This window comes from Argentina silus (assembly GCF_951799395.1).
Source record: "Argentina silus genome assembly, chromosome: 15".
Lineage (NCBI taxonomy): Eukaryota > Metazoa > Chordata > Actinopteri > Argentiniformes > Argentinidae > Argentina > Argentina silus.
In genome coordinates, this window is record NC_139669.1 from 16,840,630 (window position 1) to 16,893,964 (window position 53,335).

Below are 53,335 nucleotides of genomic sequence, written 5' to 3' on the forward strand. Positions count from 1 at the left end.
GCTAACTATCCCTCTGGGGTGGACTACTGTGTGAGAGAAGTCCAGGCCCATGGAACAAAGCAGTGGAAGAAGAATCACTCTATTGCCATAGGAACAGCACTGAAGACCTTGTGAGTTGGTAGTGTGTATAGGCCACATCCCGGTCCCCTGCAGAGCTGGAGTTTCCTCTGCTCAGTAGATTTACAGCCTCTCAATGGGTGGCTAACAGCCCAGCACTATGCTTCTGTCTCTCTCACTCACTCACTGTTGTAGCTTTGCTCCATCACTGCTGGCTCTACATAACCTTACCCTGCAGTTTGTCCTTGGACAGATACAACTCTTTTACATAACCAAACCAAAGCTGCATACTTTGCATTATTCAGGCAGTATTTCAGGGTAGCTGTAAGGAGACAACTTATGACTTCCCGAATGGGAAATAACCACTAGAACAATTTTAAAAGTCGGACCAGTATGATGATCCCCGAATTTATGAGTTGTGACATGTTCACTGTCGCCTTCTACCTTCTTGTCAGAAAACAGACATTGATTTTGACAGTAAATGGGAAACATGTTAACAGTATTCATCTTTCTGTACAATTTGTACATATTTAATCAATCACACATGTACAGTATGTATTATGTATGTTGGTAGTTTGTTAATATTCATTATGGATTGCAAACAAAATCTCATTGGTTGAAGAGTTGTTCACCCTTCAAAAGCACTCAAATGCATTCATGTCGGGGGTTATGACTTCACCAACTGGGAGCTACGAGTTCCAGAGAACCAAAAGAACATACTATAAGTATTTAATTATATGCAGTTATGTACTATAGTGATCACTATTGTTCATTCTATTGTCTATTGGTGTACCTGCTAAGAGGGTCATGACATTGTCACATTGTCCCATCACTTTAAATTTACAATAGAAAACTGAATATGATCTGGCATTTTTGTTTGTGTTTGTTTTGCTTGAACCAGCTAGATCGATTCAGTCCTATTTGAAATGCTAACAACAGGTGTCTTTGTGCATGTGGGGCTGCATCGGGCAGAGAGCACAGAGCGGTTTGGGTTTCAGGCTTTGAAAGTGATATGGGTGAGCTGCTTTTCTCAGGCCTAACCCCAAATCTGCCGTTGACGGATGGACCACCCAACTCTCCGCTTTTACAGACACACAGCAGGGCAGCCCTCACTGCACAGGCAATCCCCCATCATTCTCCTGGAGTGTATGTGTAGGCTATACAAATGTGTATCAAGTACGGTCCTCCGGAATCAAACTGTATCAAATACGTTCATTTCCTTGAAGTGCTGTAATTTCAGGGTTTATCAGATAAAGACAGAAATCTTTATATCAGAGAAATATACACAAGGGAGTGTGATTCTAAAAATTAGGACAAGTGAACGTAAATGTTAGTACTATATATTGAATGTGTCTGTCTTGCTTTCCCCCTCTCTCTCTCTCTCTCTCTCTCTCTCTAACTTTCCCCCTCCCTCCCTTCCCCCCTCCTCTCTCCTTGGTGTGGCTGTATTAACAGGTTCTTGCCCTGTATGCTGATCAGAGTAAAGCTTCCCTCAGGACCTCTCTGTGCCAGAGCTGAGGATGCCATAGCCATTGGTCACAGGCAGAGGGGCAGAGGTTAGCTTCACTGGGCTGCTTAGCTGACAGGACTTCTTGGCCCACAGTGCACTCAGGCTGAGACAATGGACTCACACCCATCGTCTCAGTCCAGGCCTGTGATCACTGTGATAGCTCCTAGGAGCAACCCAGTACAGCCAGCACAATTCATCATATTGCACTAACTAACATAGAGCAGATACAGTAGTCTATGTATCACGAAAGGGTCAGTGCACTTGGTAAAGACCCACAAATGAACAAACTCGCATACTCTACAGTATCGGCATGTATCGCACATTGAAGAAAGTTGTGTCTTACGTGGATTTTGAGGGGTGTGGCAGGAATTCGGTTCTCTGTGTCCCACAGGATTATGAATGATGAAGATGAAGCCGTGTTTGCGAAAGGAAAAAGATGAAAGATGGAGGAGCAGTGCTGTGTGTTGAGGATGAGTGAGGAGGTCTAGGCCGAGCCAAGCAGAGACAATACCCCTGAGCCAAGAAGAGCCTGCTTAGTTCATGTCCTGGCACCCTCACACAGCACATCCACTATCTGCTCTCTGATGTTTGGACACAAACCCTCCCATCTATCAAGACCAGAGATCATATCCTGTTAAAAGACCTGCTGTAGCGCCTTATGCCCAGTCAGTGATACTACAAATACTCTGGCTGGTGAGAGGGGACCACTAAGCGAAAAAAATCTCCAACATATGTTCCGTGGCCAGTGAGATCTGAGATACTGATAATCACTTTCCTGGCTTTCTGGGGTGAGTCCTTATGAGGGAACCCCTCCCCAATTAAACTGCAGCCCCATGTGTCTCTCCGATCAATAAAACAGGAATCTGATCGCAGTGCTCAGTGTCCTGCCAACAAACAACACTGTGTAAGCCACTCCAATTAAAAACCTATCCCCTAAGAAAAACAATAAACTGCCACGTCAGTTTATGTGGTGTGCCTTCCAAAATATGTATGTAACCCATATGTTTGTGAATGCATTGACTGTGACGTATATTGAAGTGCTTGATTAAATTGTGAATTAGCATAGGGTCATGGACTTGCAGTTGAAGGGGGTGCTGTAGTATCTCTACCCTGAAATTAATCAACCCATTGCAAACATAAATCAAGGTCATATTAAACAATAGCTGCAGTCATGGAAAGGCAAGGCCATGATTAATTTTTCTCTGAACATTTTGGTCAAAACGCTTACTTCACCCTACACTTTGTTCATTACTCAAACACATCTGGTTGACAGGTGTCCCGTCTGTTAAACGTTGAGTAATTTCATTCCTCCAAAAAAGAGAGAAGAGGAGAAGAGAGGAGAGGGTATTCTATCTGCTCGCCTCGCACAGACAACTATCGGTGATGATGACATCAGGTTTCAGAGAGCTTGTTAGACAAAGAGGAGAGCACAGACAGTAATCCAGCCCTTTGCTGTCATTGTCCTTTCAAGGCACTGATTACCACATTTCCAAGAGAGTAATTTTCTGTAAACAATATCTGTTTTCATTATCTTTTAAACTGATTATCCCTATGAATATAACTTTCCAGCTCTGGACTCAAACAAAAAAAAAAAGCTGCCATATTGATGCCAGCTGTAGCTGCATGACCTTACAAGAGACTTAAAGCTGTGATACAAATGTAGATAGAGGGAGAGACTGCGGTGAAAACATACCACAAAGCCAGGATTGAAATGTATGACAACCGTTAGATAAAAACATTTCCTCTGAGGAAATCCTAACCCTGCATGTGGTTTTGCACAAATTGCAACTGGTTATATTGAAAACCCAACGAGTAAACACATGTCTAGACTGCTTTCTCTCAGACAAGATTGACAGCTTGAAGGCATGTTCTTACTGTTGGTTCTGCAAAGAGTCCCTTATCATTATTAACATTATAAACACACACGCATTCTTATTAGTGGTGGTATTAAGTCTCCAGTACATGTTATGACATAATGTCCAATCTTTTTACATCTAGATTGCATGTTAAGATGTTCTTGTATCACATCACATCTGAATGCCACAAAGCCCTGTCCATGCCTCCTCTTCTCTCACCCCATCCTTTTCTCTGGACAGAGTTAGGCTGCGTTCACCAGTGCCTGTCCACATCTGTTAACAAACACTTCCAACATGTTGAGAACAACATGTTCACCTCACTCAGGTCCATCAGGATGTGATGAGGGCTGTACACCTGTCTCAGCTGCCTCATGTGCATGTTTCTGGCAGTGGAGAGACTGTCTCAACCAAACAACTATTCACTTCCAAACATCAAAGACATGAGAGAGCAATTGAAATCTGCGATGACACAGTATTTTTAAAAAAATATTTTCCAGGCAACACAGATCATCAGCAATGAAATCATTGTGCCCATCAGTTTGTTTGGTGCCTGCTTATTTGCGTAAAATCACTTTCACCCAATTAAAATGTCTCTTATGGGGCAGGTAATGTTAGTGTGAGGGCCTGTTTAATGTCCTAGCACGCGAGAGACATGCCTACTGTATCCCCTGTTTGGTAAACACACTTTCACCTATCACGTGCAAGCCCACACAATGGACCTGCACCATAAATCACTCTGGAAAGCAAATGACTTCCAATAATATGCCAGATCTCAGTCCAGGTATTCACTTGTGTCAACAACAGGGGGAAAAACACCAACCTGCGTCAGATGCTGAAGCCGAGATGATTAAAGATGCTGAAAGAGAACTCATCCAAGCAAGCCAGGAGGCAGCAAATTGGACTTGGCCCCAGATTTGCATTGTGGTACGTTGGAATGCCTAAAAATAAAAGGAAAAGTTGAAAAGATGACTTACATCACCCCCGTCTGAACTTTCCACAGTAATTAACTAATGTGTCTCCATTTGTCATGGCCTGACAGTGCATGATTCTAAAGCAACCTGAGATGTTGGCTTTGCTCTAAAGAGGGGAAGAACATTAGACTATTTTAGCGCCCTCTACTGGTGGATCCCCATGCACTACTGATACATGTAACAACTACCACTAGCTCAGTGTCATTGGGCATGGCAATCTATCATGCTCCAACAAGATATCTACATTTCAATTTAAGAAACTAATACCCAGACCAGATTAAGCAATGAGAAAACCTCCCACAATATGTCTAATTTTTGAATTGTGTGTGTCAACCCCAGACATAGGCACCATTGTGACCATTGCGCCTCTCAAATACGTGTTTACAGCATTCACATCTAAAACTAATCAACAACAAGTTCACAACAGATGTTTCACGTTGGTTTATGACAGGTGGATGAAATGAAAACTATGGGTTTGGTGTGCACAGGACAAGTGAGACTATCCAACACACCCCTCTGTCTCCATTGACTCCTACAATTGTGTTCTTCTTTTAACAGTCGAATCAATGATTTTAGCCAGATAAGTAAGAGCAGACTGAAATAGCAACAGTGCTTAACATATACATTTGTGAGAAACTAAATATAAACACTTGTTCCGAGAAACGCTATAGTTTGGAATTCTTCCCTCCCACGTATATTCCAAATCAAGACAACCATAAGTCATTATAACAGGTAGGACTTTCAGGGATATTTCTGGCCTTTCTGTGACGTGGAATAAGTAAACACTGAAGTGAGGTGTAAGAGTTTGAGTCAGCCTGGACAATACCATACCCTTTTTCATCTTTCTATGTTATTGTACCTGCATCTGTATGTCGTTGTCTGTTGAGCTAAACAACCTTGTAATCTTGATTGATTAAGTTTACTTGAGACTGGCTATTTTGTTTCATACAGAGAGAACTGAATGCAATTAGGGTAGACCTCAACACAGTGTGGACTAGAGAGCGGGGGATTAAGAGAAGGGGGGGGGGACAGACAGACAGAGAGATGGAGACAGAGAGAGAAAGAGAGAGAGAGGGAGAGTGAGAGAGAAAAGACAGAGAGACAAAGAGAGAGAAATGAGGAGAGAGAAAGAAATAGAGAGAGAGAGATAGACAGACAGACAGACAGACAGACAGACAGACAGACAGACAGACAGAAAGGGAGGGGGTAAGTAAGAGAAAGATGGGGGTAGGGAGAGAACGAGCAGCTGGATTGCCATGTAAATAGTTGTGAAGATAGGTAGGGTTGGGCTCCTTGCCAAGGGTTCTACAAAGGGCTGCTAACATCTGTTTGAGGGTAGATTCCTGCTCTGTGTTGTAGTAAGAATAACAGTCTCATTCTGAGGGGACTGTTCTCTCATCAGACAGGATCATGATCACACATACATACTCTCGTCTCTAACTACTAACGTCAGAACGACCCTCCCGGTGCTGAGAAAACCCAACCAGAGCTGTTATTATTCCACACCTCAATCATCAGGACAGGCAGGTGAAACATCAGTCAACAGCATCTCAACTGTGAGAAAAGAACATCCTTGTGATTTGTAGTCACCTCCATGATCAGATCACCCACCATCAACAGTTTAGTGAACAATGTTCAACACATTCAGACAATGCATTTCCAGCAATGTTGTACAGAGTTTGAAGATGATTACGAGAGATCCTAATCCATGAACCAGTGAATACATTTGAGAAATGAAACATATCTATTGTGACAGCACTCTTGTTAAGTGTTTGGGCAGATGAGTACTTTGACATTACTTTAAAATGTGATCAGACATTTCAGGAAACTCCAAAACCACAAGTTAATAAGAGGTGGAATAATGACTTTCCAAACCAAACACTGGTGTGGCTGAGATAGATCCACATAATAAGAGGGTTTTCTAATCAAGAGTTAATCACCAGCAGGATAGCACTGTTCGTGTGGCATGACAGGTTTCATTTTCTCCTATTCCAAGAACATATGCTAGTAATTTGTATAACAAATGTTGGTTTTAGACTGTGTTCCTTACATACTAGTGGCTTCTCAAAACCTGAAGGGCTCCATTCGTTAGTGCTTAAAAGGAAAGCAAACAAATTAATTAACACTATCTTTACACGTGGTGGCCAAGGAAAGCAGGCGCTGAAATGTTCCACCATTACCTAAATTCGCATGCATCTGTCCGTGTCTTTACCGCCCCCCACCCCCCGACCCTGCGCGCTGAGCGCCCTTGAGAAGGCTGAGAGACCACCTGCGTGAAAGAGGAGACCCTCTCTGTTATGTCTCTGCTACGGAATAAAATAACACGGAATCCAGCTCTGCAAATAACTCACAGAGAAGATCATTTTCCGCGTGCCGCTCAACAAAAGGTAAAATAAGAACAGATGATATCATTCCTTCTCTGGGTTTTGAGCCTTTTCTTCAGATGCACTCACAGCTCACAGCTCACCCGTTCTGCTCTGCTCTGCTCTGCTGGCGCTGCTGTTGAGCTGACCTCTTTGGTGGCCACACTAGCAGGCTGGGAGTAGGAAGACATTGCCTCTAACAACTGATACAGAGTCAGATACGATAATATGTTCTCATGGCCCTTAAGGCAAAGGTTTGGATTGGGGGGTAAATCTGATGCTAGACCTGTGGTTAAGTGCAACTTTTATCTGGAGAAGGTGGGTGACTTCTCCTGGCCTCTTCTTGCCCTGATCACTCTCACAAGGATAAAGAGATAAAGACGTTTCTCAATTGTTAGAAACTCGATTCCTCGCATCCTCTCCTCCGTCCTCCACTCGCTTCTTCTCAAAAAAGCTTTGGAACAGAATATCTAAAGGGAAGAACCTAGATCTTCTCATCCAATGCATTTTGAGCAGGAAGCAAGTGGAGGATGAAGAAGAGGATGTGAGGAATCAAGTTTCGACCTATTGAGAAAAGGCCAGAGACTGGTATCATAGCCCCCACACGATCCAGTTCCTAGTCTAGATTGTCAAACAATCTGAGTGTACTTGTGACTCTACCATAGAGTACAGCATTCACACACATTCCTGTCTTCAAAACATGGGGGCTTTGTTTTTCCAAGGAAACCTTTGTGCAACCCTCTGAAGAGGAAACATATGAATTTAGTCTAATCCAAATAAACAGGTGAGACACTTATTAGCCCCAATTCACGTTGCAAGTATAACCTCATTTTCAGTTTCTACTCTTGCACTCTGTGACTCGCAGAGGAGGGTGACTTCAAAGCTGGAGCCATGCACTTGAGGTCATTATCTTCATTTCTATATCCTCCACAGGTCCTGAGCATATGGGAACATTTTCCTCAGGATCTTTTTTTCTCTGCTGCCATAAATCTGCCATGTCAACTATAAAATATAGTTGACCAGCAACAGATGTAGTTATAATAGCAACAAAAAATTTGAATCAAAATTTTACCACCTCTAAATTTTCAGGCTGACACTTAACGTGTAACCAAAGGATCCTCAAACACCTCTTGGGGGAGGGAGAGAGAGAGAGAGAGAGAGAGAGAGAGAGAGAGGGAGGGACTGTTCTCTCTCTCTCTCTCTCTCTCTCTCTCTCTCTCTCTTTTATCCATGTCCTTCCATCATTTGCTGAGACTAATCATCCTTTCATCCTCTGTTCAGCGTGGGCCCTGGTGTCTACACACACAAAGCCTGACCATCCCTGACTTCACATCCACCCCTCTACCAATCCATCACACAGGGACATCCAGGGGCCTCCACATCCATCACCTCCACCACCTTTCATATCCCACACCAGCTGAATGCCACTGTCCCTTCGCTGACTTCAATACAAGCCTGACCCAACTACATGATTGATAGTGATATCATTAGTAAGAGTGAAAAAGAACTGCCCTACTGTATGATGCCAGCATGCGTGTGGGTAACCCACAAACCTGCCCACTAACCTCCCACATTCATTCAAGTGCAATGCAGCCCCTTGATACAATGGAGAAGTAAATAAACATGATCTTAAACATGAATGTCAATAGGAGACCTCCTGTAATGCATAGAAGGGGGAATCATGGCAATGGCAAGACAGGGATCTGTTATAAAGCAAATGTAATTACAATCTAACAACTAGACCTATGTAATGATAATGTCATAGCAGTAAGTTATTACACCTTTACTTGAAATCGTATCTCACAGAAACCCCCCAGTGTGTCGACTTTAGGAGAAAACATACAAGGTACAACATGTGCATTCTTTTGGGCTGTAATAATCACCAATGTTCATTGAAGCAACAGCATTTCTAATGCTATGAAACACAGTGTTCTGGAGAGAGGGATCTTTGTGGTGAGTAGAAGAGGTGATAACTCAACCGTGATAGGGGTTTTCCGAAAGCTATGTCAAGGAGCTCTACAATAACACATCTAATTGTTAAATCATGTTATTGATGTAATCATGGCCTCCCCTGCCGTCTATCCCTCTGTCACTGATATCTCAGGAACAGTGAACTAATTAAAACACTCCTGGAGTTTGTTTTCATTTCATTCCATACAGAAATAAAAGGGCACGAAAAAAGACTCAAGACAGCAACTACGATTTACCGGTGAGGGCAGGTTGGGACCTGTCACACCATTGTGCACATGAAAGGAATAAAATCCCCATTCAATCATAAATCAAACCTATTATTCATTATTCAGGGTATTGCTCTGACTGTATCCTCTTTCAAGTCCTCCACTTAAGCATGATAGCACAGCTCACAGAATGCACCTGAGATATCAAATGTTTGACATCACTGTTGGGGTAGGACGGATGATGAAAAGGGGGTGGGGATGAGGTGTAAGTGCTGTGAGGAAACTAGCAATTGTCTGTCTCAAGAGAGGAAATGGGTGTTTGAAAGACTAATACGTTTTGCTCTTTTGTGAGGCTCACCAAAGGCAGTAACTTAACTTGTGTTATGATGATATATGTCACTGAATCATCCCTCTCATTTCAGTGTCATTGTCTAGACTGTTACTCTCCTTCCTCAGGGTCTTTAAATCAGATGACAAATCCAGCCTTAAGGGAAGTTCTTGCACAACCCCTTATCTGTCCAAGTAGGGTCTGTGTCACCTTTTGAATTGTGACTATACATCATACCAAGTGGGGAACATTGTTGATAATTGGAGAACATGATATTCTCAGCTGTTTGAGGGAACAGCTCGCATGCGTGTGTGCGCGTGCGTGCGTGCGTGTGTGTGTGGCTGAAGGACATCGGTTTTCCAAACTGTGCTGTAGTTTACCATCTGTAGTTTCAGTTTCATTCCTGGTGGTCCTCTCCAAGCATCTCAGATTATCTGATACCCTATACCTCTCCTTGGTCCACACAATCTCTCCACCGGTCAGCTATTGTTGAGTACGTCATCAAAGTTTTGACTTTTTCCTCCCAATTTCTTGTAAGCCTACAGTATCTAGCAGCTGGTTTTGGAGCTATAGCACAAACGCCGAGGGAGAGGACGAGGAAGCACCTGCTTCCAACAAGGAGGTGGAGAGAATGCTTTCATGAAAACTTCGAACTCTACTTCTCTAGTGGCTCGTATAACACAATTCTTCAGCGACTGCACCGCTTTCGGATTCAACTGAGCTTTTCTTTTGAAATTCAGGAGATGAGGGCCAGCTGTCGCTTCATTAGAAGGAAACCCGTGCTGTTGTACCGTAGATAGGTGTGGTATGACTAGACAATGATGAGTAATTTCAGTTTTTCTGCGGATTGTGTCTTCTCAGTGAAACGTGTTAATCAGCCTCGTGTCAACTATCATTCGTGTTTTAATGATGATGACTTTTGCTCTGTCATCTGTGACATTTAATGCAACACAAACTATTAACTGAGTTCCTTGCCATCGGTTATGGTTTTATCAGAAATCCACAAACCGCAGTCAAGAGCGGTTACACTGCAGCGCACAGGAGCGATGAGTTGATTTCTTCACGGGTTGGGTCTGTTTGTTCAGAAGATAGTTACAGCGGTGGGAAGAGCGGCGACACGGACAAAGACTGCGGCATCATCAATAATAAAAGTTGGAGTGAAACTACATATTTCTTCAGTTAGCAAACTGATGTGCGTAAAGAAAGGATGCCAGCCAGGCGTGGCTTGCATTTGAATATCCAATATGAGAATGCGTGGGGAGTATGTATATAAACGGCTCTTTCCATCTGATAAACAGACATATCTAGTGATGAATAGTAAAGGACGATTAATGAACTAAGGGAATCAGTATACTGAGGAGGCGAGGCACTGTGCGTCTGGAACGCTTTGTGCGCATGGGATTGGATCTTCTATGTTGCACCGCAAAGTTTTTACCATCTAAATCAAGATATATTTTAATTGCATGAACAGAGTCTGACAACTGTGCGCGATGGCAGAGGTCGGAGGCTTTCTCGGGACACTCGATTTGGATTTACAAAGCTTTCCTGCACTCGGAAATATGCCCTTGGCGGAGTCGCCCGTGGGATTGAATGAGCGACTAGGACAGATTGAGGGGAGATTACAGCGGGGTTCGCTGACAGATTTCGGCCATCTCAAAGGGATTCTGCGGCGGCGACAGCTGTACTGTCGGACTGGCTTCCAATTGGAGATATTTCCCAATGGGACCGTGCACGGGACAAGGCTGGACCACAGTAGATTTGGTGAGCGCTAATATCACCCGTTATCGGTGGCATACGTCCTTTGATGCGCATTAGTGTGCTGAAAAGAGTTGGGTGGGTTATGAGAAACCACAATGTGAGGACTATCACAGCTTTTGAAATGTGTGAAGTGTCGATACGACTAGTGATTTAACTAGGGGCATGGTTACTTTTATTGTAGGCCTATTCACACCAATTATACGACCGTTTCCCGGATCATGATTAGTCATATTACTGAAGTGCTTCAGATGTGTGCAGCAGACTGACTTCATGTCAGTCACTCCGTCAGCAGGAGAGCCACATGTCTTTTACTGGCACTCCCCTCCGCAGGGCGCAGCGAGGGGCGCAGGTGTCTCTCCTCAACCGAGAACAAGCGCCGAGTCAGGGGCCCGTTTCTGTTTCTCTGTGCGAACTAGCTCAAAGGATCCCAGCCCACACAGGCACATGCACTCCTGATTATACTATTAATATAAATCATTCGAGGTGTGGTTTGCATCAGAATGATAAACAAATTAGGTCAGGGCGCAGAAATGCGAATCTTTTGCGCCTCATGTCCGTGTAGTCATTTCGCAGGTGCAGCGTGGAATAGCTCTAAATTAAAGCATGACCACTGTGGAATTCAAGGAAGGTTTAAGGCTCATTCTTCAGCCAAAACAAGCGAGTGTACAGGGTTGGGTGGTCCGTGTGTTTGTTTCTGGCTTCACTTTAGTTTAGAATGCGAAGCGTTTGTCGGTGCTGCAGGGAGACGATGGCTTTGATTAAAGGGATATGAAACACGCTCTTCACCCCCTTAGAATTAAAAGGATCTTCTGTGTCATTCCCTGGCATCAGAAAGGCTCAAGTATGGAAACCAGGTGGTTTGGCCAATGTCAGATTTAGAATTCAGCTGCATTTTCTCTCAAACATTTGCATCAGTGTGAGAGAGAAACCACTTTCATTGTTCAGCACATCTTAACATCAATGAACAAATCTCACCTGAACACATAGGATGGGAGTAGTAAACTTAATGTACTCTCTGCTCCTAATAACCTATAGAGGATCCGCTCCCCTGACCCACTCCAAACTACAGATCTGACTGTGGACCAGTTGTTAATGGCATAGATAGTGGACATGGAGGGAAAGAGTAGGTTGCATTGTGTCGGTTAGGGACAGTGTCACTATTTCACTGTCTCAGGAGTTTCAGGCTGATGCATGGAGTTGGTTCAGACGGAGAAATAAAAATATCATATTCACAGGTAAATGGTACAATGAAATGCTTACTAGAGCAACAGTGTTGAAGAAATAAAATACAAATAATAACTTTATAATAATTACACAATAGGCAATAAGGCACAGTAAAGTACTAGGTCCATTGCAATAATAATAACAAGTCAATAATAAGAATAAGAATAGAACATCGAATATGGTGGAATATATCCAGATACTGTAAATAGTTACATACACTGCATGTGATGTAAATGCAGGTATTATATCATGTTAGGGAAGATCTGTCCATGGTCCTGTATTTATCTCCTCAATGCATTAGTCAACGCATCTGATCAATCTGACTTGGCCCAATACTCTGGAGTGTCACAAAGCGTCAAACAATCAGCAACCGTTGATGGGAAAGTGTTTCGATGCCAAAGATATCACAGACACAGGGTAATGGTCCAACAAAAGACATCACACTTCAGGGACACAATAATGCAGCAATATTCCGACTTCAAGCATAACTTATAGCCTACAGTAAAATGTGACATATTCAATATCAAATGCAACACACAAGCAACTGGTGTTTCTCTCTGAGGACCATCCAGTATGCTGTGAGCAGATGGTTCCTGGACAGCAGTGTCAGGCCAGTCTGCAGTCTGTAGTGTCTGACCAGTGTTGTTATTGGCTTCAGGCATCCTGGAGTTCATCAGTCTGGCTGTGGGGCTGGTCAGCATCAGAGGGGTGGACGCTGGACTCTACCTCGGCATGAATGAGAAAGGAGAGCTCTATGGGTCGGTAAGTCAACCCCCCCCTCCCCATAATCACCCCATTCTAAGCCCCCCCTCCCTCCATCACTCATATCAAACATCTGACATGTTCACCCTCATTCAAAATGTGGTAGAAATGATGGGATTGCAAATAGACAGAATGTATAAAGCATGTTTCTCTTGGTGGGGGGTAACTGTCTGCATCCAACACCAATACAGTGTTGTTAGAGATGTGGTTCAAGGAAAGTTTGAAGGGAATTCCGAGACATGTATCTCAGTCTGTTTGACATTTGTGATAGACACAGCGAGACAAAACAAAGCATGTTTCCACTGCTGAATCTCACATCCTCTGTGTGACCTCTCCTTTCTTCACTGCCTTTCAGTCTCTCTCAGTGTGGACCATTTAAATGAAGAAAGAGAAAGGATCTCTATGGTGTAAATACTCAGACCTCAGACAGGAACAGCAGCAGTACTCTGTGTACCTCTCTGCCATGAGATGGGTTTCTGAGAAATATTCTTCCATCTCTTTTTTTTCGACATTAGGATGGGAACTAAGCTCTTCATGTCGTTTTGGTGCTAAAATATTTACATATTTTCCCAAGGACACACAGAACCATTTAGAGTGTGAGGTTTTCCGATTCTTGTACACAGTTTGTGGAGTTACAGATTCCCCTCTTCGTGTGTGTGTGTGTGTGTGTGTGTGTGTGTGGAGGGGGGGGGGGGATTCCTGCTATCAAGTGTCCCAAGGCACTACCTGAGGGCCTCCCTGACTGTCTCTGACTCCTAACTATCAGAACAGAGCTTATTATTAAGAAGGGCTATTATGTAGAGAATAACTGGCCAATGGATATCGTTACCACGTCCCGTCAGACCGAGGCATCCTGCAGCCTCGACCCAGAGAGGTCATCTGGTAATCACACACCTGACTGTCACCTGACAGACAGGGGGGAGAGCTGCAGACGTGGCTGACTGAGTCTGAGAGCCCTGGGGGCTACATGGGGTCAGGCCAGGAGAGAGAGAGAGAGAGAGAGAGATGCTTCCGTCCTGCGTTCTGCAGACTGTGACCAGCTTTTGATCCTCTGAGGTTTCTGTGTATTCATGGATGGACTGGCCAAGTCATGCGGCCTGGGGTCTGTGTTTACAGACAACAGCCCACCACACGGCCACAGCCAAGCAGAACCTGGCTGTCAGCTAATTGACAAAACTGTTACTGGAATAAAATCCGAAATATCACAGCGTTAGAACGCCGTAGAGACTTATAGTATACACAAACACTTGCTGGTACGCTCTGTTTTGAGAGGGATTAACTCACTACAGGCTTTATCTTATCATGTAACACCATGCCATCTTTAGCCAAAAGCCCCAAACCAGTCCAAAAGGACAGCATATTCAGTCCTTAATGACACCCCTGAGGCTGGGCCTTCTTAAGACAACAGCCCCAACACCAGGCGTTGTAGCAGAGCTATAGAATGACTGACTGGTCTTGGCAAGAGAGCGGCTGTAGCCCTGATGTCTTCTATTGTTCTCACACACTCGCTCAGCCAGCAGACTCTCACCTGCTGAACCCTCAGCCATCGCTCATGCTGTGCTGTCCTAACCCAGCAGCAGGCTGCACATCAGTGTGTGTGTGTGTGTGTGTGTGTGTGTGTGTGTGTGTGCGCATGTGAGCATGCGTGAGTGTGCGTGTGTGTGCATGAGAGAGTGTGCATGTTTGCGCACAAGAGACTTGTTTGTGTACACTGTTCCTGTTGCGTCACAGGGGGGAAGTGAATTCTCCATGCACACGGAAAGGTTAACAGGTCTGCAGAGTGATTTTTGGGTGTAAACTGAAAAGCCCTGCGATAATGACTTCTCCTCTTTTGTCATAACGAGCACCTGCCTCGCGGCCTGACGTACTTTCCACTCATTCAGTTCAGCTGATGGTGCAGCAGGGTACCCCAGCAGCCCTCCTCCCTTCTCTCACCCCCTCTTGGGGCAAGAGCTCTTCTCCATGGCCTACAGACCTGTATGGCAGTGAGGCAACATTTCCTTGTGTCTACTGTGTCTACCTGTTGTTGTTGTTGTTGTTGTTGTATTTGTTTGTATGATTATTGTGTAGTTAACCTTGACAGATCCTACTACTGATTTGGAATGCCCTTCAGACCCTGAGAGAAGTTGCCTCCTGAAACTAATAGCTGCACAGTATAAACCCTTTACCTACCTAACCTCTTCCTCCCTTTGCAGGAGGCCATTTCTGTCTGTTGTTGTCGTAGTCTCAAATGCTACTATAGAGCAGCACTACCAAAACACTCATCCACCTCTATCCCCCCCCCCCTCCCTCCATCTCTCTCTCTCTCTCTCCCGACAGAAGAAGCTGACAGCAGAATGTGTGTTCAGGGAGCAGTTTGAGGAGAACTGGTACAACACCTACGCGTCCACGCTGTTCAAGCACACGGACACAGGCCGCTTCTACTACGTGGCCCTCAACAAGGACGGCTCGCCCAGGGAGGGCAACAGGACTAAAAAACACCAGAAACTCACCCACTTTTTACCCAGGCCTGTAGAGATCGAGAAAATTTCTCCGGCCTACAGAGACCTGTTCCAGTACAGGTGACCAGCATCCATACTGGGAGAGACTGGGGAGTCGGGGGAGGAGAAGAGGGGGAGCAGGGAGGTTTGGGACTTGGGACAGACCTCCACCCCCTCTTCTCCCACTCTTCCACCCCCCTGAGATGTTTATATTAGCCCCTCCGTCTGAACGGTGAGCCCCCTCCTCTGTCCACACCAAGATAAACATTGCGTGTGTTCTTGGATGTAGCCACTTCCTCTCTGTAAGGGGTTTCTGGCCACAGAGCGGAGGAGACATTATTTGTCTGAAGCCACTGCGGATACAGAGAGAGGAGGTCCGAGTGAAAGGTGCTGGCATCAGGCCCGTATGACTGAACCCGAACCTCAGTCACACACCTGCACAACTACCAAGAAAGACTGTTTCCGAATATCTGGACGAGTACTTAACCAGCATTCACTGCAACAATGACAGGTTTTGGTTTTGTCCTCAGCAGTTTGAGTAGCACTAAATGACCTGAGGTCTCATGATGGTTGACCAATAGAACTCCAGGGAGAGAATGACCAATGGGAACTAATAGAGTGTAAGACTGAGAGCGTCCTTCAGCATTGACTATAGAACTCTTACACTCTTGTGCATTTGTCATGCATTCTGCTTAGTAAGGGTTAACTCTGGGCGAGAGAGTGTACGCTTAGAAGTACACACTATATGTGAGGGAGAGAGAATCGTCATGAGGGTACAGAAGCATCAAAGTATGTAGCAGAACATTGATGCTAGCTATGTGATTTAAATGTAACATATTTGACAGTCAAGGAAAGAAGGGTTCTTATGTGATTTAAATTCAATGACTGCATATGATAACCAATGAGTAATCACGAAAGGAATACGCTTGCGTTGTGTATGAGGGGAACCTGAGTTCATCAAGTTCCCTCCTTAATCGTAGGTAGAAGAGAACTAAAGATACATCTCCAGTGTAAGACATTGGTAGATCAAAGAGCACTTACTGCCCCCCCCCCCCCCCACACCCCCAAGAGATTTAGGATGGCCTCCTCTCTGATCTCCAAGAGGGTCCGATCGTCACACTGAAAATAAAAGGTAATGTTGTGGCATCTAGATACACTACACGATCCTGTAAGTAAGCTTGGGGGCGAAAGCACTTCTCTCTGACTAAAGTAAATCTGTGGTGTTTGTAGGAAGGTTCAGCATGTGTTGGATTTAGAATGGAGAGCGACTTGTAATGTTCAGACTGTCAGGAACATTATTAAAAATGCAAGCAGCTGAGGTGTACATATGGATGATCCTATTTATGAGATGTACAATATATTTATTTTCTACATATAAAGTATAAATATAAATCTATATTATATTTATTTATTGCAAAGACTTTATTTTGTAATGAACTTGAAGTTATCTGAACTGTAGATTCTACTGAAATTATACAGAAAACACAACAAAAAAAAAGAACTGAAAGAGTCTGACAATAAAATTGTCCAGCTATTGAGTGTTCATTGTGAGAGACCATTTTTGCTTGGATAAGGATCCTCTGTACCAACGATTAAAATCAGATATTGACAATCCATTGAGTTGATGGAGTTTTTAATGCATTTCCTAATATGTTGTAATGCTTATCTTAACCTGATGTAAAATCCCTACCAGGGGGGTGAAAGTTGAGAGATCTGCAGGCCAACTCCTGTGGTTGAATTAGAATTTTAAATCACCACCACAGAACATTCCCATAGCTCCCTCAGCGCTGATACGTGGGCGCTTGCTGATGATGTAAGAATGTTCTTGGAACTGTGAGCCTGCTCTCTGCTATTTGAGCAATATGCCAAACCATTGCTGTAAACAAAACAATAAAGAGGATATCATATTGATTGGTTACAAACATTTCATCTTGTCCCGCTTTCCCAAAGGTAAAAAGATTACAACAAAAATCCCCATGTGAATTTGCCCTTCCAAACCCTAAGCTGTGTCCCCGCCCTCCTCTGTTTCCATAAGGTCGAAGTCAACCTCCATCCACCGTGGAAAATCAAATTCCATGTGCAACTGGATCTCACCCCCTAATTGGCTTTACACATCAGCATGGCTTGAAGACAATGATTGGTAGTTCAACTCAGGGCCTGGCATGCACAGCCATAGTATAGTCTTGACTGAGGCCTTTGCAATGGACAGAAACAGCTGCCCGCTCCATGGCCAGCCAGCAGGGATGTGCAGCAGACCTGGAGCAGTGGTAATCTAGGGCTAAGAGGGGATGGGATCAACATTTCAACATCTGCAATAGTTGTAATGTTCCTCCACTGGCAGACTTCTACAAGCTGAGAGAGCGAGCTCCCCTGGGGGCAGGGAATGGAAAAGCCAAAGACATGCGGGGAAAACCCTGGCAGACTAAGAAATGAAAACAATACCAGGCAAAAAAAAACAACAACCTGCAGATGAAAGATTGAAGGGGGGAAGGAGAGAGGGATGTGGGGGGCTAAGATAAAGGGCAAAGGGTGTGAAAATGTAGTCAATTCCAAAGACAATGCATCTGGACATACTGGTGTCCACTAATGCATTGAGTAGTCAGTGCACGTAGTACTTAGTCACTGATCAGTCAGTACTCAGTGACAGAAGACAGTACTTTCTCTGGGACTCTGCTTGACAACACCATTTTCAGAGAAGCAGTTGATAAGTGTTTTCTAGTACATTCATTGATAAACTGGATTGTATTTTTTCTCTGGCTTCTCTAACCAGAAGTGCTTCTGTTCATCTTCAGCTGGGGCTATTGGTGTGGAGTGATGCATTCTGCTCCAGTTGAGCTGCCACTCAATGAGATGTTCATGCCACACATCACCCACACACAACAGCAGTAGATCCAGAAAGTGTCTGCATGACACCTTAACAGACACGTATGAAAGAACGACACCAAGACACGAAAGGCGGTCACCCTTTTGGTCACTTTATTAAATGTTATATTAAATACTTATCAAGATAATAGCAGAACAGATTAATGGCAAAACAAGTTGGTGTATTTGCTAACATGAGAACATTCTTAGGAGGGCCACACGTTTCTCTACATTTCTGAAATACACCTTGTGCAAACGAAGGAGCTCGGTCTCCCACAAGTAAGTAATCAGTTCATCATCAAAACAGCTACACCAGTTTATAATTTAGAAGCTAAAATGTGCCAAAGAAGAGAGTACAGGTAGTCTGGGTGCCAGTCTGGTGAGACCTAGTCTGATGCCCTGAGGTGACATTATTGAAAGCTGGAATCATAGCTGAAGTAGTACTTTATTTCTTCCAGGCCCACACCTCTACCAGACAAGCAAAACACTGATTTTACACTGAGTTGCTATTCCCTTTCCGCTTTGCAACTAGGTTGCTAGGGAGAAATTAAGTACAACTTAAGCTATGAATCTTTCATGAAGCAGAATCTAGGAGTTAGCCATCTAACCATGATAACCACGGAATTATATCCTGATTTCTTAGTTGAAAATCAAACTTACAGATTACTGGGAATAAGGAATCAGTTAGCTAGAGTTAGCTGGCTAACTTTATCCTGCTTTGTAAAAGCCAGGCTTTCACCCAGGCTTGGATGCAACACAAGTGGAACATAAACGATGAACAGGACCCACAGTGCTATGCTAGGCAACACTTGACAACGATTACATGAGCTTACAAAAAGTCCAGAGGAACCAGCAGGCAGTTTTGAACAACACAAGCATTCCATAACCATGATCAGCGACAACTAGTGTAAATGGCTAAAAGCAGAATAGAAAAGAGGTCTTCAACATATCTCAAATTTATTTTACAGGACTTTTAGGAAATGGAAATAAGGCCATAACTTTTTTAAATGTTTTATTTTTTTTGTCTCGTCATGGTATCAGTATCTCCCAAAAGAGCAGGACTTTACAGAACCGATAGCTGTCTGCTAGCAGGTAGATTTTGGTGGAGGAATCTATTGGGGATAAAATCATCTAGATCTTTGCATCATAGAATCCTGTCACCAGCAACACTATGGTCCCACTCAGGTTTAGTTAGGCATTTAAAACTGTATAAAAAACAACAGAGTTTAAATAATTAACAAGCCCTCCTTTAAGGGGAAAAGAATAACGCAATGCTTAGAAGCATTTGGGGTAAAACATGTTTTCTTCTTTAAATACATGAAAAATGAAGATAGAACTTGAATAACATTAAGGCGGTATATACAGAATTTCTAATGAAATTGCTAAACACCCCTTCATATAGTCCCTATACATTTTATTTTCTCCTACTCTCAGTGAATTAGAGAAAGAAGGACGTTGAGGGGGTCTTCTCTGTGTGACTCAGTCCCACTGGGGTCGCAAGTGAAAGGAGTAGACCATGCCTGCATCTCAAATGACACCTCACCCCCCCCCCCCTCCCCATATAGTGCACTACTTTTGACCAGACCAAGTCCGATGGTAGAGAACTACTTTTGACCAATGTCACTGCTTGGGGACTAGGGTATCATTTGAGACTTGGCCTCTGAGACAGTGAGGGGCCCCCCTACAGGCCTTTGGAGGGCCCAGGGTTCTTGCCCATGGCGGGGTGCGTGCCGTGACCCTGGAGGGCCCCCAGTTGCTGGTAGAGCCCCATGAGCTCCATCTGACTGAGACCTGAGGCTCCCAGCATGCCGTTTTGCATGGCCAGCTGGTTCAGGAAGGTGGCCTGGTTGGCCATGGCGAGCTGCTGCTCCCGCACCTTACGATTGGTGATCACCTTCTGAACATACATCATCAGCTGCAGAAAGAAAGAAAGAAAGAAAGAAAGAGAGAGAGAGAGAGAAAGAGAAAGAGAAAGGTTAGGCTTACAGCTGGTGATCACCTTGTGGGAAAGGGGTTAACTTGAGGGTTGGTGTCTGAGCCTAGCTAAGGAAGGTAGGTTTGAGGTAGTGTTTGGTTCAGGGAGATGGTTATGGTGAAGGAGACATATTTGAGAGGGCTTACCGTCTGCTGCTTGCCAAGGACGTCTCTGTAGACGGCCTCCCTACGCTTGAGCTCCATCTCCACGCTGGCCTGCCGGCCCAGAGCCATAGACTGCACCTGATTCTCTGTCAGCTCTGGATTCTCCTTCCACTGGGAGGGAGAGAGAGAGAGACAGACACACACACACACGTTAGTCACACACTCTGACATGACAACACTATTCAATCAACTTGTATACAGACTTCCCCTTCCCACTAAACCGGAGCACCTGTATATTTAAAGTAAATTTGAATTTACCCAGCATGTACATAGAAGGGGTGTACATATACACCTTACTGTCACACCATACTCATGGTCCCTCAGACTAAACGCTGAACCTAGAACAGCGGCCCTCCTCCCGTCACTCACCACTCTGCCAATGGTGTCCTCCAGTGACTCTCTGGGTAGAGTCTTCAGATCGTTGGTCGCCTCCATCACCTTCTGACGGCCCTGGTTGATCAGTTCCTACACACACACACACACACACGAGAGAGAGAGAGAGAGAAAATAAGCATGTCTTCAGATACACGTATCAAACGCACATTCCTCCTCATCGTTCCCAGTCCTGTCGCACGCTCCTCTCCAGCCCGCCCCTCTATATAAATAGCAGCTGGCAACAGCGGAGGGGAGCACCAACTGGTGGGGTAGCAGGCTGGCGGCCCTAAGCGGACTCATGTCACAATTAGCAGCGGGGTCTGTGGAATGCGTGGCTCAGGCGGGGAGGGCTCGGGGGCCGGGGGCATGTGGAGCTCATTACTAACCTCCAGCTGCTGGTTGGACATGGAGGCCAGAGCCGCCACGTTGAAGGGGAAGTAGTTGGAGGCCCCCATGTCCATCTGGGTTGGGAAGTTCATCTTCATGGACAGACCCTGAAATACAGAGTGTGTGAGTGAGTGAGAGAGAGAGAGAGAGAGAGAGAGAGAGAGAGAGAGAGAGAGAAAACAGCGGGATTAGAACAGGTCAATCAGGAAGGTGTTAGCTGCCATCTGAAGGAGAGTAACGTGGGAAAGCCTGGATGCTCTCAGCGTGAGTGACACACTAGGCATGTCAGCTCACTGGGGTCTTGTCTAGCTTGCATGCATCAGTGACACTGGTGTGATTTCTTTCAGCTTATGTCCAAAACGCTTCTTGGGAATATGTAGAGGGACGACACTGCTCCAAAGTCAAACAAATACTCTCTCTCTCTCTCTCTCTCTCTCTCTCTCATACCCTTCTGGTTAAGTCCTCCTGTGTGAGTGTTTGAGGCTGTATGTGAGTGAGTGTGTGTGTGTTTATCTGCAGTAAACAGTCTTGTCCCTGTAAAGGCCAGCAGGATGCCGGTGTTTGTGTGTAATTGAGCCTCTGCTGCAGATGCTCCTGTCCCTGCCCTGTAATCTGGCTATCCGGTGTGTACGTGTGCGAGTGTGTATCAGGGTGGCTTTTTGGACCTGGCCAGGGGCAGGTGTGCAGGCCCAAACAGTGTACACACACACCACACACAGCTGCTTCTGTCTCATGTCATGGGAACTCAAAAACACTGACTACCAACAACCCAGAAGCAACCCAGTGGAGTTCAACTGCAGCCGTAGACACTTAGACACACACACACACACACACACACACGGCCTAAACTCTGCCTTTGAGAGTTTCTGATGTACTGTTCGAAACCACAATTTATAGCAGAGTTCATTCTAAGTTCTCTGCAGAGCTAAAGTCATCCCTGTGAGACTCCCGGCTCCAGTGTTCAGTTTCGATTTGGGCGTCAGAGGACTTTCTCACAGTTTCCCCATTTCCTGAGCTGCAAATATGAAATACATACACCTAAGCCAGCGGCCACCTACGGCCCATCCTTCAGAGGTGAAGACAGAAACAGAGGGAGGGTCACTTTCCATTGTTCTCCTTCTGACTGAGGGGATCTTCATCAAGTCCTTGTATGCAGGCTCTAATCTATCATTACTCCACATGCGAGATGCAGGACAGACGCATAACATATCAGAGTAAAGAGCAGTTGAAAGCCTCCATTGTAAAGCCGTGCTATTGTTTTCCTATGAGAGTTTCCCCTGTTCTGTTTAAGGCAGAGAAGCTTAAAACCCTGAGAGGGCAGAGGAGGGAGAGTTAGTTGGAAAAATAATCATTAGAGTGAATTAGACTCTAGGATTACCCAGAGGGAGAGGAGACCTGCTCCCTTACAGCAGCCCCTCTCCCCCTCTCTCCCCCTCTCCCCCCTCTCCAAACAAACCATACTAATTACCCACGAACATATACTACAGAAGAGGAGAGAGAAGGAGGAGGAAGAGGAGGGGGGGGGGGGGGGGGGGAGTGCTGGGAAGAGGAGAGGTGGTGTGCAGAGAGAAAAGAGAAGAGTACTCTGCACACAGAGAACAGCTAGCAGACTAGTGTGTGTGTGTGTGTGTGTGTGTGTGTGTCTGACAATTAACCGACAGAGCGAAACAGCTGAAAGTCCTCTGGGAGATGACATCACAGGCTGAGGAGTGGCCCTGTCATCAGCCTGCTCACTGTGACACTGTGATTGGCCAGATTTGCGCTCAAACCAATTCTGATTCACACACCGTGCCAAAAACAAACACAGCCACATAGTTGACCTTGCAATTAGATGTCAATGTAGACAGAGGGATATGGAGCGAGGCGAGACGTGTGCGTGCGTGTGTGTGTGTGTGTGGGGGGCAGTCACACACACCTTCTTCTCAGCCTCGTATTCGGCCCAGGCGGCCTTGCGGTCCTCTTCGCTCAGGGCCTCTGACTCCTTGTGGTCGAGCAGGGAGTCATGTTCATGGTAGCCAACGATCTGGTCCTTGTAGCTGTGCAACAACTCTGCCAGGAAGGTGTCCTGTGGAGGGAGAGACGCTTAGGGTCAGTCAGGCTAAAGTCTCATTGAGCCTTTTAATATCTCCCAGAGACACACACAGTTTATTTTAGACTAATCAAAACCTAAAAGAGGAGGGGAGAGAGAGAGGACATGTTTTATAAAAAACATGATTCAGACGCTTTCATGCGACTTGGGTTTCCATGACAACACTGTTATTGAAAACAATACCTGAGTAAAAAAGGGAGTTGTGGGCCAGGCCCCGGTCACACAAACGTGCTTTACATTACTCTGAGCAGCTTGTGTTTGCTTTTCTTTGTCTCGCCTTTGCTTTACATTAAATGGACCTCCGCAATCTGGAAACGACACCGGAGGAGGTCACCCTACACACAGCTAGGAAGGGTTCAGCTCTGCACTCGTTTGATCATTTCTCTCTCCTTCTCCCTCTCGCTCTCTGAACAGTGACAATGAGTTCACTGCTACAAACAAAATTAATCATACACGTCAGAGTTAAGAAGAAAAGAAAAAAAAAAAAAAAAAGGAGAAGGGCCGAACACTATCAAATTAAGCAGTGATTGCAAACCTGTGTTGAATAAACAGAAAATAAACACCGGGCCGGGCCAGGCGAAACTGGATCCTTCACAGAGAAGAAGGACCCACCAACCAACCAGATGAGGGTCCTATTTTTAGACCAACTTGAACCCCCACCGAAGACTGAGATAAGGTGGCTGAGACAGGTAGGAGTAACAGGGCCCTGAGACAGACACACAGATCACCCTGCACACCCTGCCTGAGGGCTAACCACGGCTGATGGCTGGAAAATAAAACCATCTGGCAACAAGGAGTACAATCAGGACCAGGACCAGCCTCAGCCTCAGCTTCAGCCACCCCCCCCCCCCCCCCCCACCCTCCCGACAGAGCCCAGCCCCAGCCCGTCCCCCCGCCCGACAGAGCCCATCAAGCAGAGGCTCTGGGCTGCAGCTCCACTCACCAATTAGGACATAAGAGTTTGCCTGCCAGAGGAGGCATCCACACTATACTGCCCTGCCAAGGCAAGACCAGGGTCAAGTTCATGAGGCAATGGGAGGGGGGACATTGGTTTAAAATTTGGTAGGACCAAATTTGTCCAAGAGTGCGCATTTTAATTTTTGGCTTCATTAGGAAATCCACACAGACCCAAACAAGATTGGTGGGTTGGCGCTGATTGTCAGACACCTTTCAGATAAACTGAGCATATGTGAATGTGTGTGTGTGAGATTGAATTTCACTATCAACCAAATATTGAAAACGAGCGTGGATACGGGTCACAGAGCCTGCGGGTCAAATGACAACACAGACACCACCCATGCATTGCATTCTGGGATGCCTGAGTAATCCCCACCAGCTCTGGCTCTGGGGTGGTCCGGTCCATCTCTCGTCCAGACACGCTGTGTGTGCATGTGTGTGTGTGTGTGTGTGTGTGTGTTCCGAACCAGCGCTAATGATGGTAGGTAACCAGACCTGGGCTATTGTCATCCTGCAGGAGCCGGAGGGGGAAGCCTATCGCCTTACTGCAGGGGCACAGCGAGAGAGAGAGAGAGAGAGAGAGAGAGAGACGCTGGGTGGGCAGATTCTCAGAGAGGGAGAAGAGGTAAATTACCCCACTCAACTACAGGGAAGGGGGGGTAGGAAAAGAGGGTTTCAAAGGAACAAAATCTGGGGAGGAATTTTGGCAGTTGATCACAGTGTGTGTGCGCTTGAGAGAGTGTGTTTCTGAGTGTGCAAGACAATTGTGCATTATAGGAGGGGGTAGTGGTGCTTAGGGCCTCACCACACCATATGGGTCACAATACTATAGTCATACAATACGGCTGGATAATCGGCACAGTATTGTGAAAGAATAACTATCGATTTTTATGCACAGCCCTAGATGCTCAGGTCTGAAGACGTGTGCACATGCACACACCTCAATGCTCTGAGACCCTCATAACCTCCCATTCTAATTCCAGGCAGTGGGTTTGCATGGGAAAGTGCAGTTTATTGAACAATGGATCGACAAATTAACTATTAATGTAAAGCATGTCTGGTGCTGGAGAGCTTGGCTAGTACCAAGCACTGAGGGAGGGGGGTAGGGGGGTGAGAGAGGGAAAGAGGGGGAGAAAGGGTAGAATGATGAGAATTAGTATACTAGCAGAAGCACTCCCAAGTCAGCACCTGCCTACGTTGACATAATCTGTATCTAATTATATTCTCTCTGGTTTGAGTGAACAATTGACAGGTTTTTTTTCTTCCCGTAAGCCAAGTGACTGTACACGAAGCAGCCTAACCCTGCCTTTGCTCCTTAAATAAAAGCAGTGTTGAATCAGAGCAGCCCCCCACATCACAAAGATGAAAACATGCGAGCATATAAACTTGCCTCATGTAGGATACTTTACGACTTGGCACGGAGATTCCACATGTACTTCGCCATTAAGACTTTAGATGGTGCTTAACTGGAAAAGCTCTGATGCATTTAAACACCCCCCCCCCCCCCCCCCCCCTCTCCCCCCAGCATTAATTGCTTCGGTTGCTGTTCAGACGTTTGGCCGTGTTATCAGATATTTACTCTAGCTGAGAACACTCTCAACCCCTGTTAAGCCAATTTCCTGCCTCTAAAGTGCAGCTCATTGTGTTCAGAAGGTTTTAAACGCACCCCATGTATTCACCGCTTTTATTTTATTTCTCTCATTACCACAATAATAAACCTCGATTTAACAGAGAGAACCTCACGGGGGTGGGGGATAGAGGGAGGGTGGGAAAGAAAGGGGTAAGGAGGGAGGGGAAAAGATATAGAAACAGGGAGGGAGATGGGGAAAGAGAGGGAAGGAGGGAAAAGAAAGAGGGAGCTAATTGAGAGAGGTGGGGGGTGGGGTCGTATGGAAAGGTGAGGTATGAGAGAGAGTTAGGTAGAGGGTGGGATAGGGAGGGAAAGGGAGGAATGGAGAGAGTTAGAGTGGGAGCAGGAGATGGAAGGAGAGGCTGGAGGAGGTTGGTCTTTTCAGAGTGTTGTTCAGCGCTCCAGCCGCTGCATAGCGTCTGACCAAACGTTTTTGGTCCCAGGAGGCCGTTCCTGCCAGAGACTGCTTCTAACACGCAGGTGCGTTAACCATAGCAACCGAGGGGGCCGGGGTAGGATCCCGACTGCAGGAATGCGAGGGGTTGAGATATTTGTAATACCTAAACTCAGCCAGTCAAAACTCTCTCCCCAGCTGCACGCAAATGATACACATAACCCCACCGGCCTATTGTAAACAGTTTCTCTCAGCAGTGAGCACTTCATGTCGGGCATTGTGCCTGACATCAGACCTCCACCCCTGCAGCGTGGAGGAGTACGCTGTCCTTAATGCATCCAAAACATAAAGGCCAGTCATTGGGTTCATCTGTCAATCAATGGCCACATTTCATAGAAGAAAGAAAAGAAAAAAAGAGTGGTGTGGGAGAGGAGAGACGGGATGAGAGTGGAGAGGTTTTCTCCTGGGCTCTGTGACAGGAGCACGCACAGACACACACACACACACACACAGAGACTTTAATCCAGGCTTGACGTTAAAGCAGACTGGTTTCAGGCAGTGGCACATCTGGACTGTGGCTCATTAAGGGCCAGCTGAGTTACTGCTCTTAATGACCCAGTGTGGCGTGTTCCTCTGGTCTGATCCTGATCCTGCTCCCAGCATCACTGCCTCCCTACCGCCACGCAGGGGACCTAGCACAGGAGCTAATGACTATAACTCCCACCCAACACCTGTTGTCAACAAACACACCAGGGCCCGCCCACTGCCTGCTACTGCGTAGGGTAGTGTGTCTGACTATACGCATACACTATTCCACACATTATTGCGAAGATGTTTGTGAGAGAGAGAGACAAAGAAAGAGTGTGTGTGTGTGTGCTGCGTGGTCTGTGTTTGGGGTGGGGGTGGGGCTGGGCTGGAGGGCCAGTGGGGGCGTGCTCTCGTGTCTGCGCCCCGGCGCTTCCTTTGTCTGCAATTAGTTTCTCTGAAGAGCAGGAGGACTTCTTAAAGAGAGGGGGTCCAATAATGACCCTTCATCAGGTAGAGAGACAGAGGGGGGAAAAGAAAAACAACTTTGCAGAGCTCCTTTGAAAGTTCAGACGAATGGGTGAGTCAGTGGAACAGATGGCCCTGGAGATGGCATGGGGAGGAAAGGGGGTGAGGTGGAGGGGAGAGAAGGAGGGGTCGAGGATGAGAGCGGGTGAGGCTAAGGTGAGAGGAAGAGCTGGGGTGGGGTAAGGAGAAGGGGAAGGAGAGGGCTGCTGCAGGCCGTAGGGTCAGACAGGTTCACTAGAGGGGAGGGAGACAGAGGCCGCCGTCTCCCAACTTTGGGTAAGAAGGGGAGTGACGGAGGAGACTACCATCTTGTAGTGACTGGGCCTATTGTACTAGTCTTGGGCTTTAACTAATCCCATCAGATATATAAATCTCTTTCCCTCCCCATCTCTCTCTCCAAAAAAAGGACATGTGTAATACCCCACTGATTTATACTACAGCACTGGTTTAGCCTTTACACCCATCATATCTAAATGCCAGCCAAACAAAAACTATATTCAAAAAGAACCTGCCACTATGGCTACTTACAATATCACTTGACAACAACGGGCCAATTACTGTCATCTTAAATGACTCCCTAAAACAAAAGAGATACCAAAGAGGACAATACTAGACAGGGAATAGAAATGAAGAGGGCATAAGAGTATCTGCCCCTGGTAGAACTATTCTCTCCTCCTGTGCATATACTCAGAGCATATTTGGCTGAGGGCTTTGGAGCATGTCTGACTCATCTTCATATTATTCCAGGCAGTGAATTCCTTCCGTAATACTGCAGCGCTCTTGCCACATCACAGTTAACCCCCCGGCCAAAACAGGTCACCTCGTTAAAGCGCCGGTCAGGCTCTCCATCTTTAATACTGTGTCACATAAATGTCAGAAGGCTTGTTAAAGATCATACACATCTCACGGGCTGTGTCCCAATGAACACATCTTTCCTCGTCAAGACTCCCTTCACGACCGCTGGTCTAAACGTAGGCTTCTAGATGAGAGGGAGTACGGAGGTTGAGAGCACCGTGGGGGGAAACCTAGCCAACCTAGTTCTAACTCATCTGTGTTGATATGAAGCAAAGCTGTGCTGTGGCTGGACACAGACTGACAAAGACTTTCCAAATTTGCACTCAGACGGGTCTTCTTTTCAGACGGTCTTCTTTCCTTCAACTGCACTGATATGAAAAAAACACAGGAGAAGTGAACGAAACATCTCAAATGCTAACTAGAAGACATGCTCTCAATAAGGAAAGGTTACAAGGAAAGGAAGCCTCCAAGGAGACAAAGCAGAGGGCCTGCCGATGGAGAAAGGAAAAATTACAGGAGAGAAGAGAGGGAGCAGATAGAGGAGATCAGCCCAAGTTCAGAGAGGGGCAGCAGTGCTAGTGTGCCGCGGTGTTGCAATATGAACACTATTTGGTAAATAGCAGTAAACAGAGGAATCTGTGCAGCTGTGTGCGGTTGGACAGCCCATCTAAGGGCCGTGTGTTCTCATTAAACCACAGGGGGCCTAGGGCCTTGGGGGGGCCCGATCCAGTGACACAGCACCTGCACCCAGGAGAGGAGAGGACGGGAAACGAGGGGAACGATAGAAAGAGCCAGGAGAGCAGGCTGGAGGCTGGATACGGGCCGGCCGCAAGAGTAAACAAGAGGGTTTATCACTGAAGCGCTAAAGTTCAAAGGCAGCACACACTCTACAGCACAGGTTTCCAAAAGTCAACTTGGCATTTTAAAGGGCATTCAGTGCTGTTTTGGTAAAGGACATTTTTATTAGGGCAATCGTTAAACGGGTATTTTGTCTGTTTCTTCTGTGTACTGTAGTCATTATGAAACTTGACTGGCAAAGCATAGTTGATAGACATACAAACCCATGCACGCACACGCACACACTCGCGCTCACACACACAAAAACACACCTTGGGCAGCAAGGGCGTGGCTCTCTTGCTCTTCTTCTCTGAGGGGTCGTCCAGCAGGTCAGGTTCAAAGGTGTAGAGCTCCGTCAGCTCATTCATGGTGAAGTGCCTCTCTATCTGCTGCTGGTCCACCACTCTGAAGGACAGAGACTGCTTGGCAATCTGACGGTCATAGATCTTATCCTCCATGGTACCCTGAGGAGGGGAGAGGAAGAGGATTACATCCTGAGGTCCAAAGAGTCAGGGTCAAGGTTGTGTTCTCTCAAAATAGGGGCATGGTTTTCTCTGTGGTCTATTACAGCGCATACGCAGATAAATACAAGTGACCCCTGCAGGTTTAGATGCTGACCTGAGCCAGGAACCTGTAGACAAACACGGTCTTGAGCTGACCGAAACGGTAAACCCTGAAGATACTCTGGATATCGTAGGAGGGGTTCCAGGAAGCATCGAAGATGATGACCCTGTTAGCCGCCACCAGGTTGATTCCCAGAGATCCAGCTCGCGTGGAGATCAGGAACAAGCGACCCCTGGAGATCACAGGACAGGGAGGAAGGTTAGAAGAGGTGAGAGACAATACCCGCATTTTTCAACGGGGTTAGCCTGGTTACGCATCGACCACAGTTGCTAAAACAGTGATGGAAAAAAAACTATGTAAGGAGAAATGATCAGAGCCGGCACAGTATGGTTCGGGTCGGCCCTGTGGTGTGTCAAGCCCCAAAGGGGTACAGAAACAAGGTATTCTAGTAGTCCAGTATGGGACAATTACTTGGATACATCTTAACTTCCCTGTATCCATATAGCCAATATCTGGATAAAACAGGGCTATCATTTGCACACATCTGAACTCAAGGTGTGTTTACCGAATGTTGCTGGTGTCATTGAACTCTTCTGCCCATTTTTTCCGGGCCTGTGCGTTGGTGGAGCCATCCAAGCGGTAGTAGTCAATGTTTCTGAACCACTTCCCATCACCTTCCAGACACAAACACCACAGTTAGACAGACGTTTCATGATCCACATTCTCATAGTCTACTACAGTCATGTCTACTACAGCATTTTCTCTAGTCTCGGTTTCCAAGACCTAGACCTCTCATGCTCAAGAACAAACACATCTAGGTGGTTTTAAACATGGTGGCTTTAGGTTAAGTATGAACAGATAGGTGGTTTCATGGATACCAGCCGTGTTCAGCCTTTAATATGGCAGCTCCCCCGCCTGCCTTCATAACTAACATTTCAGTATGTTTCCAATTACAGCACTGTGATCTTTTCATTACAAATTGCAAACCCTTAAGCAAACATTTTTTTGGTGGAATAAAAAAAGTCAAGGTCTAATCATTTTCAAAATGAAAGCAAAAACAGCTGCTGAAGTTTAATTAGGAACATGACCTTACGCCAGAGGCTGTGTGTGTGTGTGTGTGTGTGTGTCAGTATGCATGTTGCATGTGGGCAGTCTTATGAGTGTGAAATGTACGTCTACACATGAAAGTACTTCAGCTTTCTCTGTTTGCATTCTTTCTACCTCACAAGTGGTTTGGTGAGTTCTAAAACTGTGTTGGACTGCAGTGTAAAACCACAAGAATTAAACAAAAGGCAGACAACGGTACAGTAGATGCTGTCTGAAGACTACAAATGAGAGCAGCTGTGCTCCTTGAACCCCATTAATTTCCCCACTAGTTGCTTGATTATACAGAAACTGCTTTGTAATATAGAGAAGTCATCGGTGATTAGAAGAACTTGAATCCAAACCATAATACCGTCCCATCAACTCACAGTTGGGTGTTTGTGAGATGTGAGTGGCCATGGCCTACCTTTGTAAATGGACTCCGTGCCTTCCTCTTTGGCCCTGCCAGCCAACTCCAGGAAGTCCTCAATAAGATCCAGAGAGATGAGGGACTGACTGAAGACCAGCCTGACAGAGGAAAGGAGAGAAGTATTTATCTGTTTATTTGGATCTCCATTCGCTGTTACAATCGCAACAGCTCCACTTCCCAGGGGGTCCACACAAAAACACACTATACAAAACAGTCCTAGACAACTAGAGAACAGAGAGATCACTGGGCATTCAATCAAATTCACTCAAATATCAACTCACCATACTGTCACAAGTTACTATTTGATGTACACAAGCACTACAAGTCATACTTTGGCACATTCAACAAGTCCAATCAACTCTGAATTGACACTTGTCATGTGTCATAAATATAGAGGTTTTTTTTTTAAATTGAGCAAAAAAGTAAAAATTAAAAGTTAACTGGAATGCTTTTACACAATTTTTTTTTTTTAATCTAAAACCAATGTGCTGTTTTTAAACATTTATTTACAGCAAAGCTCAGCAGTGCTTACACTTTGTCGTCCACCTCCTCGGCCATGCGCAGGATCTCGAAGAGCAGCACCATCTTCCCGGAATGATCCAGGATCTCAGAGTCAGGCTCTGTCACAAACTCCTTGTGCCAGTCATGAGCGGGGGTGCCTGAGCCGGGGCTGGTGGGTGGCCGCACTGTGGGGGGGGGGGGGGGGGCAGAGGTTAACTCTGATGGTTAAAGGTATAGTTCACTCCCAAATCAAATGTCTGTAAATAAGAAGACACCCTCACTCCAGTCGACATTCCCAAGACACCTTTTAAGCCATTACATCCTGTTCATTTAGCAACTTGCAGAAACCGGACCCCATCCACTTCCATTATATTACAGAATATTCCCACTGTTCCATTTCCATGTTCACTTCCTACCTTCCTCTACAGGCTCCGCCCTGTTGCGGCTCTCGGGGTTTCCGCCTCGTGAGCTGGTGTTCCACTCTTTGATCACCTCCAGGGCATCACTGTCAGAATCATCTGAGACCTTCTTCTTCCCCTTCCCTTTCTTCTTCTTCCTGCCAGGGGTAAGAGAGGGGGAGGAGAGGTAGGGAAGTAGGGGGGAGAGAGAAGGAGGGAGGGTAGAGAGACAGAAGGCTCAGCTCAGCAGAGTAAAGAATCCCAGTTTAGTGTGATCTAAATCACAAGACTTGTGTAACGTCAATGGTCGTGTGGTTTTACTTTTTCTTCTTGTCGTCCTCCGAGCTCATACTCATGGAGGACTCCTCTGTCTCTGAGGCGATGAACTCCTCCATGCTGTCCTCGTCAAAGTACCCCTGAGACAGACCACAGAAAGATCACAAACACACTCAGAGCAGCACTGAGAGCAGGAGCACGGGCAGCACAAACTGATGAGTGGGGGGAAATTCTGCCACTGTGCAGATGTGTGTTTCTACCCTGGGGTGTGGGTTTATCTAACTGTTTGCATTTTCATTTTTCTACTTATTTTGTACTTGGTTTGTACTTATTTCATGTGTGTGTGTGTGTGTGTGGTTGGGCTGACACTTGTCTCGCTCCCCTCACCTTGTTTTCTTTACTGATGTAGTCCAGCTGAAGGCACCAGGGATGGGTCCAAATTCTGCTGAGCATCTGGAAATCCTGGAAGAGTTTGGTCCCGGCACGGCCCCGGCCCCCCTCCAAGGCGTTCCCCACACCTGCGCAGAGAGAGTGTGTAAGCGCGCGTGTGTGTGTGTTTTGTACCAAAAGCACAGCTGCAGCTGAGGTACCACTCCCTCACACTCACATATCATCTAAGTTACAATTTCAACAAGTACAACATACGTTTTTTCTACGCTGCCACTAAAGGGAGGAGGAGGTAAAAAGTGGGGCTGCAGTAATTAAGCAAGTTACTTTGGTTAGGAGTTCAATTCAATTGAAATTCTATTCTATTATTTAATTAGAAATTCAGTAGAAAGTATAGTCCATTACCTCAGTGATAAGCCTGGAGGCTGCAGGACCTTTACAAGCTTAATCTACAAACAAAGTGTCTATTGAACTCCCTCAGATTGATTAACGGCTTACTGAAATAAGCCAATGGGAGTAGCTAAAGCGCTTCAGCTTCACATCTCAGCTCTGTCTGCTCTGTGTGTGCCAGCGGAATGGCCTCTTTAGAGCTGGGGGGGCTCAGGAGTTAATATCAACATGTCCAGGTCTCTGAAGTTTACATGAGGGGGGATGAAGGAGGGAGGGAGAGAGAAATGGAGGGAGATGGGGACAATAAAAATAAGTCCAGTCATCCCCCCTCCAGAGAGGCCGGTGGTCTTCAGTGGAGAGAAAGCAGCCTGGGGGTCCAGAGGGGCAGTCTCAACACCAGAGCACCAGCGGTGGGCACAGTGGAAAACCTGGTCTAATGAGGCACTGGACTGACCCCCCTCCCTCTCTCCTTCTTTCCCTCTCCGTCTCTTTCCCCCACAGCCTCTCTCTCCCAGAGCTCTTCATTAGAGAGGGAGACGTGGGAAACTAGGCTTATACCCCGCCTGCGGCACTCTGCCAGCTGCCACTCTCACACACACACACACACACACACACACACACACACACGGCCGGCCATAACACCACTTAACTCAACAAAAAAGAAAGAACAAAACATACATAGTCCAAAAACCATCTATTGAAAACAGCAGACTCCAGATTAAAGTGCATGAGTTGAAGGTGACATCAAAAATGTGTCTCAGTACAGCGTGACTCATACCTGTGAAGTGCTCCAGGTAGTATCTGTACAGTTTAACCTGGAGGGGTGTCACTCTCACTGCCAGCACATACTCATGTTTCGGAGGCAGGAACTTAGTCAGCGCACTGTAGTCTCTTCTCTGTGGGGAGACAGTAGACAGAGGTCAGTGTTGCTCAGGTCAGGATTGCCTTGTGTTCTTCCACCCAACGGTTGTTGTAAGGTTGTAATGTTGGGGAGGGTGGGACGCATCCCATACCTGGACGCATCCCGCCAGCATCTCGTAGAGGATGTGGGCTCTCTTCTTCATGACGCGCACGTCCTGGTCTGTGGAGTCGGCACACTGGCCGTTCTGGATGGGGTTGATGAAACGGTTCCTGAACTCCTTCACTGAACCCAGCAGGTTCTCCTTGATGAAGTTCACCATGCAGTGGTCTGGAGAGAGGGGGGGTTAAATACATACATACATGCACACATATACAAGCATACACACAAATAGTGTATATCAAGCCAGTCTTCCGTACAAAGCCCACTTCATACTATCAGTCACTTTTCTTTGGCAGAGACATGCGCTGGCTGAGAGAGAGACTCACACTCTATGAGGTTGTTCTGCAGGGGGGTTCCTGTCAGCACCACCCTCCTCCTGGTCTTGATGGAGTTCATGGCTTTGGACACGGCCGACGCCTCGTTCTTCAGGATGTGACCCTCGTCACAGATGACAAAGTCTGGGCCTGCCAGAGAATACACACACACACACACGTACCGTAAACATCAGGTGTCACATACACATACAACGAGAACGATATTTCAAAAGGGTGGGGTATTTTGCTGCCTCTCCATAGAGCAGCTTCAGAGTCTGAGGCCATGTTGTTCAGAGGAAGAATGGCATTTCTCTACGACACTACATTACCTGGGTCTACCAGCGACTTCTGAAAGGTCTCTTTGAGCTTCTTGCTCTTGATAGTCCTGCCTTGGGTGAGGTTGCGGTACATCTCATAGCCGATGATCATGATGCCCCCGTCCTCCTGCCAGCGCTGCAGAGCGTATGCCCGCTCCTGGGGCCTCTTCACTGTGGCAAGCTCAGTCACCTGACACACACACACACACACACACACATAATTATACACCGCAATGCCAGCAAAAAAGCTCAACAATAGAAATAAGGAATTTGTCACTCTCACTCTAGCTAGAAAACATTAAGTTGAGTTATTAAGTTGAATGGTAGCTGTGCATGACTGAACTTGTAAGGCACAATGGAACCAATGGAACAGTCTCATGTGCAAACGCTGCATGCAAGGCGAGCTAAATCAAGCACAATTCCAAGTTCATAAATACAACAAAAAAAACTCTTCACCTCTAAGCTCTCCTCGTCCTTCATGCCATGCTGCCACTTCTCAAACTCGTTGAGCCAGTTGAGTACAGTGTTGAGAGGACACACCACCAGAGCCGTGGTGAAGTTCAGCTTCTCACACAGCAGCAAGGTGTGGAGGAACGTCACCACCTAGAGGACAACACAGGAACTGCAGTGAGACAGTCAACCAACCTTGAGAGACAGAAAGAGGGACCGGGCACAGTGAAGTCTACATCAAGCAGCACAGCTAATTCCCCTGACCTGCAGTGTTTTTCCCAGACCCATACAGTGGGCGAGGATGCAGCCAGACCCAGCAGACTTTGAGATTTTCTTCACCGACTCACAGCAGCAGTCCCACATAAACTGCACCCCTAGAAGAGAGACAAACGCAGAGCATATATTAGGAAAAACTCATAGCTCGACTTAGAAGTCAAAGCCTTTCACACTTTAGATCCTATTCTACGATCAACATGTTGTCAATTATCTTCAGCGATCAAGTGAGCCATTGTTCAATCAATCCATCCTATTTAAATAGCACATTTCATACACAGAAAGGCAAGACAATGCACTTTACAACAACAACGAAGGAAGAGAACAAAAACACAACAAGATAGAAACACTTTGTTCTCACCGTCAACCTGGTGGGGCTTGAGCTTGGTGACCAGGTTCCTGTGCACCTGAACAAAGGTCTCCTTCGTCTCCTCATCCTCATCCAACACCAGCTTAGTGGTGATGGGACAGGTCTCCTGAGATGCCGCCTTCACCACGATCACCTGACACAGGGGGGTAGGGGAGGGGGAGAGAGGAAGAGGAAGGGAGATACCTCTCTATATTTCTGTTGTTTTTGTTTCTTTTCACCATGTGCTGTATTTTGGCTATTGTACTTTGTTTTTCACTTTCTTGACAATCTCTTTTTAAATCGTTCCTAGTCATGTAAAATGTGTTGTGAGTGACCTTGCGTTGAAGGGGGAGCTATTCTGTCCCCGACAATGAGAGCCCCGTCCCCGGGAGGACAGACGGCTGGGAGCTCTGTGGCTTGAGAGGTGTGAGAGCTGCGATGATCATTGTAAGACTGATAAGAGGAATGGTGGTTGGGTCTCCTTGGTAACCTAATTTAAATACTGTGGTTGTAAATGATATAAAAGCAGGGGTCATGAAATAGCATGTCTTCTTTCTTTGTCCCGTCGTGTGGTTCTCTTCATGAGTAGCATTATTTGATTGACCTGTCATCCATCCTCTCTCTCTCTCTCTGAAGTATTCTCCTTGTGATAGTTGTACAAGTATACAGTATTATTAAAGCCTCATTTAATTCATTCTATTTTACCTTTCTTGCACTAAATCAGCACAAACTCACCAATTTGCAGTGATAATTACAGTGGTGTTAGATTATCAATATTAGATATGCTGTGCTATTAACAAAATATAGCCAAAAGTCTCTGCCAAACCTTTGTGTGGAAACTGATATTATAAATCTATCTACAGCATTAAATGCACTCAAACAAACATGAAAGGGCACATTTTTCAGAAATTCCTAGAGAGAAAATACGTCGACTGATGGACAGACATTTTACCTCTCTGAGTTTGTCCCTCAATTGTTCCCTCTCAGCGATGCGTTTCCTCCTGTCTTCCTCTTCTTTCAGGGCATCCCTCGTTTCTGTCCGCAGCTTGTCGTCCTTCAGGATCTTACGAATCTTCTTGCGACCCTTGGGAGAGTTTTTGTCGTCTTCGTCACCCTCATCCTCTCCAGAGCCACTCTACAAGAACACCACATCAAATATCACCCCTTAATCTTCAGCCTCAGAGTCAACCAATCAGACTGACCAATGTCCTACACCACCCAATTACACTCTTGGGCCCTGTTCAAAGATCCCTCCTCGGGGAGGTAGTGGTAGAAACAAGGGTCAATGCTGTACACAGGAGAACCTGACTAAACGTGAACGCTACAATCCTCTTATTGGGCCTAATGCACGAAGCGATATACGAACCAACTTCCTCTTATTTTTGTTTGTATCCACGATGTGTTCTTATTTTGTTAGTACCCACTGATTTCTGTGATTCACCAATGTCTCCTTATTTTTGCTCTTCTCTTAGGTAAGAGAACATTTTACGAGTGGTCAAGAGCACTCTTACCAAGATAAGAAAAAAAACATCTCGTTTTCACAGTCCACAAATTGTTTGTCCAACGCAAGGAAGTTTTATATTTGAGGAACATAAAAAAAAAACGCATGAACATCATATAATCAAATTTAGATTATCATATGTTTTACAGTAATTATAATGATTGGATTATTACATTTGTGGGCTAAAGAAATACTATTTGTCCAATGATCCAAATTAAGACTATAAAAACCCATGGCTGATATACTGCCCTTAGATGCTTTGGCCATCCAGGCCTTACACAGAGAACACATTTTTAGAGATAGCACAGATCCATTTGATGAGATGAATGAATGGCTGCTGAGCCGTTTCAGATTGCCAACAGCACTGCTTTCAGATTTGTGCAATACTCTGGAGCCTCAACTTAGGTGAAACACACACCGGTCAAATCCTGTGCCTCCACACCTGCCCTTATATAGTGTTTAGGGGCGTTACCTATGCTAATAACAAACATTCGGCCACGCGCCTCCAAAGTATGATCAAGTGGGATTCATCATTCAGCACGCCTGGGTAAGAGCAGATTTGGATGGTTAAGAACGTTTGGTGCATCTGGAGTTGACTTCTCTTATTTTTTTCACTTAACAGAAAATTAAGAGAAAATATAAGAGTCATTTAAAAGAATGTTTCTGCATGAGGCCCATTGTCACAAAAGGTTGGTAAATGCTATTCACCATGGTAACAGTGTGTTAACATGCATTTACCCTCGACTAAATCCCTAATTCTATTCCCTTTACTGTTCCTTGAAGTCATTACTTAAGTCAATACTCTCTCTATCACATGACTGGATTGGTGAAAGCCATAGAGTGGAATCTCTGCCTTCATGTATCTAAAAACATGCAGATCAATGATTAGCTCAAAGATGGGAGAAAGGAATATGGATGCATTTTAGGGAGGGAAACAGGATGGCAGCCACTTGTCCCTCAATACCTTCTCATTGCTGGAGGAGGAGTCCTGCACCTTGATCCTGCGACGCTTCTTCTTCTGGTGGTAACTTCTCTGGTTGTCCTCACCCTTCCTCTTGGAGGATCTGGGAGAGAAAACAGGGTCAGTCTAAGAGGATGCATTATATATATATATATATATATATATATATATATATATATATATATATATATATATATATATATATATATATATATATATATATATATAAATAACAATAATAAAATGTAACATACAAATTTGTGGCAATTTTTATTATTATTTTTTAAAATTCAAAGCGTCTTACAGTGCATACATTTTTGTATATATGGTCCCAGCAGAAACTGTTGCTAGTGCCATACCAACTGAGCCACACAGGCCCATTATCTCTGCCTCTTAAGCACAGTGAAGTGGCTACGTTCTGTAGACTACATCTTTGTGTTGCCTGAGGATCAGATTTCAGAGTTATCTGAGCCGTTCCCATTATTAGGAGAGCTATTAAGGAAAGGCACCTGGTCCTGCGGCGGGGCCCCTCCTTCTCTGATTCGCTGAGCTCCTCACTCACTGCAGTCTCACTACTAGATTCAGACTTCTGAAAGTCTGAGTCTGCAGAATCATCACTACCCTCTAGAGAAAGTGGGGTGGAGAGAGAGAAAAAAAAAAGAAGAAAAAAAAGAGTAAGAGCATAATGTTTGCCACACCTTACAAAGTAATTCTACAACAGTCACATTAGTTTGCAGAGTAGGATGAAAAGGGGTTCCCTGATCCATAGACGCTGAACACAGCAGTGCCCCCACCCCTTTCCCCCCTCCACAGGCATGCCCATGCAAACAGTGTCCTTACCTTTCCGTCTGGTCTTCCTCTTGGTCTCCTTCTTCTTCTTCTTTCCCTTGGTGGCTGGTTTCTTGTCTCCTGATTCGCCATCACTCAGGGAGAGTTTGTGACGTAGAAGACGGTGACGGCGGCCACTCTTTTTCACGTCTACATCAGAGCCAGAGACCCCAGCATCATCATCATCGTCGTCGTCGTCATCGTCGTTATCATCGTCATTATCCTCATTATCGTCTGTAGGAGGGTATAGGAGCAGTAACATGGCAAATGAACCAACTACATTTTCGCAAAGAAAGAGCCCCGTCATTAGGGTTGACAGAGATGAACAGTATAAAGTAGAGGTAGCTCACCGTCCTGCTCTCCATCCTCATCGTCCTCTGCAGTTTTCTTTGAGGACTTCTTGTGTTCCTTCTCTGAGCCCTCATTATCTGAGGAGCTCTCAGCTCCTGATGAGTAGTTAGCTTTGATTTGTGCCAGGAGCATCTTCTTAGCAATTCTTTGAGGAATAATAACAGGAAAAGTTTTTGGACAAGGAAGAATATCAAATGCTTGGGAAACACTCAAGAATTGTTTTATGTTGCTCTTGTATGAATACAAACTGTTCAAAATAGCTGCAGAGAAAGTGGGTTAAGGTGGGTTAAGAGGGTTGGAGATTAAACTGATGCCAGTCATTAGGGGTTCTGGTAAGTGTTGGACATAACACTTGGGCTAGAGTTGGGGTAATGTTAAGGAGTTGAAAAAAGGCTTGGGTCTGAGAGACATACCTATTCTCAGGGTCCTCGTCGTCGTCATCATCAGCCATCTGAGATGCATCATGCTTGCCCTCACCTTCATCCCCTACAAGAGAGATACAGTGGTAAAGGGATTAGATGTGTTCTTCCCTCCTGGAGAGCTGCTGTGTGTGCAAGCTTTTGTCCCTGTTCTGAACTAACAAACCTGACCTCAGCAAATAAATGTGACAATCCAAGCCAGTGGATTAAATCAACACATCAGATGACTTCCGACGACACTAGTGACTTCCGGTTCTACATCCCTCATCTAGTAATACCAAACCCACTCACCTGAAGACTGGTGGAAAGTGTGCCTTCCTGCTGCCATATTCTCCTCCACAATGGGCTTGATCTGCTGTTGGTCACTGTCTTCTCCAGACTCCCCACCCTGGGCTTCCCTCTCCTCCTCATCCTCACTGGACGAAGATGATTGCTGTTTAGCGGCTTCTTTGCCTCTGTGTGACTTGCGTTTCTTTTCATAGGACCTCTTTCGATCCCCAGCCTTAATCTCTTTTTTGCCCTCCTTGGTCTCTTTGTCCCCTTGCTTCTTAACCCGGCTGGACCTCCTCTTCCCAGTCCCCAGCTTGCTCAGGCTCTTCATCTCTTTCTCCAGGTCGGAGTCATAGTTGGAGGAGTCAGAGCCGTTCTGCTTCTTCTTATTAGATGGCTTCTTGGCTCTGGTGGAGGTTCTCTTACCATCGTGTTCAGAGTCAGAGCCGTTCTGCTTCTTCTTATCAGATGCCTTCTTGGCTCTGGTGGAGGTTCTCTTACCATCGTGTTCAGAGTCAGAGGAGTCAGAGCCGTCCTGCTTTTTATTAGATGTCTTCTTGGCTGCAGTGGAGGTTTTCTTACCATCATGTTCAGAGTCAGAGTCAGAGGAGTCAGAGCCGTTCTGCTTCTTATTGGATGCCTTCTTGGCTGCGGTGGAGGTTTTCTTACCATCATGTTCAGAGTCAGAGGAGTTGGTCTTCAGTTTGCGTTTGGCTGACTTCTTCTCCCTCTCCTGTGATTTGGTGGATGTCTTGTTGAGCTTGAACAGACACTTCTTCACACTCCTGCCAGAGCCGTCTGCATTACCATCCTGGTCTTCCTCTGAGCTGTGCCCTGCTGCAGCAGTCTGGAGAAGGATGTCTGGGACTTCATCAGAGTCAGATTCTTCCATTTTGACATCAGAGGAAGCATTGGCTCCCCTGGTCCGTTTATTCTTGGAGCTTTTTGTCCTCTTGGACGCCTTGCTTTGGCTCTCGCCGTCAGAGTCACTGTCACTGTCGTCCTGTAATGGGTCAGCCTTAATCTCGCCATCCACTGGCTTCCGCTTTGGCGTGGTCTTCACTCTAGAGGACCACCGGTTATGAGGAGGACTGTTTTCCGGGGATGCAGCTCCATCAACTTCTTGCTCTTCTTCTTGCTCTCCTTCTCTCCCCAACTTCTTGCTCTCCTTCTCTCTACCTCCATCTTTGTCCTTACTTTTGGTCCTGGACACCCGTGTAGTCACCACTGGAACAGGCGTCAACTTCACAATCAGGTTCTTCACTTTGGGAGGGTCCTTTTGAGAATCAGCTGACTTCCTGTTGGAAGCGGCGGGCTTAGGTGATTCACTCACTTCTGTCTCTGTGCTGTCATTCCCCTGTGATAGCATCGTAGAGTCGGCAAGACTCTCCACCATCTGAAAGAGTTCGTCAGGGACGGAAGGAGGGACAGAGACAATATCCTTATCAAGGGACGATTCATCAGCTGATGCAGGCCCATCGTCACAGTTGGCGTCTTCTTCAGATTTTACAGTCTTTTCTTTGGCTTCATTGGCGTCTGTGTGGTCCTGAGTTCCTTCTAGGGAATAGACAGGGCTTTTCTTCATTTCAGCCTCATCTGACACCTCATCCTCCACTCCATCTGGCTCCTGGTCGTCATCAGGCATGTCATCCATATTGTCATTTACCTCATTTAGAGTCTCAACCTGGCTCTCAGTGTGGTCAGAGTTAGACGCGACTCTATCAGTGCTATTCCTCTCTGTGTGTAGCCCTTCATCTCCATTATGCATGTCTTGGTTCTTGAATTCAGGCTCCAAAGCCTCCTCTAGGGCAGCATGGGCCATTTTCAGATCAGCCAACACAGATTTGAAGGCCTTCAAGTGCCTATGCCTGACAGCACTGCCTCCTTGCTCCCCTGTCGCCTGCTGGATAAACTTAATAAAAGTGTTATTCAGTCCTGTTGTGGTTTCAATTAGCTTTTTCGTTTTCTTGACCAGTTCTTTGGGAACTTGCAGTGCCTTGTAGGAAAACGTCAGCATCCCGGAGCCCTCGGGATGTTCTTTCCCGTTGACGACCGATTTGTGGCCTTTGCCCTGTTTGTGCCCTTTGCCTTCACTCTGCCCTTTTCTTTCTTTCTTTTGGTTCTTGTTCCACAGCGGCTGCAGGTTCTGCATGACACTGTGGCAGTTGGAGGTCAGGTCATGAAGGGGCTCTGGGCTGCAGATGTAGCAATTCCATTTACAGTTCTCATCAGTGATGACTGACAGCTCCTTCCTGCCCAAGTTGCGCAGGATGCACTTCTTGCAGAAGCCATTGTTGCAGTAGTCACAGCAAATCAGGTTGCCCCCTTCAGCACACCACCTGAGGATGGGATCATTTACGTTACCTTTTGGACAGGTAAACTGAGGGCTCAATGCATCAACTATAGACATAAATCAAGCTTGAACAGTTGGAATCTTTTTCAGGTTTCCTACCTGCACTGCTCATCCATTCCGTCCGAATCTTTGCTGATGTCATCGCTTGTGTAGTACTTGTAGCATGACTGGCAGAGGAAACATTTGGGGAGTAGCAGTAATGAAAAGGAAAATATAATACAGAAACACATGCACCAAAATAGCAAGTTGTTCCAATGCTACTCATAAGACATATTGATTAGCTAGCATATTACCACACTACCACTATTCTATGTTTCGTCTAAGTCTAACAGGTACATCAGATGAATGTCTACCTTGCAAATGAGCACTTTGAGCATGGGATGCTCAAAGATAGAGTTGCGCTGAAAGTGGTTCACTTGCTGACCGCAGGCAGTGCAATTCACTCTCTCCAGCAAAATATCGTCTGTGATGAAAAAGGCATGAAAGACAGGGAAGAAAATCTGTTTTAATAGAATGCCAACTCCAGTTGAGATCCATTTGAATATCAGTTCCACTCAGGAAATGGGCACAACCTTAATGATTTAATACTATCATTATGAATATATTCCTCAGACTATTGCCCCAATACCTTTTACAAACTTGATTAACATAATGTATATTATCTAGGAGTACTTATAAGTATATTAATGTGTTCATAATAAGAGACTGACCATCCCGTTTCCGTGGGATATCTACTCTGAGCTTCATGGCTCCTCTGCTACGGAACTCTGGTCCTCTGAAGTCATCTTTGTTTTCATTTCCAGCTGGCTCTGGTCTCACGACCAAAGTGCCTAAGATAGGGCAGAAAGAAAGGAGAAAAAAACAAGAAATAACCTCAAACATCCACCTCAACAGCAAAAAAATGTGATTGTTCAATGTGGAAACCTGCCTTTTTTACAGTGACAGACCAAAATCAGCAATAAAACATGATATCAGCCGCAGCAACACCCTACTCGGACAGTCCACGGTACCTTTGGGCAAGCCGTCCATGTCGCAGTCGGAGGGATTGTCTGATGTGGCGTCTTCATTTCCACTCTCATCTGAGGTGTCTGATTCATCTACTCCAGTGTGCTTGGTTACAACAGTAGGCTTCCTGAAAAGTTGTTGGAGAATACAATTGCATACATGAGCAAGTGTAGATGTTGATGTTGGTTGGTTGGTTGGTGTGTGTGTGTGTGTGTGTAAAGAGTCAAGACCCCAATGCCATAGCAACCTTTTAGAGCGAGAAGATGAAGGCCTCATGGTCTCAGTTGAGCTCCCAGCCTGAAGAAAAAAAAAAAAAAAAAACAGTTAAGAAAAATAACAGTAAAATCAAAGGCCTAATGTGGAAAGATATGTGGGTGGAGAAACTAGGATAGACAAAACAATGTTTCTCAGGAGACCTACCTCCTCCATCACTTGGTCTGTATTTGATTCTGTGGATGCCTTACTCATTTTACCTGTGAATGAGAGGAAATTCTATATCAACAGCTAAAGAATTACAAATTATCAAAACATGGCGGCCAAGAAACAGCAACAGTCGACTAAACTAACAACAACATGAAGATCAGGTTGCAAGTCTACTTGTTGGTCACAGTTCTCAACTTCCAGACTCAACTTCAAGGAAAGAATCTCAGTGGCAAAAAAAACATACCCTAAGGGTCTAACTGCATAACGCTAAAAACCAAGCACATACTGATGTTGACTTCAGTAAAGAATGGTTGAAAGGATGGCCCAAAATGTAATTCTCATAATTCTCAAGGTCTATATTGGGAGAGGAACATCAAAATGGTCTGATGACTACCAGCAGAGTGCTAAGCCACAAACTTCATGCAAGCAATACAGTGTGCAACCCAAAGATACAGAACAATAACTGTAACATAACCACAGTCAGCCAGCCCTGACATAAAAAGGATTCAGCAAAGGCTACTTATCCCCATGGTCTCATTGTTATAGTGCATACTTCAGTTTCTCCACCCAGAGAGCATATCACTCTCCACCACCAGAGACTTGTGGGACTTGGGCCTGAATATTTTCCTCCTGATTCTGAATAATGACTCAAGTACTCATGAAGTTTCGTCACCAATATACTCAACTTGCTGAAACAAATAGGATTGTATGGTGTTTGGAGAAGAGAGAGAAATTATACGTATGCACAAATTTGGTCATAGAGGGACCTAAACTCAAATAGGCCATCAACCGTTTCCATCAATGGTGCTTAGGTAGTCATTGTATCTCCCGGGAAAATTGTTTACACGACGCGCTGGTTAAATACACACTAACTACGTTAGCGAAATAAAACAACAGCTTATAAGTGCAAAAGCTTAGTGAATTTGACCGATGCGCTTACTGCCAGTTCAACAGACGGATTTCAATTCCCCGTTAGCTAGTTTTGCTATGTAGCTTAGCAAGCTAGCTATGTTTATTGACATTTTGCGTCATAGGCGCGAAGTGATTCGCTACTGCTGTGCTCGTCTTCCAAGTTCGTTTCCTCGACTCTGGTCTGGATGAGTTTTCTCGCCGTAGCCATGGGTTCAAGAAAGTGAAGCTAGTAAGCAATGTGAACTGACATGAATCTGCAAATCACAAAAAAACAAGCTAGCTTGCCGAGGCCTGTTCACATTCAAAGGAAAAACAGCTAGCTAGCTAACAAACAAGATTGGCTGGCTTGCTAGCTTGTCTGCACACAACTAGCACCAGGCAGGGTGACCCGGCTAACACGCTGCACAATGTCAAGATTTCAGCGTTACCGTGGCAACCTTGCAACACCGGTGCATGCATCCACGGTCCAATGCATTCAAGGCATGCATCGAAATGCATGCATTCTAGTTTGTCCCCTCCCCTCGCCTGATATTTTTTTTTTTCAGATTCAGCACAGCTAGGAAGCTAACTGCAAAGTAGCTGGTGCATTCCCCGGGTAAAACATGTGTTACATTCTACAGCGGTAAAAGTTAGCATGTCAGCACGGTAGAGAGAAGCTATCGAACATGAAGCTAACAGTCTTCGTAGTACAAGTAGTGGTAGTATCAGTTAGCTAGCTACATTGTAGCTAAATGTGCCGGCTGCGTATACCGGGGAAAACCATAGCACTCACTGTCAGTGCATCAATGCAAACTCTTGCATAAAAACAGGATAGCATCCATACCTACTGTTCTCTGTCGTCATTTCTTGAATGACAGAGACACGTGTAGATCGCGGCACGTTGTCCTTGAGATGCAGCTGCTCAACAGATTCTCAAGAGCTGATATTTAGGGGGGAAATGTGAATATTCTATCAACCCCGATCAGCGGAGACAAAGCACGGGCGCCATCTTGCCGGATGGATGGAGACGCACTAAAATGGCGCATCTAGCCCAAATCCTAAATGCAATCCTATTGGTTAATGAGTGAAGAAAGTCCTGCTCTCTGAATGGTGGGAGCTGTATTTCCTGTAAATGTATTGGTGCAAAAATAATATCGCTTACCTTCTCTTGTCCCTCCTCTTTGGTCCAGTTTTATTTTGATTCATTCATTGAACATAAGGAAGCATGCACGATGCGTAACACACTTTCCCTGCACACTAAAGATGCATTATACACTTGAGATTCAGATGTACACCTGGCTAATTCCAACCACGTCGTCTCAATACAATGACCAAACCAAAGCAGCCCAGACGTTTTACACAATCCATATGTGGGCACCCTGAGTCAGTGTATTTTCCTGGTTGAAGTGTGTTGAGTTGCACTCCATGTTCTGCAAGAGACCCTGATGGATGATGATTCAGGAGGTCATCATCCAAGCAGACAGACTACTCTGTAAGACTGAATGCTGTACTCGTGTTCTGTGTTTTTATGATCCTGTGTAAGATTTGTCAGTCTTCTTTAGTGTTTTGTGAGAAAGGTTTCATGGCACTGTGGAGCTTTCTGTGTTTTTGCTGTCTGCTGTGTAGGCATACTGTATTGTCCGAATATGTGGTGTTTATGTCAGCTTTATGCTTAAAGTGAATTTCCCGTCAAGGATTAATAAAGTAAGACTCATCTTTCTTTCTTTCTTCAGCCACAAGCAGAGGACATGGTTGAGCATTGAGCAACTGAAGAGGGCCAGAGACAGTGAGGCCCTTTATCCAATAGAGAGCAGTGTTTCATCAGAATTTGGCACCTCAACTGTGTTTGTGTTTGGGAAAGACTCAGCTTTACACATACAGGACTACTACATATCATCTAGCCTAGTCTTGCGTTGACAAACTAAGTCTTCTTGGCTCTAGTTTATAGTCCACTGAAGTTGGAGTGAGAATGATGAAATGATCCCACTTGACGATTAGCCCGTCATGCAAAAACGCTTTAAAGTTGAAGGCCTGAAATAGAATGTGCTCATTGTTTTACGTTTTTGTTTAGACTCATTTTCAGACATATAGAAATATGGTCTAGACTCTAGAGGCTTGTATCTTGCATTCTAAAGTAAGGCAAATGGGACAGGAAATCAGAACACAGATAGTAATCTCTCACACTAATACTGAAACAGTAGGCCTATCTGCACAAGAAAGGCATTGGGGAGAAATATGTCTGTTCACCAGTCTATTTTAAAACAATATTGGCTAAAAAGGACCAGCAACGTATAAAGCATTACCATTTCAATTTAGATTGTTAGAATTATTATTTCCATTTTCTACGTGTAGGCCTATGCTAAACCTTTGAAGGCAACATTCTTTGGTCTCACTAAATCAAACACTATTCTAGGTGGGTTCCGAGATGACATGGAATAAGACTGACTTATTCCCTGAGCCTGAGAATAATTCTACAGTATTTCATGGTGGGTGCTACTGTCTATCAGCATTGGTGTTATTTGATTGCATTAGTCTTGCTCTGTTTTTATATTATCTCACTTTGTATTTATGTATTTTTTTCTGTAGAGTGCATCATATTGCATCTGTGTATGAAATGTGCTACACAAATAAAGTCTCATAGATTGATTGATTGATCACTTAAGAGCAGTGTCCTTAACACACTCCGGGTCCCAATTTGCTTGAGCAAATACTGCTGAGCAGGCAAAAAAATGTCAGTGGCGTACTGGTTAACATCAGGTGTTTCGGTTTCACGTGTGTTGGCAATACAGAGGACGCGGGTTTGAGTGTTTGAATAATCAGCCAATATGGTTTCTGTAAAATCAAAGCCAAAGGATCCTATACCATAACCATACAACCACCCTCCATTTTGGCCCATGTAACGTCAGGTGTGTAGAGCATAATTTGCTGGAGCTGGCATATGGGAGATTCCAAAATCTAAAAGCTCACTATGTGTAATTTGCAAAGAAAAATACAGAATGTTTGAGGACTTAAGCATGTTAAGCATGCACCAGGTAGTAACTGTTGGTAACTCTAAGCTTTTGCAGGCCTACACCTAAGGTATTGAATGATACACAGATATGTATTTGGTCAAATGCTCTGAGTACACCTACATATCAGCACAACTGATTAAGAACACTGACAATTGACCATTTGAAGACCAATATGGGGCTAGTTGAAAATAATCTTTGTTGAAGGTGCTTTTAAGTCCAGGGGTAGACTTAATCTATGTCCAGGAAACCATCATTATACAGTGCCCTACATAATTATTGGGACAGTGAAGCATTCCTGAAGCAAGACCTCTAATGACCGAAGACCGAATGACCAAAGAATGCTAACCATAATTAAGAAAAAAAACTAAACAACTGTCCCACAGATCAGGAACACTCTCCAGGAGGCAGGTGTGGATGTGTCAGAGACTACCATCCGCAGAAGACTGCACCAGCAGAACAACTACACTGCAAGGTGCAAACCACTAGTTTTAGTGTTAAGGGGCGACAGTTAGCCTAGAGGTTAGAGAAGCCGGCCAGCAATTGGAAGGTTGCCGGTTTTATCCCCAACTTGGGAGGGGTCCGGATGTGAGCTGGTCACTGGAGGGTTGCTGGCATCATATCTTCAAACAAGTTCAAACAAATGCATCCAAACTGCTTCATTGTACAGCAAGACAATCACCCTAAACATACTGCCATAGCAACTAGGGAGTTTTTCAGGTTCAAAAAGTGGAAAGATCTTCACTAGCCAAGTCCATCTCCAGATTTAAATCCAATTGAACATGCATTTAATTTGCTGAAGATGAGACTTAAGGCAAAAACACCTCAAAACAAACACCCACTGAAGATGGCTGCAGTACAGGCCTGGCAGAGCATCACCAGAGAAGATACTCAGCATCTGGTGGGGTCAATCGGTCGCAGACTTCAATGAGTTCAATGAGTTATTGCAGCGCAAAGGATTTGCAACCAAATACTACATTTGAAATGTTCTCTTGTTGATATATCTCATTCTAATATGTTAATATAAGCATGCACAGCACTCAGATCTCTTTATTGATCTAGACAAGAGACTGTGAATATCTATTCAGTTGAACCTAAGTAACAAATATTTATAATAATATATAGCATATTCATGAACAAACTACTGAATGAATGTGACTTCTAAATACCTTAATGAGTGTAGAACGACTGTCCTATCATATCATAACCTTATTATAACCAAAACAATAAATATGTATACTTTCAAAAATCGATGATGCTTTTTAGTCTAGGACTAGGCTTAATCTGTGTCTGGGAAACAGGCCCCTATCGAACAAGATGAAATTGAGTAAACCCCTTTGAGTTTACCCAGCTTTGCCATATTATGGTCTACACCAGACGATACAAAGTCTTATATTGGTCAATCTACACAAGTTAGACAATCTTTTGAACAATACTTGATGAGGGTTCAAACAAAATGATGGAGAAAATAATAACTATGTAGATGGAAAAGCATGTCATCCTATATGGTATTGTATTCTGATGTGTGATTTTTGCTGATTGCACTTCGATCAAGCTCCATATTAGGGCACCAGGAAGGAAGAGTTTTGGCAGTGACATCCTTTGTAAGTGTCAGCCTCTGGTGACAATAAAAGCAGAGTTTTTGATGTTAAAAGTTAGTCAGATTGAAACTTTCAACTGATAGAGTCCACTGTCGCTCAAGTTATAGTTAAAAGCCATGAAGACTATTTTTTGTCTCTCCTTTGCATTTTTGCTGGTCTTCTCTGCAACAATTAAAGACAATAGACGACATATTCTGGAGAAGATTATAGAAGAGGCAAAATACGAAAAGACAACAAAATACCCAAAGGTAAGAACAGTGAAGTTAATTGTAATGATGCACTGCACCATTCGATGTCTATTGATACATTTGAGTGTTTGGTGTTGTGTTATGAATTTCTGGATTATGTCTGAATTCTGAGTGTCTAATATTTTGTACCATTTGCTTTTGTTTCAGGCACTTTTGGACATGTTTGTGCCAAAGGTGTTCCCCATACACCAACACTGCGAGGTAAGTTACACTTATACTGTACAGTTGATAAACATCTTCCCAATATGTGATCATGCGATCATGAATCTAGGTTTTAACTTTATGCTTGTTAGGTCTGGCTGTTCTTGGAACTTCAGACATTTTCCTAAATGCTGCATGCAACAACACATTGCAAGCGTACACCAATCATTCATCATGACCTTTCCAATTGCAGTGTCTGGACCTCTGCAAGGCTTCGAAGAGTTTAGCACACATTAAAACTCCTAACAAGAATATTGAACATCTCATCAGAAATCTGAACGTATTTGCGGTAAGGAAATATTCTGTCAAATTACATTTTACCCTGTTGTCTCATATCCAGACATTACACGTGTCGAAGTTCTGATCATCCATGTTAATATAGTCTTGATGTTTGAAGACTCAGAATGCACGATTAAGTATGAATCTTGTTTCCCAAAATGGTTTGATTGCCAGTTGATCAGTCAGTTGACCTTGGTACATGAATATTATGGTGCTAAAATAATTGTTTCCCTCTCCTTTCAGGGGGAGAACTGCAAAGAGCCATCGACAAATTCAGAGCAGCAACTGAGGGAACTGCTGAACGGCATTAAAGTCTGTGCCCAAAAGCTGAACCACAAGCAACCCAACAAGCATCCGCAACATTGTCTGTGAAAATTATGCAAACACTTTTTCCTTATTTATCGAAATTAGTTGTATTTAATGTAAACATATTTATGTACTATTTATTTTTGCACTAAATTTACAATTTATAAAAATGTGGTCTGTGTTAATTTCTGAACACTACTTGAAAGGGGATACTATGACAGTATCCACTGCTGCACTCACTCTCCACATTCTTAGATGTTATTGCGTTACCGGTGAAAAATCTGAAAATCAACATCATACACTATCTGTGATTTTGGACCAGTAGGAAAACAGCATTCTTAGCAGTGCAATAGCTTCAAATCATTAATATTGTATTGTAGTGTAATGGAGCAATTCCCACATCCAAACAGGATCATTGACCAACATTAAAACAAACAACCTATTAGAGAGGGACAAATTCAGAGAGGGACTCAAAAAAGAAGTGTAGTTAATAAACTTAGATGAAGAAAGGAAGCTGCAGAGGTCCGGATGAGTCAGTTTAATCGTCTTTAATTAATCATAACTTCATCATTACAATCCACGGCCAGATGTGGGGGCTCCTATACAGTCAATAATGTCCCCTCCCTTCTAGTCTAGCCGTTCAGTCTTATATACCGTACAGCATGCCTTATCTTACAGAACAGCAAGTACTATCTTACAGATTTGGGCATGGAAATCCCAGGTCTACATTATTCTAGACATTTTCAACCTATACGGTGGTGATGTTCATACCCTTTACCAAATAAGGCTATTCCCAACACTATCTCTCCTGTACCATCCCGTACTGTCTCCTCAATCTACAGTGGTCAACTGCACGCTGCAACATTTCAAGTGCACAATACTGTAGGCTTATACATAACACATCAGGCCTTCTTCTGGTCAGAGCAAAATACACTACAGAAGGACAACAGGGTGTGAGATAAAACATGTAAAATAATTTAATAAATTAAGTATACAGGGGAAAAGCTCAGTAGATGTAAACATTTTCAACATACAGTATAGTACAAAATAAAGTCACTTTGCTTCGACTACAATACACAATAAAGATGACATGAGAAGAAAATAAAGAGAAATCGCTTAGTTAGTGTTTAATGGGCAAATGGCACAACTGTAGGAGCTGTATGGCATGCGTGTCCTACCCTTCAGACCTAAAGGAAACAAAGTTTAAAGCACACTTTTGATTTCCATAGTTGAAATGCTCAACATATTTGAATTGCACAACATATTTGAAATGCTCAACATGGACTATTGGTATACAGTATGATTCATTGAAAGAATCATTTTCGTCTCTAGATTATCCTGTAGGGCAACTGGTGGTGTTGTGACTTTAGAGGGGGGAGTGTAACCAGGTTGAGATGGTAAAGTCACTCCCCATTGCAACTAGGGAGTTTTTCAGGTTCAAAAAGTGGAAAGATCTTCACTAGCCAAGTCAATCTCCAGATTTAAATCCAATTGAACATGCATTTAATTTGCTGAAGATGAGACTTAAGGCAAAAACACCTCAAAACAAACACCCACTGAAGATGGCTGCAGTACAGGCCTGGCAGAGCATCACCAGAGAAGATACTCAGCATCTGGTGGGGTCAATGGGTTGCAGACCTTAACGAGTTCAATGATTTCAATGAGTTATTGCAGCGCAAAGGATTTGCAACCAAATACTACATTTGAATACCTGATCTTCTCTTGTTGATATTTCTCATTCCAATATGTTAATATAAGCATGCACAGTACTCAGATCTCTTTATTGATCTAGACAACAGACTGTGAATATCTATTCAGTTGAACCTAAGTAACAAATATTTATAATAATATATGGCATATTCATGAACAAACTACTGAATGAATGTGACTTCTAAATACCTTAATGAGTGTAGAACGACTGTCCTATCATATCATAACCTTATTATAATCAAAACAATAAATATGTATACTTTCAAAAATCGATGATGCTTTTTAGTCTAGGACTAGGCTTAATCTGTGTCTGGGAAACAGGCCCCTATCGAACAAGATGAAATTGAGTAAACCCCTTTGAGTTTACCCAGCTTTGCCATATTATGGTCTACACCAGACGATACAAAGTCTTATATTGGTCAATCTACACAAGTTAGACAATCTTTTGAACAATACTTGATGAGGGTTCAAACAAAATGATGGAGAAAATAATAACTATGTAGATGGAAAAGCATGTCATCCTATATGGTATTGTATTCTGATGTGTGATTTTTGCTGATTGCACTTTGATCAAGCTCCATATTAGGGCACCAGGAAGAAAGAGTGTGGCAGTGACGTCCTTTGTGAGTGTCAGCCTCTGGTGACAATAAAAGCAGTTTTTGATGTTAAAAGTTAGTCAGATTTAAACTTTCAACTGATAGTCCACTGTCGCTCAAGTTATAGTTAAAAGCCATGAAGACTATTTTTTGTCTCTCCTTTGCATTTTTGCTGGTCTTCTCTGCAACAATTAAAGACAAGAGACGACATATTCTGGAGAAGATTATAGAAGAGGCAAAATACAACAATACAACAAAATACCCAGAGGTAAGAACAGTGAGGTTAATTGTAATGATGCACTGCACCATTCGATGTCTATTGATACATTTGAGTGTTTGGTGTTGTGTTATGAATTTCTGGATTATGTCTGAATTCTGAGTGTCTAATATTTTGTACCATTTGCTTTTGTTTCAGGCACTTTTGAACATGTTTGTGCCAAAGGTGTTCCCCATACACCAACACTGCGAGGTAAGTTACACTTATACTGTACAGTTGATAAACATCTTCCCAATATGTGATCATGCGATCATGAATCTAGGTTTTAACTTTATGCTTGTTAGGTCTGGCTGTTCTTGGAACTTCAGACATTTTCCTAAATGCTGCATGCAACAACACATTGCAAGCGT

General features: G+C 44.6%; 2 protein-coding genes across 3 annotated transcripts; one reads left to right on the forward strand and one right to left on the reverse strand.

The window, feature by feature from the left end:
- Positions 1-10,752: 10,752 nt before the first annotated feature.
- On the forward strand, positions 10,753-15,571 carry fgf16 (fibroblast growth factor 16; the record flags this gene model as incomplete). Its single annotated transcript, XM_083686803.1, has 3 exons — positions 10,753-11,023; positions 12,903-13,006; positions 15,326-15,571. 3 exons carry the CDS (start codon positions 10,753-10,755, stop codon positions 15,569-15,571), a joined length of 621 nt encoding a protein of 206 aa, XP_083542929.1.
- Positions 15,572-18,440: 2,869 nt separating this feature from the next.
- atrx (ATRX chromatin remodeler) lies at positions 18,441-45,765 on the reverse strand. 2 transcript variants are annotated; one of them, XM_083685510.1, is made up of 34 exons: positions 45,604-45,765; positions 43,866-43,918; positions 43,693-43,742; positions 43,451-43,572; positions 43,151-43,270; positions 42,794-42,903; positions 42,540-42,607; positions 40,109-42,426; positions 39,812-39,884; positions 39,398-39,543; positions 39,060-39,281; positions 38,729-38,843; positions 38,223-38,322; positions 36,710-36,892; positions 35,770-35,911; positions 35,400-35,509; positions 35,142-35,288; positions 34,698-34,875; positions 34,381-34,518; positions 34,047-34,222; positions 33,812-33,929; positions 32,644-32,774; positions 32,302-32,396; positions 31,999-32,138; positions 31,614-31,767; positions 31,079-31,179; positions 30,134-30,242; positions 29,623-29,800; positions 29,277-29,468; positions 23,165-23,314; positions 21,249-21,356; positions 20,857-20,952; positions 20,470-20,598; positions 18,441-20,263 (listed from the first exon to the last, which is right to left on the reverse strand). In XM_083685510.1, exons 2-34 carry the CDS (start codon positions 43,911-43,913, stop codon positions 20,030-20,032), a joined length of 6,501 nt encoding a protein of 2,166 aa, XP_083541636.1. In that variant the 5' UTR covers positions 43,914-43,918; positions 45,604-45,765; the 3' UTR covers positions 18,441-20,029. The 2 variants fall into 2 exon arrangements, with proteins under 2 accessions (XP_083541636.1, XP_083541637.1); XM_083685511.1 differs by lacking the exon at positions 45,604-45,765 and adding an exon at positions 45,209-45,237.
- Positions 45,766-53,335: the final 7,570 nt, after the last annotated feature.

Coding starts and splice junctions, on each gene's coding strand:
- atrx (XM_083685510.1), bottom strand. CDS start 43,913: ATGAGTAAGGCATCCACAGAATCAAATACAGACCAAGTGATGGAGGAG. Junction 42,608..42,793: donor TCAAAGTGCTCATTTGCAAG/GTAGACATTCAT, acceptor TTCCTCTGCCAG/TCATGCTACAAGTACTACAC. Junction 34,876..35,141: donor AGGACGAGGAGAGCTTAGAG/GTGAAGAGTTTT, acceptor TGTGTGTGTCAG/GTGACTGAGCTTGCCACAGT.